The sequence below is a fragment of the Musca vetustissima genome, unplaced genomic scaffold (genome assembly GCF_032173495.1).
Source record: "Musca vetustissima isolate MV318-11 ecotype Yass unplaced genomic scaffold, APGP_CSIRO_Mvet_v1 utg51534, whole genome shotgun sequence".
Classification (NCBI taxonomy): Eukaryota; Metazoa; Arthropoda; class Insecta; order Diptera; family Muscidae; genus Musca; species Musca vetustissima.
In genome coordinates, this window is record NW_026872527.1 from 1 (window position 1) to 72089 (window position 72089).

Below are 72089 nucleotides of genomic sequence, written 5' to 3' on the forward strand. Positions count from 1 at the left end.
TGCAAGTTGAGCAATTAAAGTCGAAAAGGACTTATCGGAGCCATTCAATACCGAACGAGGATTCAGACAAGTTGACAGTTTGTCGTGTGACCTGTTTAATATCCTGCTGGAAAAGGCCATACGAGACACAAATGTGAACAGAAATGTCACTCTGAATACCAAACAGCAAAATGGATCGAACATTGCGAGCGGTAACAGCCACTTTAGAACGAATTGAGGAGGAGTCTGCCAAAGTGGGACTGGAAGTAAATGGCGAAAAGACCAAGCTGATGGTATCAAAGCGCAAGACTTCCAGTAGAATCGGACCAACTGTGTAACTTGAAAACTACAGTATCGGAGTAGTCAAAGATTTTAATATACATCGCTTCGGGGCATAGTTTGTAGTAGTAGCCATAGGGCATAGTTTTCAGTGAGTTGGTCGTGTCCCCAGCTAAGCTGAGACAGTCACTGTTAAGGGTAAAGTAGGCGTTGAATAATTGCATGATAAGTTTTGAAGTCCGTTTAACCAATAGTATATGTAAGATTTGAATCATAAAAAATTACAGTAAAAAAGGCTATATACCTAACCATTAACAAAACTAATAACGTCACCTTTGAGATCAGGAGAATAATAGTGTTGGTCAACAGATGCTACTATGGTCTGAGTAAGCAATTCAAAAACAAAGCCACGTCTCGCCTGACCAAACATAGACTCTACAAGAAGCTGATACTACCGGTGCTGATGTATGGATCTGAGGCATGGGTACTTGCTCAAGCAGATCAGCAGCTCAAGGAGTGTTTGAGAGAAAAATTCTTCGAAAGATCTATGTGTCGATCGATGTATATCGGCGTTTTATGAACAATGACTTGTACCATCTATTCTCGGACATCGACATAAAAGTATCGAACTGCATCGACTACATTGGCTAGGTAATGTTGTGAGAATTGATGATGATGCCCCAGCTCAAAAGGCATGTCAAAGCGAGCCAACTGATGGTTCACGAAGAAGGGGAAGGTCAAGAATTCAATGGAAAGATCAAGTGGAAGAGAGCATTTCGAAACATGGCTGCGCACAAAACCGACGTGTCTTAAAATATTTATTAAGCTAAGCTTATGTCTCAAGTCACCTAAGAGGAGAGAATTTTTAGTTGGGAAATTTGTTACCCAATGAGAACTGAAAATATTAAATTATAGCCAATTCGGTTGAAAATACGTCCAAAATCTCAAAATTACCGAGTATTGAAGGGTAAAAAGGGTGTGAAAAAGAACTACAAAAATGTCAACCGCCTTATGATGGAGGATATATAAAAATATAAATGTGAGGAATGAAAATTTCGTTTATGTTGACCCCCTTCTGTTTGCTTATAAAGCCTCCCTTCTGTAGCTGTCTTTACAATAAAGACAGCTGTCTTATGAAGATTCCCTGCTTCAGTTCGCCTACAAAGGCTACCTTCAAATCGTCTCCCTCCCTTCTGCTTCTCTATAAATATTTTCTTCGTCTCGTCCCTGCTTGTCTATAAAGACTCCCTTCAATTCAATTAGCCTATAAAGACATTCTGCAGCTTGTCTATAAATACCCATTTCAGCTCGTCGAAAAATATTCTCCAAAATCCTCCAAAAAATATTTAAAAAATCTACGCCTTTAAAATAATTTGAAATAAATCTTCGCCTTCAAAAAAAAAAAATATTTAAATAAATCTATGCCTCCAAAAAATCGTTTAAAAAAATTTACGCCTTCAAAAAATATTTTTAAAAAATCTTCTTCTTCAAAAAACATTTTTATATTCTTATATTCTTTTATATTTATATTCAAAAAACATTTTTATATTCTGAGCTTGGGCAATATTTCGCGATATATAGGAAAATTATAGGCGTTAACCTTGACCATAACTGGTGTGGTAAAGGGTTACTATATAATATCAGAATACATAAGCACCTGTAAATGTTTAAGTGTAACTCCCACATCTGAGTACCTACGACAACATAATTGGTATCAATTTAAGGTCAACCACTCCTCTCTGATATACTTCAGTGGTAAATATATACGCTATAGAATACAAATTTTGTAATTTTTCACACAAAAGTTAGGGTTCATTTGACCCGCTAAATATTGACCGATCTTTATCAAAACAGGCATGCTTATTCTTTGATCCGATCCCCTTCTGCATGCAAAAATACGCGGAGTTTGGACCATAATTGCGGCGTCTGGAGCGACCAGAAAATCAGACAAATATAAAGTTTTTGGTCCATTTCATCCCCTAAATATGAACCGATCTTTTCCAAAAACAATAGGGGTCTTCATTGGCCAGAAACTATCCTACATGCAAAATTTCGTGAAGATTGGTCCATAACTGTGGCCTGTATCGTGTTTACAAATTATAATGGACAGACGGACGGACGGACACACATGTCTATATCGACTCAGCTAGTCGAGATATGACAATGGGTATACTTAAAGGTGGGTCTAGGACCAATATTTCGCGGCGTTACAAACTTTTGGGGCTGCACAAAGCTATAATACCCTGACAACATAGTTGTGTAGGGTATAACAATTTCAGCCCGCAAACAAATACTTGTGCTTCAGCTCGCCTATAAGGACTAGCCATGAAGACTTCCTTCAGGTCGTCTAACAAAATACCATCAGCTCGTCTATAAAGTAGTAATTCTTAGACTTTAAAAATACTATCCTTAGTACTTGTTTATTTAGGTTTATTATTTTATTTTTATTATTACTATTTTGTTTTTTGTTTTTTAATAAATTCGAACCAAATTACTTCGAGTTTTTCATTTCAGCTCATAATCATCCATATCCATCCAAGTCGAGTTCTAATTGTTTAAATACACACACACACAGTAATCAATCTTCTTCAAAGATGAAAGGTTTCGTACACACAAAGCAATAACAAAAACAACAACAAGTCGCTTCTTATCTGGCCAGTTAAAGTTGTAGTTTTTCAAATTTTGTAAATAAATAGTAGAAATGTTCGGGCGGACAGACACACGCACGTACCAACTCATGGACTACTGTCGTTGACAAACGATAAGCAAACAGTTAAGATCACATCTTTAACCAACTGGAGCGAACAGTGGATAAGGCGTCCAAATATTACTCAACACACCCACACACATATACACACTCATACATACGAGTGTGTATATGTGTGTGCGTTAGCTGTTAACATAATTTGTGACCGACTAATTGTTGTAGCGCCTTGTCATTTTTTTCTTGATAACTTATTTCAGAATTTTTGTTGACATTTCGAGATGGTTGGTTGATGTTTCAAGAGATTACCACAGGGGAAATCTTCTGGGCGCACAGTGTAACAAAATATATTGGAAGCTTAAACCCTTTTCCATAAATAATTACATCTAAAATTTTTAAAAAATATTTTTTTCATTGTCTTATTTTTTTAATTCCTCGAAATTAATACAAAATTTTTATTGATTTAACGACATCGGATTTGTAGAATGTCTTTATTCTATTATTCTGATTTTGGCAACCATTTGATTTCTAATTAATAATTTATAGACTTTAACAAAAGAAAAAAAATAACCTTGAACATTGTCACCAGCTAAATAAATTAACAAAAAAACACACACACACACGCACGCACACTGACACATATTTTCATTATATTTTCTCTCATAATTAGTAATTTTTTAATAATTTATGAGATTGTGAAGATGTTCGCATTTCAGACAAAAAATATTGTTTAATCAATATATAAGTATGTATATATACACATGTTTGCGTATTTATATATATATATATATATATTTTATTAGGAAAAGTATTTTTGATATGATCCGAAAGTAATGGTTCGATTTATTTTTGTCTGTATGTGTGTCTGGAAAGTTTTGCTAACAGTTTCCTAAAACGGAACCTATCGTTGTAATCCTTCTCTTACCTTCCTAACAAATTGTAAGAATTCGTTCGCATATTTCAAAAAAAAATCGACGCCTTCAAAAACCAGTAAGGAAATCAGTAAAGTCGGACGGGGCCGACTATATGATACCCTTCACCACTTTGGGTATATTCTACAGATGAATCCTAACAGACGTCGCATTTTTAAATGTCCATACAAAATTTTTCAATTGGTCAGATATAGAAGCTATATCTAAATCTGAGCCGATTTCAAGAAACTTAACACACATCATTCTAGACCTAATTCATTACGCTGTGCCAAATTTAGTGCCAACCGAAAGATATTAAGGGACTTTGGTGAACCATTTAAATTAAATCGGACAATACTATATATGGGATCTATATCTAAATCTGAACCGATTTTCAGGAAACTTAGCAGACATCACTTTAGGCTCAATTCAGTACGTTATGGTTAATTTCGTGCAAATCAAAAGATATATAGGGACTTTGGTACATTATTTACATCAAATCGGACGAAAGTATATATGGGAGCTATATCTAAATCTGAACCGATTTTGCTCGAAACATTTCACACATCATTCTAGACTCAATTCAGTACACTATACCAAATTTCGTACAAATCGAATGATATATAGGGACTTTGTAGCACTATTTACCTAAACTCGGACGTAACTATATAGGGGAGCTATATCTAAATATGAACCGATTTTCATGAAATTTAACACACATCGTTCTAGGCTTAATTCAGTACGATAAGCAAAATATCATGCAAATCGAAGGATATAGCGAGATTTTGGTGCACTATGTACCTAAAATCGGACGAAACTATATATGGGAGCTATATCGAAATCTGAACCGATTTTCTCGAAACTTGACACACATCATTCTAGACTCAATTGAGTACACCTTGCCAAATTTCGTGCAAATCGAAGGATAAAGGGGAATTTTGGTGCACTATTTACCTAAAATCGGACGAAACTATATAGGGGAGCTATATCTAAATCTGAACCGATTTTCACGAAATTTAACATACATCGTTCTAGATTTAATTCAGTACGAAAAATATATAGGGACTTTGGTGCACCATTTAAAACTGAACTGAATCTAAATCTGAACCAATTTTTCCCAATTTCAATAGGGTTTGTCCTTGGGCCAAATAAGTGAGCTGTGCCAAATTTCATCCAAATCGGATCATAAATGCGACCTGTACTTTCTTTACAATTTAACATCTACAGACTGACGGACGGGCATGCATAAATCGAATGTGATTCTATGCATATTCTCAAAAGGAACCCTATGTCTATCTCGTTTCCTTTTGCCTATTACAAACATATGCACAAAGACATAATACCCTGTACCACAGTGTGGTGAAGGGTGTAAAAATATACGGTTAAAAATATTTAAAAAGTCTACACCTTCAAACACTTTTTTAAACAATCTAGGCCTTCAAAAACATTGTTAAAAATCTACAACTTCAAAAAAAATATTTTTAAAAAATCTATGCTTTAAAAACAAAATTCTAAAAATTTACGCCAAAAAATATTTTTAAAAAATCTATAAGATTTTGTAGATTTTGTATAAATCTACGCCTTCAAAAATATTTTTTAAAAATCTACGTCTTTAAAAAATGTTAAAAAAAACTACCACATCAAAAAATATTAAAAAAAACAGTGAGCGGAACAGTATCGTCGACGGTTCCGACCATACGATTCCCTACACAACTACCACGAACCTTAATTTCCGAATATTACTAATAATCAGTACAGTCCTTCTAATTCCTTGTCCAGATTCCCTTCGACTGGAAAAAATAAAAAAAAAATAAGTTTTCGGTCCACTTCATCCCAAAATTATTATCTGATCATCACCGAAAATTATAGGCGTTGTTCTGGAACTTCATGGAACATTTCAAAGCTATCAGCGATATATTTTCGTCCTCCAGTGTGGTAATGGGTTACTAAATAAAATATGAACACGTAAGCACCTGTTAATATTTACGTGTAACTCCCGCATCCGAGCACCTACGACAATATAATTGGTATTAATTTAAAGGTCAACTACTCCTCTTGGATATACTATCAAATTCTCGACTCTATACCTTCCAGGGGTAAATCTATACGCTATAGTATACAAATTTTGTCATTTTTCACACAAAAGTCAGTGTCCATTTGACCCGCTAAATATTGACCGATCTTTATCAAAACAGGCATGCTTTTCTTTGGCCCGATCCCCTTCTCCATGTAAAAATTCCCGAAGTTTGGACCATAATTGCGGCTCTGGAGCGACCAGAAAATCAGACAAAAATAAAGTTTTTGGTCCATTGCATCCCCTAAATATTAACCGTTCATTACCAAAAACAATAGGGGTCTTCATTGGCCAGAACCCATCCTACATGCAAAATTTCGTGAAGATTGGTCCATAACTGAGGTCTATATCGTGTTTACAAATTATAACGGACAGACGGACGGACACACATGTCTAGATCGACTCAGCTAGTCGAGAAATGACGATCGTTATACTTAAAGGTGGGTCTACGACCAATATTTCGCGGCGTTACAAACTTTTGGGGCTGCGCAAAGCTATAGTACCCTGACAACATAGTTGTGTAGGTTATGAAAATCTACTCCTTCAAAAAATGTTTTTAAAAAAATCTACTACTTCAAAAAATGTCAATGTGAAAATTCTACGAATTCAAAAAATATTTGTAAAAAAATCAACGAGTTCGAAACATTAAAAAAATACACTCTCGAAGAAATTAGTTTCAAAAAACTACGCCATCGAAAAATGTTTTTATTCAAATCAAAAAATTGTTTTAAAAAAATTACGTAATCGAAGAAATTTCTTTGAAAGAACTACGCCATCGATTTTTTTAATGTATGCCCTGGAAATTTTATTTTTAAAAATTCGTCGTCTTCTGAATATCTTTGTTTAACTCCTAGCCATCGGAAAAATATTTTTAAAACATCGACGGCTTTGAAAAATATTTTAAAAAATCTACGCCTTCGAAAAACCGTTGAAAAATAAATTTGAAAAATCTACACCATCGAAAGACTGTTCGAAAAGTATTTTTTTAAAAATAATAAAAAAAAATATTTTGAAAAATTCACGCTTTCAAAAATATATTTTTTTAATTGTTTGCCTTAGAAAAAAAAAAAAAAACATTTTAAATTTTTCGATTTTTTTTTAATTTTTCGCTTGCGAAAAAATCTAAAAACAAAATTTATGTCATATGACCGAAAAATGATAATTGTCTTGCATTCTTGGTACTTGTCTTTTATTTTTTTACACAATCGTTATTTTTTGTTTTGAAAACATTTTAATTATTTTGTTTATTTATAATTATTTTTTGATTAATAAATTAAATTAACATCCATTTGAACACACTGATATCCAACTGTTTACAAAATTCAAACGAAGATGGGAGCCTCAATTCTATGAATTAAGAAGATTATTTTTTTGTTGTTGTTTATCACTCATTATTCATTAGCACAATAAACTTGTTTTGATAACGTAAAGATAATCATCGACAATAAAAATTGCAATATAAATAAATTCGAAATTTATTTTTTTCATATTTTCATAATATTGTTTTTTTTTCATAAATATTAAAAAAATATAATTGCAATTTTGTTGTTGTTGTTTTTTTTTATAAATATTAAAAAAAATCTTAAACACAAATTATTTTAGAAAATTTTGTTAGAATTTAATAATATTGTATTTTTAATATAATAAAAATATTATTTATTTTAATATTTGTGTGTTTTATTTGTTAAAAAATAATTATTATTTATTTTTTATTTTATTTTTATTTATTTATATATTAAATTTTAATTTTTTTTTTCTTTTTTGCCTTCAATAGCTCATAAATTTGTTTTCTCATATTCAAATCATGGTAACCAATACAGACGCAACAGTTACCCTTCCATGCACATCACAACAAAACCGCATCTGTTACACGATTACGATTATATCAACCCCCTCTGCTTGCTACCGTTACCCTTCTGCTAAGTACACAACAGGGGGAAAATTGTACAACTGCTAAAACACCGTTTGTATCTTCATTTTTTGTTTACAAAATAAACTTTTTTCTTGTTGTTGTTGTTTCATAATAACATTTAATAATAATAACAACAATAGATATGGCTCTGGAGGTAGAAATACTTATTTCACATACTTTTTTTTCTCGACAACTATAAAGATATCCAATATTTGTAGATGTTGTTGTAATGTTGTCTTACTTTAATTGTAAAACACCACTTGTGTTAAATGTTTTATTTATTTAAATTCATTTTTTTAACTTTATTTTTCGCTTCATTATATATTCTATTTTTTGCACACACTCACTCACGCGCGATTTTTCTTATTTAGTGTTTCACAAGTTTTGTTTTTTTTTTCAGTTTTTTCGCCGCAAAACTGACAGAAAAAAGAAAACGCACACGGCATTTGGTCTTTCTACCCCGACGTTCGAAAGTACGCTAAATTGTCCATTGGCTCTCGGTCGTTTGGCATTCGATTTGTTTATTCTGATTAGAAGGACCGCTGCTGCAGCGACAGCGGCGTCACAGCTCACAGCACAGCTTGGCAGAGTTACACTCAATTCATGGGTAGTGATTTTGAGTGAGTTTTCCCCAAAGCATACACAAAGAGATCAAGAGAGAGAGAGAGCTTATATGCAGAGAGTAACGGCAAACGGAAAAACATTACTCGATGAAAACCGTTATCTCTCTCTACACATTTTGTGTGTGTGCTCTGTTGTAAGAGTAACGTAACGTAAGCGAAATGTAAACAAAAGCAAAGCAAAACAAAAAACCATAGTCGTATTATTACGGAAATTATCGAGTGCCAAAAATTGACTTCCGTTTCTCGTATAGCCACCATGCAAGTGAATGTGTGTGTGTGTCTGTGTGTGTGTGTATTTGTGTCGGCGTCTGTTTGCATTCCCAAATGACCAGTATGTGTCAAAAGTTAATTGTAATGAAAACCTAAATCGTTTAAATTGTCGCATCATCCCTTTTATTATTTCTCAACCCCTTCATATCTTTATGGTGCTGCTGCTGCTGTTGTTGTTGTGTAAATCTATACGCCAAGTTCATGTGTAAATATCTCGGTTATCGCAGAGTAAATATTATGGACACAGTGGGTGGTATTATAAATAAAAAATGATTAAGGAATAACATTAAAGCAAAAAACTAGTTAAACCCTTCACAATGAGGTTTACTGACATGGTAAATTGCCTTAAAAAATATTTTTAAAAAATCTATGCCTTTGAAAAAATATTTTGCAAAAAATCTATGCTTTGGAAAAAATATTTTGTAAAAAATCTATGCATTTGAAAAAATATTTTTAAAAAACCTACGCCTTTGGAAAAAATATTTTTAAAAAACCTACGCCTTTGGAAAAAATATGTTTAAAAAACCTACGCCTTTGGAAAAAATATGTTTAAAAAACCTACGCCTTTGGAAAAAATATTTTTAAAAAACCTACGCCTTTGGAAAAAATATTTTTAAAAAACCTACGCCTTTGGAAAAAATATTTTTAAAAAACCTACGCCTTTGGAAAAAATATTTTTAAAAAACCTACGCCTTTGAAAAAAATATTTTTAAAAAAATCCACGCCATGAAAAATATATTTTAAAAAATCTACGCCTTTGAAAAAAATATATTTTAAAAAATCTACGCCTTTGAAAAAAATATTTTTAAAAAATCTACGCCTTTGAAAAAAATATTTTTAAAAAATCTACGCCTTTGAAAAACATATTTTTAAAAAATCTACGCCTTTGAAAAAAATATTTTTAAAAAATCCACGCCTATTAATAGTCTCTTGAAAAAAAAAATTCTTTTTAAAACATCCACGCCTATAAATAGTCTTTGGAAAAAATATTTTTAAAAAATTCAGTAGTGTTGGCGTGTTTTGAAAAATATTTTTAAAAAATGGACTCTTTTGGAAAAAATATTTTTAAAAATGGACTCATTTGGAAAAAATATTTTTAAAAAATCTACGCCTTCCAAAAACTGTTTTTAAAAAATCTAGGCCTTCAAAAAATTATTTTTAAAAATGGACTCATTTGGAAAAAATATTTTTAAAAAATCTACGCCTTCCAAAAAGTGTTTTTAAAAAATCTAGGCCTTCAAAAAATTATTTTTAAAAAATCTACGCCTTCGAAAAGATATTTTTAAACCGGTGCGCGGAGCAGTATAGTCGGACGGTATGGTAATATTTCGCGATACTTGCACCCTCTTGGCCGACTAGAGTTCAAAAATTGCAAAGCGATCAGCGCTATACTTCCGCCCTCTCTCACTCTGTAAATATTTAATTGTAACTCTCACATCAGAGTTCATACGACAATATAATTGTTATTAATTTGAAGGTCAACCACTCCTCTTGAACATACTATCAACTTAACGGTCTATTTCCTTCGGGGGCAAATATATGCGCCATAGAATACAGATTTTGACCCGCTAAATATTGGCCAATCTTTATCAAAACAGGCATGTTTATTCTTTAGCCCGGTCCCGTTCTCCATGTAACATTTCGCGTTCGGGCCATAATTGCGGTCTATAGACCGAGCAGAAAAATCGACAAAAATTAAGTATTTGGTCCATTTCATATCCTAAATATTAATCGATCTTTACCAACAACAATAGGAGTCTTCATTGATCAGAACCCATCCTACATGCAAAATTTCGTGAAGTTTGGTCCCTAACTGTGGGGTTGGGCTACCCGAAAAGGTGAACCAAATTTGATAATTTTTGGTAGGGCGAAGTCATACCTAAATAGAATCCAAAATACCAAATTACAGCCATATCGACTGAAACCCGGGTCTAACTGTTGGAGTAGATTCTGTAGCTGGTTTTCTATTCCCTTCTCACATTCTACCATGATGCGGATTATGGTGTGTACGCGATCCCTACGAAAGGGGTGGGAAAGTGAGGCGTGGGAATGTTCGAAAAAAAAATCCTCAAAATACTGAATGTCAAGGGTACCTTTATATGGACCCTTCCCGAAAATGTGAACCAAAATTGAAATTTGTTTGTAGATGGATTTGGTATCTAGAGAGAATCCAAAATACCAAATCATTTCTGTTGAAACCCCAGTCGAAAATGCTCACAATATAGAATTGTTGGGGGTATCGTTATATGGGGTATATCCGAAAAAAGTTGACCGATATTAAACTCTTTTAAACTTCGGACATTAAGGTATTTCTAGGCCTTCTATAGACAGTTGAAGTCTTCTAGGACTTCCAATGTCTCTATCATTACTTAAGATAACTGTCACATTCCATAGACTTATCTGGTCATTCTATAGACTTCTATGCCATCCATAATATATGTGCGTAGTGTGTATCCATTTGGCTGGCCACCTTTTAAAATCTATTCTATTTGAAAAAGATTATATCGCGTAGCCGATTTTTGCTTCTGTCCATAGTAGAAAGTCTATGTAAGGGTCCCAGTGGAATTTTGAAAGCCAATGCCTGAAAAAGTTAAGAATTTTCAAACTACGACCGTTTTAAATTGATACCCATATTTCTATGGAGAATTTAAAAAGGCAGGGGAAAATACATGGATCTCAACCGAATTTTGGAGGCCCATATCACATAAGGTATAAATTTCCTCGAGAAAAAAATGTATGTGATTGTAATAAGGACCCTTAGACCTATATTTACTAAAGATTTCAAAACGACATGGCCCTTCCTTCTCAACTTCGTAATATCACAAAAGAAATAAAGCTGCTACGATTATGTGGGTCTGGTCCCATGTTGATGGATAACTAACTAGGTGGGTAACATTCCTGGTTTCTGGTCGGCTGTAAACATCTAGAACATTCACGAATTTTCTTTTTATAAAATATTACAAAATATGTTTATTTCTTGAATTTTTACAGCATTCAGCTTCTTTTCTTTCAAAAACTTTGCAACTTAATCTTATCTCGTTATGTGTATAGGAAAGCAATCAATCAGTCAATGATTGCGGAACAACATCATAAAATAGAACACCCACAGCGTGAAATGCTTTTTAGTCTTCATTGAAGAACATTTCCAAAAGATCGGGTTTCTCACATTGATCTCCCTCCAGACGAATGACAGTTTGCCAGCGAATCAAAGTGGGGATGACCATCAATTTAAGGCGGGGATCTTCACGGAAGGGATTTTTCATGTCCTTCCAGCTGCAAAACAATAGAACGTCATATATATTTATAAATCAAAATAAACAGATTTAACTATACTCACAAAGGCCTATCGCCCACGTCAACAGTTAGGAAGACAGCATCATCACCGGCAAATTCTTTGACGGCAGCTTCAACCTTGGGACCAGCTATAAGGAAGATTATGGATCATATTATAAATTTTTAATTGGCCGATAATTTTATACTCTACTTACCCACATTACAATCGGGACACCAACTAACACCCTTGTCATCCTTTTCACCGGTAAAGTAAATGAACAGCTTTTTGCCACATTTACTCAACTCTTCGACGGACTTTTGGAAGCCATCAAAACCTTTTGTATTTTCCAATTGCACCATTTTTGTTTTCGCACAACTTCTTTACCGATTTGTTACTGAACGAATAGTGAGGGAAAATTTTTAGTTTTATCTCATCAATCGATTTGTTACTAATCAAGTGATTTTCAAAACTTTTTTATTGACCAGAGATAAACTGGTGTTGATAATTTTGATAATAATGGGTAAAAATCGAACCGGCAAATATGGCAGTTGTTGTTTTTTTAATAAGGCGTAAACATGGGGTGACCTTGTCAGTCAATTGTGTGGAAATTGGTGTTGAAAATATGTGGAATAATAAGGAATTACTGATGCGGTCACCTGAAGACAACGTCGAGAATTTTTGTGGAACAGCTGATAGCAGAATTGAGTTGCCAACTATAAAAATATTGTTTTTAATAAAGAATAATAGCATGTTCACACGCTAAGCTGTTGTGAAACCTAAAATACAAAGTCATTTTTATGGGTGGCGTAGGGGATGATAGATACCTAGCAACGGCTCTGATTGGCTTTAACATGGCGAGGTCCAGGCTTATCTGGGTCCCTCTTTCATCTCAATTGTGGACACTGACCTCCCCGCGGTGTCATCTGGATGTAGCTATTTTCATCACCATTTTAAATAGTAAGGTGATATGTGCCGCGAGTTCACCCATAAGAACTATACAAAATGGGTTGAGGCGTCGGGTTAGTTGCCCACACTCGGAAAACCCCTCCTACTATGAAAAAGCAATGAAAAAGAAAACCAATGTTGACGACCCCCGCAAACGATCTGCGAATCTGCACTTGGAATGTGCGCAATGTGCTTTACAGGATATTTAAGGGAAGGGGCAGGCGTAAGTAAATCAGACGATTACGCACTGTATTACAGCTGTCATGAAACGAGGCATGAATTTGCTGCGGACAGGAGAATTAAAGACCTCGTCTCCAGATTCACTCCAGTAGATGAGGGAATTGCTATAATCCGCATAAAAGCGAAGTTCTTTTACATCAGTCTTACTTGCGCTCATGCTCCGACCGAAGACGAGGATGAGCAGACCACAGACATATGCTCGTAACATATGTCTTTGGTCTGCAGCACCAGTTTCAGGTATCTCAATGTACATAAGACCACCTGGATTCCTCTTGATCAAGCAACGATAAATCAAATTGACCATGTTGTGATAGACGGAAGGCATTCGTCCAGTGTTTTAGACGTTCGATCAATACGCTGAGCGAATATCGATTCGAACCATTACCTTGTGGCAACCAAGGTTCGCACTCGTGTTAATGTAGCAGCAAAGTTGTGATCTAACACAACACGGAAACTCGACGTCGAAAAGCTGCAAACACAACAGATGGCCGAGGCCTACTCGGCCATATTACCCACTTGCTTGACGAAAGCACTTTTTGTCCCGATAATAGTATAGAAGCACAATAGCAAAGAATTGCCTACTCCCTATAAACTACAGCAAAAGCAACACATGAGTACCAAAGATCAAAATCAAGAAACCCATGGTACTGCTGAAAAACGTAACGTATAGGGCAACCCTGCGGACAGTAGCAACACGTAATGCGAGGGAGAAAAGGAGAAACGAATTTTCAGAAAAAGGAAGAAAGAACAAGAAAAACGTGAGCAAATAGAGATATACAGGAGTTAAGGGCTAAGCAGAAGCTTTACAAAATGCTCCTTCCAAATCCTTCCAGCTGGCACAGGAGGATGTGACAAGATTTTCATTCTGCGCCATTGACCAGATTTTCATTCTGCGCCAGATCCTGGAAAACCCCCACGAAAAACACATTCACCTATTTGTCGACTATAAAGCCGCATTCGACAGCCTTATCCGTTCAGAGGTGTTTAAACCCATATCATTCCTGTAAAATTAATACGGCTATGCGGGACAATTTTAACTGGTACAAATTCAGCAATTAAAGTAGGAAAGGACCTAACGGAGCCTTTCAATACCGAACGAGGATTCAGACAAGGTGACAGTTTGTAGTGTGACATATTCAACATCCCGTTTCAAAAGGTCATACGAGATGCAAATGTGAGCGGAAATGGCACTCTGTACACCAAACAACACACGCCTACCCCTACGACATCGACATAATGCCAATGTTCAACCCATTATGTCGATGACGTCGGCGTAGGCGAGTAACAGCCACTTTTGAACGAATTGAGAAGGAGTCTGCCAAAGTGGGACTGGCAGTAAATGGCGAGAAAACCAAGTTGATGGTATCAACGCGCAAGACGTCCAGTAGATTCGGACCAACTGTGGAAGTTGAAACCTACAGCTTCGAGGTAGTGAACGATTTTATATCGTTTTTATACCTCGGTACCGCCATGAACGAAACTAATAACATCAATTTTGAAATCCGGAGGAGAAGTGTTGGCCAACAGATGCTACTATGTTTTGAGTAAGCAACTCAAAAGCAAGGCCACCTCTCGCCATATCAAACTTACACTCTACAAGACGCTGATATTACCCGTGTTGTTGTATGGATCTGAAGCATGGGTACTTGCGCAAGCAGATGAGGCAACTCTTGGAGTGTTTGAGAGAAAAATTCTCCGAAAGATCTATGGGCCGATCTGCGTTGACGGTGAATATCGCCGTCGACCATCTATTCCCGGAAATCGACATTGTTAGACGTATTGAGCTGCAGCGACTACGTTGGCTAGATCATGTTGTGAGAATGTATGAAGATGCCCCAGCCAGGCAACTCTTGGAGTGTTTGAGAGAAAAATTCTCCGAAAGATCTATGGACCGATCTGCGTTGACGGTGAATATCGCCGTCGACCATCTATTCTCGGAAATCGACATTGTTAGACGTATTGAGCTGCAGCGACTACGTTGGCTAGATCATGTTGTGAGAATGTATGAAGATGCCCCAGCCCAAAAGGCATATAAAAACGAACCAGCTGATGGTTCACGCAGAAGGGGAAGGTCACGAATAAGATGGAAAGATTAAGTGAAAGACAATATTGCCGAATATGATCTTTCAAACTGGAAAAAACTGCGCAAAAGACCGACGCGCCTGAAAATCTTTTTTATGCTCGGCTTATGGAACAAAAATTCTGCCACAAGCCAGCTAAGTAAATATGTAATATACTTGAGTAATATACTTGAGTACCTAAAAAACCAACATTCGCCAAGTTATGGTTAAAATACCGCTCATATATGTCAAAAAATGGTCGAAAATTACTTCAACATTTCGACGTCATTCACAACCGCTTCATTAAGGGAAAAATCGTCTAAAAAATTTAAAATACCGAAAATGGTTAGGTACCTTTACCATTATATGGGGGCGATGTCAAAACCTAGACCTATGTCAAATATTTTTCTCACAATCAGAAATATCGTTCGCAACTAAAACCTTTAAAATATGTCAAAACATGAATTTATATATAATATATTTCTTTTTGTATTCAGATCGGGTATATATAGATTCTTTATGGGGAGCCAACTTATATTTCCAATTAGGATAGGGAATAAATATGTCATAAATCAGATAAAATAATTTACTGAAGTGTAAACACTACATTACAATCTCCATCTCTAACATGCATCCGAACGCCATCTATGTTATTTTTTCAGCGAACAACCGGTGAAAGTTTACCACGTCAAACAAAACGGCAATCATCACTCACCCCGAACTGATAACACAAAACAATTTTTGTTTGCCGGTAGATGTGTGGTTCGATAAATGTTCCACCACACGGCCAACACACACAACAATCACCCATAGCAGCGGCTGCCGAAAAGAAGAAGAAGAAAGAATTACGTGTCATTGTAGTAAACAGGCAGATATTCTAATCGATAATTGTAAGTCGTCCAGCAGACCAGCAAAAGGCAAACTGTGATATAGGTTTTTTTCTGCTTCCAGCTCATCTTCGTGGTAAAACTGGCGGAGCGACATGAATCGTCCTGCGTCGAAAATCTTCAATAGAACTGCCGGTTATAGCAGTTTGATAACCTTTGCGGTGCTATTGATTGCCTGGCTAGCCGGCTTTTCCTCGCGTCTCTTTGCCGTCATCCGATTCGAGTCGATTATTCATGAGTTCGATCCATGGTTCAATTACCGGGCCACGGCCTATATGGTCCAGCATGGTTTCTACAAATTCCTCAACTGGTTCGATGAGCGGGCGTGGTATCCGTTGGGCCGCATTGTGGGCGGTACCGTCTACCCCGGCCTGATGATAACATCGGGCAGTATCCACTACCTGCTGCATGCGTTGAACATTCCAGTGCATATACGTGATATATGCGTATTCCTTGCGCCTGTATTCAGTGGTCTGACCGCCATCTCGACGTATTTGCTAACCAAAGAGCTGTGGTCATCGGGTGCTGGTCTATTTGCGGCCAGTTTTATTGCCATCGTGCCGGGCTATATCAGTCGTTCGGTAGCCGGTTCATATGATAACGAAGGCATTGCCATCTTTGCCCTGCAGTTTACTTATTTCCTGTGGGTGAGAGCGGTGAAGACGGGTTCGGTGTTCTGGTCGGTGGGAGCTGCCTTGTCCTACTTCTACATGGTCTCAGCCTGGGGTGGCTATGTGTTCATCATTAACTTGATCCCCTTGCATGTGTTTGTGTTGCTGATTATGGGCCGTTATTCGCTACGCCTGTTGACCAGTTACAGTACCTTCTATATATTGGGCCTGATCTTGTCGATGCAGATTCCATTTGTCGGCTTCCAACCCATTCGCACCAGTGAACATATGGCTGCTGCGGGTGTCTTCTTGTTGCTGATGGCTGTGGCCGCATTGAAACATCTACAGACGGTGCTATCGAAGAGTGAATTCAAGAGGCTGTTTATTGTGGGAGGTCTTTGTGCTGCCGCTGTGGTATTCCTCGGTGTTGTGGCTTTGACCATCATGGGAGTCATTGCTCCATGGAGTGGTCGTTTCTATTCTCTGTGGGATACTGGTTATGCTAAGATCCACATTCCCATCATCGCCTCCGTATCGGAACATCAACCGACCACTTGGTTCTCATTCTTCTTTGACCTGCACATTTTGGTGTGTGCCTTCCCAGTGGGTGTGTGGTATTGTGTGAAGAAGATCAACGATGAGCGTGTCTTTGTGGTGCTATATGCCATCAGTGCGGTATACTTTGCCGGTGTTATGGTGCGTCTAATGCTGACTCTGACACCTGTGGTATGTATGTTGGCCGGTGTGGCATTCTCTGGACTATTAGATGTTTATCTGAGAGAGGATAACACCTGTCCTGCTGCAGTAAATGCTGCCGCCAACAGTGAGGAAAATGATGAAAGCCCAACAGAAAAGAAGTTGTTGTATGACAAGGCTGGCAAATTGAAGCATCGTGTGAAGCACGATACCCAACAGCAAGAGGGTACCAATGGTGTTGGCTCCAATCTCCGTAGCATTGTAATTCTGGCCATTTTAATGATCCTCATGATGTTTGCCGTTCATTGTACCTGGGTAACCAGCAATGCCTATTCTAGTCCCTCCATTGTTTTGGCTTTCCACAACAGCCAGGATGGATCCCGCAATATTTTGGATGATTTCCGTGAGGCCTACTATTGGTTGTCGCAAAACACCGCCGATGATGCCCGCATTATGTCCTGGTGGGATTATGGTTATCAAATAGCCGGTATGGCAAATCGAACTACCCTGGTGGATAACAATACTTGGAACAACAGTCACATAGCCTTGGTGGGTAAGGCCATGTCCTCCACCGAAGAGAATGCTTACGAAATTATGACCTCCTTGGATGTGGATTACGTTTTAGTAATCTTTGGTGGTGTTATTGGCTATTCGGGCGATGATATCAACAAATTCCTGTGGATGGTACGTATTGCCGAGGGTGAACATCCCAAGGATATCAAGGAAAGTGATTACTTTACCGATCGTGGTGAATTCCGTGTCGATAGTGAAGGTGCCCCAGCCCTACTCAATTGTCTGATGTACAAGTTAAGTTACTATCGTTTTGGTGAGTTGAAGTTGGACTATAGAGGACCCGCTGGATATGATAGAACACGTAATGCTGTAATTGGTAATAAAGATTTTGATTTAACCTATCTGGAAGAGGCCTATACCAGCGAACATTGGTTGGTACGCATATATCGCGTGAAGAAACCGCACGAATTCAATCGACCCGCCCTTAAGGCTGACGAACGTCTTGTATCGCCCACCAACTTTGTATCACGTAAAAACTCGAAACGCAAGCGTGGTTATATTAAGAGCAGACCCGTTGTAGTCAAAGGCAAAAGAAGTCAAAAATAAATGAGCCGATTCGATTCGATTTTTTGTATTTAATTTTAATTTTCTATAGAATTCCTTTGTAACAACAACAACTAGAAGAAAAAAACATAGAATACTGCTGCTGACGGACTGAGTAAGGAAGTCGGATCGTAGAATATAGATCTGTATGTATTGTGTATTTGATCGATGGAGAAGTGCATTTTTTCTGTTGGAAAATTTATACGTTATATGAAGAAGAAGAATTAAAAATATTATTACTATTATGATTTCCAATTTATTATACAATCGATGTGTGACTTCAAATTAAAAATAATTAATAAATAAATGAATGAGTTTTTATTCAACAAAATAATTATAAAAAAATAAAAAACAACAACAAAAAACTTTTAATGCAAAGCTAACAAGATTAAGTGATAAGAAAAACATAAGATTCTGGCCTTCAACTGATAGAAGACCTTGAGTTCGTTTTCTATAGACAAATACCTTCAAAAGGAATTATAAACCTACCGGAGATCTTCTATATGAAGACGTGTAAATTAAATTTTTCATCCCGTTTGCTAAGCGTCAAAATATACGTCGGCATATGTGAATCTTAATAATCAGAATAAAATTCTATATAGATTTAGAAATACAGCATTTCTAAATCTCAAATTTTGGATTTCTCAAATTTTGGATTTTTTAATGAATGAATTTTTAAAACATATTTTTCAAGGGCCACGAGATGCGTGGATTTTTTAAGAGTATTATCTTAAGGTCCAAGAATAGGCGTAGATTTTGTAAAGAATATTTTTTAAGGACCATAATAGGCGTATATTTTTTAAAGAATATATTTTCAAAGAACATAATAGGCATATATTTTGTAGAGAATAATTTTTTTCAAGGACCATAATATGCGTAGATTTTACTTACTTTACTTAGCTGGCTCGTGACAGAACTTTCGTTCCATAAATCAAGCTTAAAAAAGATTTCCAGGCGCGTCGGACTTTTGCGCAGTTTTTTCCATTTTGAAAGATCATATTCGGCCATGTTGTCCTCCACTTGATCTTTCCATGTTATTCGTGGCCTTCCCCTTCTGCGTGAACCATCAGCTGGTTCGCTTTTATATGCCTTTTGGGCTGGGTCATCTTCATCCATTCTCGCAACATGACCTAGCCAACGTAGTCGCTGCAGCTCAATACGTCGATGTCCGAGAATAGCTCATGGTTCATTCGACGGCGATATTCACCGTCAACGCTGATCGGCCCATAGATCTTTCGGAGAATTTTTCTCTCAAACACTCCAAGAGCTGCCTCATCTGCTTACGCAAGTACCCATGCTTTAGATCCATATAATAGCACCGGTATTATCAGCGTCTTGTAGAGTGTGAGTTTGGTCTGGCGGGAGGTGGCCTTGTTTATAAACTGCTTACTAAGACCAAAGTAGCATCTGTTGACCTTTACAATCCTTCTCAGAATTTCCAAACTGATGTCATTTGTATTATTTATGGCGTTACCAAAGTATATAAAATCGTTGACTACCTCGAAGCTGTAGTTCTCAAGCTCCACAGTTGGTCCGAGTCTACTGGACGTCTTGCGCGTTAATACCAACAAATTGTTTAGCTGGTAACCCGTCGGCTCCTGCTGTTTTATTATCTTCAGCCGATTGATTGTATTCTGACTTCATCTTGGCTAGGTGGTATACAATCTATACCGTTATCGATTATTGGTTCCGGGGTATCCTTTTCACCGCTACTATTTGATGCCAGAAGTTTTTCAAAATGCTCCTTCCAGATACTCAGCACGCTGTCTGTATCTGTCACCAGGTTTCCTTCTTCATCTCTACAGGAGAATGTGCCTGTGCCAAAGCCTTCGGTTTGGTGTTTTACTCGTTGGTAAAATTTTCGGACTTCATTCTGACTCCTGTACATCTCGATTTGTTCTCGCTCACGTTTTTCTTGTTCTTTCTTCTTTTTTCTGAAAACACGTTTCTCCTCTCCTCCTCCTTTTCTCCCGATAGTTCTCCATCGCATTACGTGGACTTCGTCATGTTAAAGCCAATCAGAGCCCTTTGCTTGGTATCTATCATCCCCTACGCCACCCAGACATTGACATATAATTTTTAAAAAATCCACGCCTTATATTAGGCTGAATCGATTTAGATATATGCGTCTGTCTAGGTCCAATATATATTTCTGAGGGTTTTGGATTGTGAATATTTTTAGGGTTGATTTTAAAAGAATATACAAGCGAAATATTGGATTACCTTTAGACCTCTTAAGTGTATTTTCTTGCATTTAAACTTGAACTCGAAGCTCAAGATTAAAAAGTCCAATTACACACCTCATTCTTGATTGCCAAGCAAAAAAGCGTAGCATAGACGATTTGTAGTAAAATTTTTCAGACATCAGCAAAATTCTTGTGGAAGAAATTTTGTAATTGAGAATATTAACGAAGGTGGTGGCGTCCAATCATTTAAATACAATAAGAATAAAAGCATGGGTTGTTTCAAGCATCAGCAGCATTTATCATTCTGAAATGGGTAAGTGCAGGTCATCAGCAGCTTTCTTTAAATAAATAAAAAATATTTTTATTTTCTTTACAGCGTTCCATAAACCCTACAATCAAATTACATTGTGGAAAATATTTTTCTGTACCTCTTGTATTTATTTATTGGCCGCCGAGGCAGCCATTAGTCAAATAACCTATAAGAAGACAAATTTGGCAGAAGATAAAACCCTGAAGAAACCTCTGGGAATAAATGACAAATCAACAACAACATCTATCCCACTAACCAGTAGTGACACTACCACCAGTCCCAACGAGTTAACACTAAAATCAAATCTGGAATCCTCCACAGCTTTAACATTATCTCTGACAACTGAGGAAAATGATGAAATTCTAAAATCTACAACTTCTGCTGCTGTTGGACCCAAAAAAATTTTAACAAAATTGAAAAAGAACCCCTCCCGTGTTACGACAAATCGTTCGACAAACACAACCGAACTTGTACCCTGTACCTGTGGTATTTTCCTTAATACACAATTTACGAAAGGTTCAACAGATCCACCACGTGGTGAGGCGGTGGTTTCAAATTCATTGGATCGTACTTTCGCCTGTAATGGTATCGGCCAGAAACATTGTCAAACGAAATGTTTGGAACAGGTAAGAGACTAAGAAAAACTACTTTAAAAATTTATTTATATATTCTAATATTTGTTTTTCCTTTCAGATTGTCCGCCATCTACCAAATTCGGCCAATATTCTATGTGCTGCCCTGGACCATGACATACATAAACAGCGAGCCTATTTGTTTACCAAGAACTGTCAGGATATTTGGGTAAACACCAATTTAGCTGCAGGACGAGAATATTGTTGTAAAAATCGTGAACCTTATAATTGTAAATTACCACAGTAGAATAGGGAAAGATATGTAATATTTAGAATATTAAAAAATGTTTAATAGGATTGAAAAATAGAATGGCTTCTTGATTTCCAGAACTCAAAAAATATTAATCGACTTAATTCGGACAACAATCCAACTCCCTTAGAAAAATATATATTGGACCTGGACAGTCCTATGTATCCAGATCAGTTCAGCTAGTCAAATATAAGAATCCACATGAACGGGTCTTCTATACACTTCAATATCAGGTATTTGAATATTTTATATTTTGAAATATTTGAAGAAATCCACGCCTTTGTTAACCCTCCAAAATTTATTTTGAAACCAGTAAGGAAAGTAGTAAAGTCGGACTGGACCGACACCACTTACATATGTATCCTTACAATGGCATGCCAATTTTCCCTCGAAGGAACATTCTCATGTGTTTCTGCAACCTATGATAAATTTCATTTCATTCGGGAGGTATATCGAATCTTAACATATTTTCACGAAATTTAATACACATCGTTCTAGACTTAATTCAGTACGGTATGCCAAATTTGTTCTAGGTGGTAGGTTTCAAAGGTCTATTATGAATAGATGACATTCTATAGGTCTTCTCTAGGTAGAATTCTATGTTCAGGCCTTCTTTAGTTAGATTAACTTCCATAGTTCTTTTGTTGGAATATCTTACACAATCCTTTTCTGTGAAGACCTCCAAAAAATATTGAAAACCTACAACCGGGTTTTTATAAATGAAAGAATTTTTTGGCTACGCGAAAGAATTTTCTCCTTTTTATAGGGTTCTAAGGCCCATATCGCACCATATTAGAAAGGGCATTGTGTAGTCTATCTTTTGGGTCTGAATTGGTGATGGACTATAATAGACCATTGTTCGACTTTTGGGGGGGGTTCTCAAAAAAATCGGGGTCCAAAAACTGTTTTTGACTGTATCTCCCAAACTCAATGTAAAAGTATTTTCATAAACTTTAAAATGATACCCATTTTGTATTAATCGAATTTATAGAACCGGATATAACCGGGTACCCGTAATCGAACTTCTGGTTCAAATAACCCGGTCCCCCAAGAAAAAAAATATATCCCCATAATTAAAAAAAATCGATTCGTTTTTACTAAACTACAAAAAAAAAACAACAACATATTCAATCACTTACATTTTCACGCCACAGCTTCTTCATTAAATCCATAGACGAACACAGCTATGCAAATAGTTTGGTTAATGTGTGTATAATACACACAAACACACTTACATATTTCTTCCCGTTTTGAAAACAACAACAATATTTCTTGCATTTCCGAACAATTCGATTTTTGCAATGACTATTTTTCTGTTGCATGCAGTGCTCATAGCCGTATTGGTTTCAGCAGCACACATCAATAGACAAACTTCACACACAACATAGTTACACACACACATACATTTAACAGTCATCAAACGCGTCGAAAGCTCACGAAATTCCCGCCAAAAATACATTCGAGTTTTTGCATTTTGTGTGTTAGAACAATGATAGATCTTTGACAATGAACCAAACATACACACACACAGATCAAACATTTAATTTTATTTTGCCCAGAATTTCATCACGTTTTTGATAATTCTTGACTTTTTTCATGATTTTATAAAATTCACTTCAATTTCCTTTGAAAATATAAAACGAAATAATTTTTTTAATTTACTTGTACATGACAACTACAAAAAAAACACTAAATTTTTTTCTTCCTTTACGCTTTCATCCGCTCGACAAAACACGTCCGTCCGTTTTAAAAGTCGCGCGATAACTAAGCAAAAGAAGTTTCTTGTTCTCAGATGAGATCCTCGATAATCAAGAGATTCCAATGAGAATTTCTCTTTGCCGACATAGGATATAGGAAGTATGCAATTTACAATTGACAAAACACCGAGTTGTCAACTCTCTATTGCAGAGAGAACATTCCAACGGACACCAACTTTGTTGCGTTCTCTTGACATTCGTTGTTGTTGTTGAAACAAAAGGGCATGGGATATAGGAAGCATGCAATTTAGTGTTTGCCAAAAAACAGTGTTGCCAACTATCTATTTTTTCACATTATTGTGTGGATATGAGAAAATGCTATGCTTTTGGAAATAGACAGCTTAAGGAAGAGAAAGAAAATGTTTTCGAAGAGAAAACTGAAATTACAAAATGCATTCGTGATCGGAATAAAATTCTTGGTCTGTTTCAGTACTTTTTTAATAGTAAAGCTAGTAAAAGGGAAACATTTCAAAATCCCTATCTGAGTACTAAATAATTTGAAAAGTTTGGGAACGCAAATCTACAAAGAGAACGCCATTTTGTTTTGTGCTCCCCTTAATCTGGTTCAATGTTTTAACAGTTTTATGCGTTCAGAAACGGTTTCGGAGTAAAAAGTTCCAAAACATGTAAAATTAATAGATTATTTTATAGTACGTTTACATTTAACCGGATTTCGTTAACTCAGTGGGTTCCAATTGTCAATTCCTTTGCATATATGTAAAATAAATCCTCATAAAAAGTTCTAATGTACAAGGTGTTTTAGGTTCTGGAACGGAACTTCTATGTCGATTTTGCCATTTCCGCCTGTCGGTCCGTCTGTTGAAATCGCCGTAGCTCTGTTGAAAATAGAGCTTTGATATTTTGCACATACATTGTCATTATTCCTAAGAGGTTTGGCGTTGAAAGTTGGATCCATATTTGGGCATAATCCCCTAAGAAGGTAGCGCCTCATTGCCAATATTTTGAGGTTTCTAGACGCATTTTCCTTTGTAGTGGCTGTAATTTGGCAAACCTAGATATTGGAGGGTAAAAACAGTCCCATATTTGAAATGTTGTTTCTTAAAATACTCATTTCAGCTTTTAAATAGGAGCATATTTAAATATCATACATAATAAAGAGAGGATCAAAATCAAATGGTCAGATGAGACTACCTTCTGTAATTATGTCATGTTAGGTCCTTAAAAAAACATTTTTAAAAAATTCCAAACCTTTTGAAGGCCTTTGATAAAATATTAAAACCAGTGACCGGAGCAGTATAGTCGGACGGTGCGGACCATACGATACCCTACACAACTTCCATGAAAATCTAACTTTCTGTGGTTCTATATTCTGAGATTGGGCAATATTTCGCTATCTTTGCACACTTTTGACTGTCTAGAGATCAGCAAATGTTACTAATAATCAGTACAGCCCCTCTAATTACTTGTCCAGATTCCCTTCACCTTGGGTTGTGTTCTGATGTTCGGCTTTCGACTCGAAAAGTACAAATAATAAAATTTTCGGTCCACTTCATCCGAAAAGTTATTATTTGATCATCACCTAACATTTTAGGCGTTGTCCTTGACCATAACTGGAACCTCATGGATCATTTCAAAGCGATCAGCGGTATATTTCCGCCCTCCAGTGTGGTAATAGGTTACTAAATAATATATGAATACGTAAGCACCTGTAAATATTTAAGTGTAACTCCCGCATCCGAGTACCTACGACAACATAATTGGTATCAATTTAAAGGTCAACCACTCCCCTTTCATATACTATCAACTTCTCGGGTCTATGTCCTTCAGTGGTAAATATATACGCTATAGAATACAAATTTTATAATTTTTCACACAAAAGTTGGGGTCCATTTGACCCGCTAAATATTGACCGATCTTTATCAAAACAGGCATGCTTATTCTTTGGCCCGATCCCATTCTCCATGCAAAAATTCGCGGTGTTTGGGCCATAATTGCGGCCTCTGGAGCGACCAGAAAATCAGACAAAAACAAAGTTTTTGGTCCATTTCATCCCCTAAATATTAACCGATCTTTTCCAAAAACAATAGGGGTCTTCATTGGCCAGAACCCATCCTACATGCAAAATTTCGTGAAGATTGGTCCATAACTGTGGCCTGTATCGTGTTTACAAATTATAATGGACAGACGGACGGACACACATGTCTAGATCGACTCAGCTAGTCGAGATATGACGATCGGTATACTTAAAGGTGGGTCTAGGACCAATATTTCGCGGTGTTACAAACTTTTGGGGCTGCACAAAGCTATAATACCCTGACAACATAGTTGTGTAGGGTATAAAAATAAACCTTTCTTGGCATTTCGAAAACTACGCATTTTGGATGCCTGAAAAATATTTTTAAAGAATCAAATTTTTGTTTTTTTTAAAGCTACCCATATATAAATTCCTTGTTGGCGCCTTGCATTTTTTTAATCCATGCATTTTTTGGCGCCTTGAATTTTTTTTTTTCAAAATTACCCCTTTTTGGACCCCTGAATTTTTTTTTAAAAATCCATGCCTTTTTGGCGCCTTATTTTTTTAGAAAATCCTCGTCTTTTTCGACTCTTGAAAATTTTACGACTTTTTCGACCCTTGATTTTTTAAATTTCGCCCTTTTGGACCCTTGAAAAAAATGCTTTTAATCCACGCCTTCTTGGACCCCTGAACATTTTTTTATCCACGCCTTTTTGTACCCTTGAAAATTTTTATTTATTTATATTGCTAAAAAATCCACGCCTTTGTTTGACCCTTAAAAAGTCAAATTCTTTGAAAGTGTCATCGAAAGGTTGCAGAAATGTAAAACGTTCAAAGGTCTATTATGAATAGAAGACATTCTATAGGTCTTCTCTAGGTAAAATTCTATGTTCAGATATTCGATGTTCAGATCTTTCTTAGTTATTTTGTTGGAATATCTTACACAATCCTTTTCTGCGAAGACCACCAAAAATATTGAAAACCTTCAACAATTTTCGGCTACGCGAATTGTCTCCTTTTTACAGGGTTCTAAGATCCATATCGCACCATTTTAGAAAGGGTCTGAATTGGTGATGGACTATAATGGAGCCTTGTTCGACTTTTAGGGGGGTTCTCAAAAAAATCAGGGTCCAAGAACGGGTTTTTTACTGTATGTAAATGTATTTTCATAAGCTTTAAAATTAAACGGGTCCATAAACCAGGATACCCTTTTAGTAGCTATGTCACCTGGATTTTTAAAGCAGGTCCATAGGGATATATTAATTATTATAGACTATTTTTTAGCAACCTTCAGAGCACTAAGCGTGGAAAATCAATCATTAAAACCCACATTTTCAAAAAAATATATATTATTTTTTTACAATTAGAGTAACTTCGGGTAATGTGGACTATGCGTCTAATGTGGACCACCCCCCCATATCTAAGAAAATGCTAAGAAATATGTCAATGCCGCCTAGATAAATGTTTTCCCAATTAGTGAAAACAAACATCAAACTTGGTTTTTAATAAATAATTGCAATGTTGAAAATTTAGTAGTAGAAAATGTAACTCTGATTGTAAAAGTGTGATTTGGACTTTTTTTTGCACAACAGTCGAACGGTTTTGTAAAATAGTCGAACACTTTGTTTTTCTCGAATATAAAGAAGTCATGTGTTTTTCATGTTTTCTTTAATTTAATTTTTATTCATTTTTGAAGCCGATTATTTTTTTTTTTTTAAAAAATATTCAATGTTGGGTAATGTGGACCACTATAAAAAAGTTGACTTTTTCATGAGGACGAGTTTGAAACATGGGCGCATTTAATATGCGAGGAGGTATTCCATTCTCTGAAAACTCGAAAAGCGGAATTACAGGTGCTTCGGTTGGATAATGAAGCCAGGACCTTCAAAATACCGCAAATGGGGTGGACCCTTAAATGGGGTCTATTCCAAAACAGAAACCCATACGTTTTTGCATTAACTGTTACCCAGAGCCCAATAAATTGAAATTTATCACAACCAATTCACAACCTACCTTTAACTTACTGATCCTCATTACCCATACATACTGGTCCACATTACCCGCCAAATTATTTTTATTCACAGTTTAGAGTTTTTTGAAATATAATGCAATAACATTTTTATTGACAAATATATATAATGTTTGACCTGGAATATCTTTAGTCAACAAATCTACTATATTGTGAAAACAATTTGTTTTTATTTTTTACCGTTGTTACGCCCACAATATCAAAAAATTAAAATGGTGGTCCACATTACCCGAAATTACTCTAATCTTATGGGCTAACAATAAGACGAGATTTAAAAAATGTTTTCAAGACATTTTCAATAGTATTTTTCAATGCCTGCTATACCTGGTAGAATATCTGCACTCAATCTTCACGGCCTGTAGTGATGTTGCGAGACTACTTAGGCAGTTGGCTGTCGAAACGGATACTGGTACTGATGAGACCCCCGTCGATAAGATGGATGATTCATCAGTACCAGTAACTGCTAGGCAAGTCGATGCCAAGTAGATGTACCGGAGAGCAATTGATGGGACCCATTGGTCCACTCTTTCTGGTACCTCCCCCACAGATGGTTAACATTTTCAATATTTATAATACCAATATGAAGTTAATGGAATGTCCTTTTGAACCAAACTTTGCACAACCTATTACCTTTACAAAGCCTAGATCAAGTTTGAAGACCTCCGCAAACCATAGGCTGGGGGTATATATCTGTCGGCAACACCGACTGACACTTTTCTACTGGTTTAAATTAATTTTTTCAAAATTATTTTTCAAGACCTATTAAAAGGCGTGGATTTTTTAAAAAATATTTTTCAATGCCAAATTTTTAAGGCATACGAATATTGAGCTATAAAACTATTTACTTTCCCACACCGATCTTTAAGAATAAAATCACATTGTTTTATGTTTTTATATATAATTAAAAGAAAAATCATGTATTTATAAAAATTGTGTGTTTTTTCATAAAACTAAAGAACTTATAAATTATACACATATATATATAACTACTAAAAATAATATATTAATTTTTTGTTCGAATTAATTTGTTTTGAAATGAACAATGATGTTTGTGATGAACAAATCAGATGTGTGTGCAATGAAATGGCATGGAATGGAACATATGATGTTGGTGTAAATGGGCAAGATGGAATTATTGTTAATAAAAAATTAAATACAAATAGAGGTAATATAAACAAATTGTGTTTTTTAATATTTAAAATGAATACATAGTTACACATATATATAAATAAATTATTTTCTAAAATAATGATGACAAATAAATAAAAAAGAAACGAAAAATAATTAATTTATTAAGAGATGATGTGCAATGGAGATGAAATATATAAGCGAAGGGAGGCGGAAATTAAATTACATTAAAACAAAAATAATAATACTAGTTGAGAAATTAAGTTTTTATATTATATGTATATGTATAGCAGTATTGTTGAGAATCTTAGAGGTCTAAATTTCATAATTAGAAATCTTTTGTTTTAATAAAAATGAAATTAAGGCCTCTATGATTCATAGACCTGCATTTGTAAGTAATTTTAAAAATGTAAATTAGTTTTTCTCTTTTTTTATAAAATATTAAAGCAACATATTACAATTTAATGAGATTTTTAAAGTAAATACAGGGAACAAACAACTGGCGTTGAACGGAAAAATAAGATAATAACAAGTATTGTTTTTTTTTTTTTTCACAGGATAATATTTGTATAACAAATGTAAGGATGTTGGGTTGTTAGGCACTTTTGTATTTCAATGTGGAATTAATCGTTGAAAAATTTCTTTTTGGCCGTGGCAGTCTCAAAGTTAATTGTGGAGAGTCTGTAAACGAAAAAAAAAAATTTCATTAGTATCTGACGACAATTTAGTTTTTGTGCTGTCACAACTTACCTAGCCATTTTCGGTGTTAAATATGACGTGGAAGTTATTGTGGTTTTTGTTGTAACATATGTATCATCGGTAGCATTGCTTTTATTTGCATTTTCATTATCACTATCAGCTGTGTTAGGAGGTGAGTCTTTTTCCAGTTTTATTGCAACATCGTTTGTTTGTTCACCACCAGCCTCATTGTTGGCATCCATCATCATGTCATAGTTATCGTCATCGGGATGTTCATTCACTGGTCCTATAATACGGTTGAGACAATTCGAGGTACATTGACAATTTACCGTACATTTCTGATCGAGCGAATTACATCCGCAACGCTTGTTGCGGCAGTCACCACGGCATTGGCAGCCCTTGGACTTCCGCTTGTGCTGACCCTTGCCAGACGTTTTTGCAGCTCCTCCAAGTGTTCGTGAATGAGTGGAGTCAAAGGAGTTCTGTTGTTGGTCTTCATCCATATTGTGGGAGATATCTGATTGGGAGATGGACTTGATGGATGTTGATGCTCTGACACCGGTGGTGGTCCGCATGTTCTGAAATCAAGTCGTACCTTTTTTTGTAATCACATATTATATATTATTTTTATTTAATTTGATTGGGTTTTTATTTGTGATGATGGGGGAAAAGGTGTTTGGGGAGGGGGGATGGGAAGGATTTTGGTTATTAATATAATTATTGATATTCGAGATAAAAGATGGTGTGAAACAAAGAAAGAAAAATGCAATTTATTCATACTTACATTTGGACGTTTTCGGCGCACCATGGGTGTCTTGGACCAATCAGGATCAGAGCTACTTTCATCCACTTCATCCTCACTATCTTCTATTTCCTCTATATATTCTTCTTCCTCCTCTTCTAAGTCTTCGACGGGCTACACATAGAGAAAATAAAAAAATAGGATTGTGTTTATTAAAAAAATAAATTAATTAAAATTTCATTTATGAGGAGTGCAAATTGTACAAGTTCAAAATGTGCTGCAAAATAATGTGAACATGTGCCATGATTTAAAAAAAAGCCGCCAATATTTTTTTGTTTTCTTTAAGAACGAACATCAGTAAAACATGTAAGTACGAGTGAGATGTGAATGTTGTTCTTCTTTCCTTAAACCCCTTAACAAATTTGTGTGTGGGGGATATACAAAAAAAGATTTGTGCTCTAACTTTCATCACGAACCGAACCGAATTGGATGGATGTTGTTTTTTTACCATAAACCTTGAAAACATTAGGGTGCAGTGGATGGAAATAATGCTTACTTAATGGTTCGGAAAACAAATATATAAATTTTATCACGAATTACGTTCGGGCTATAGGAAAATATTATTATTTTTTAAATACCATTAACCTTAAATAGATATGTATGTGACTCCTAGCTCCAATTATTCGTGTGAAGATTTTGATATTAGTGTTTTTTTAATTTTGTTTAAGAACAAAAACATATTCTTACCAGGAATTATTTGTATGCTGGTATTTTTTTAAATGCTGTGAAATGCCATAAAGACAAGAGTATACATTTGTTCGTTTGTCCAGATTATTTATGATGGAATTGGAGAAAATAATCTGAAGAAAAAATTATGAAGGTCAAACATTAATATTTAACCATATGTTGGGAGGAACTCCATAAGGATTTTTTTTTTTAATTAGTCAAAACAAATAGAAAATTATTATTTTTTTATAATTTTTCAATGGGCTTAATGGCCTGCTCAGTCAGAGGATAGTATTGCAGGCACGGACCTGCAATAACTTGAGGACTATTAGGAGGTCAAATGTAAAATAAATAATATACCCTGGCCTGCACATAAAAAACGTCTTTAATTTTGATAATACCTTGGTTATTGAAAATGCTTCAGCAAATACGTCACGATCCAGTCAGTCACGATCCATTTACGTTGTTTTAAACGTCAAGGCTCATTTTCCCAACTAAAAAATAACTGTAATGTGACATTCAGTATTGCTGGTGAATTTGCAACAAATATTAAAATAGGTTCATGTTTTGACATAGTTCCTATATAAAAGTCCCTGTTCTTTTTTTGTATCTTAATAGGCGTACCTTCCCACAAGAGTGTTTTTAATTTGGTATATCGGATCTTTGGTGATAGAAGAATCATTCTAGTATTTTTTTATACCCTCCACCATAGTATGGAGAGTATATTAGTTTTGTTTTTCCGTTTGTAACACACCGTAATAATCATTTCCGACCCTATAAAGTATATATTCTTGATCAGCGTAAACATGCTGACGATATAGCCATGTCCGTCCGTCCGTATGTCTGTTGTAATCACGTTCTGAAGGAATTGAGATAGGCATAGCTCCCATATAACGGTACCCCCCAATTTCCAGTATTTTACGGTTCTTGAGCGCGTTTTTCAAACGAATTCGCTGAAATTTGGTACATTGGTTTCCTATTGGGTACTCTAAATGTCCCCTACCAAAAATTATAAATATAGGTCCACTTTTTCTGGTAGCCCCCATATAACGGTACCTCTTAATTTTCAGTATTTTGGGTTTTTTATCGTATTTTTCCACCGAATTGACCATAATTTAGTATTTTGAGTTCTTAATAGCCAAATCTCTCCACAAAAAATTATAAATATAGGTCAATTTTTTCGTATAGCCCCCCATATAAGGGTACCCCCATTTTTCGGTATTTTGGGGTTATTGAGCGCGTTTTTCTACCGAATTCGCTGTAATATATATGAACTATAACCCGCATTTAGGCCTAGCCCCTGTGTGGGAGGTACCAGAAGAAATGGACCGATATTCCCCCATCTTCGAACTTGAACTAAGTTTTGAAGTAATAATAAGATGGGCAAAGTTTGGATGAAATCAAAATTTTTTAAACAAATTTGGCCCAAAGAAACATGAGGTCTAGAACCAATATTTCGATGTGACACATTTTAACAGTGTCAAAGTGTATACACCCTCATTGGCCATACGGCTGAGGGTATAATTATCAATTTTAATTAATTTATATATATATATATATATATATATAATGAGTGTGTTTACCCCATATCACGTTTCTTATGGAAAAATATCAGAACCTTATTAACTAAGCTCTGGACTTTGCACACTAAAAATAAAATGAAAAACCCTATTTATTCTCTTCGATCCCTTCTAACGAACGAATATAAATAGATAACACTTGAGTTATTTTTTGCATAAAAAAGTATTATTATATTCTTATTTTTTTCTAATTGTTACTGACAAGAATATTGTGCGTCAATGGAATTGCATAAGCTATCTATATCTTAGAGAATATAATAAACGTTTCTGTGAAATTTATCTATTATTTGTTTTTATTATCAATATACTCTAATTTGTTTACATTATTGTTTTTTATCAAATACGTTTACGTTTGCATAAGGTTTTGTTGTTGTATCGATACTTTAAAGATATCGACGTGTTTTGAAAAAAAAATGTAGAGAAAAGATAGTTATTTAAATAGTTGGGAAACTTCTACACTACACAACCCGGAAGAAAATTGTAAAAGACAGACATGATAAGTTAAAGTTGTGTTAAAAAATAGTTTAAAAAAGAGATAAGAAAAGTGACATTCACAAAATCTATAAAAAATTAATTTAGCAAGTCTACAAGGAGAGGCTCCTTTCAGTTTTGTCTATAAAAGCTTCCTTCAGCTCGTCTATAAAGACTTACTTCCGACTGTCTTTAGAAATTGCCTTCAGTTTGTGAATAAACTTCGACTAGCACGTCTATGAAAGACTACCCTCAGTTCGTCTATAGACTTCCATCACTTCACCTATAGAATACCTTCAGTTCGTCTATGAAAGATTCCCTTCAGCTCGCATATCAAGAACTCCCTTCAGCTCCCCTATAAAAAGACTACCTTCAGCTCGCCTATCAAAGATTCCTTTCAGCTCGTCTATAGAGACTCCCTTCGGCCCGCCTATGAAAGACTACCTAAAGCTCGTCTATCGAAGACTTCCTTCAGCTGGTCTATCAAAAACTGCCCTTAGTTCCTTCAGCTCATCTATTAAGACGTCCACTCCCTGCAGTTCTTTAAAACCTATAAAAACTCTTTCAAAGACACTTTGAAAGATTCCCTTCAACTCGCCTTTGAAAGACTCCTACCTTCAGCTCGTCTATGAAAGACTCTCTTTAGCACTTATGCAAAAGGCTCCGTTCGGCTCGCCTATGAAAAACTCCCTTCAGATCGCCTATGAAAAACTCCCTACAGCTCGTCTATGAAAGACTCCCTTCGGTTCGCCTATGAAAGACTCCCTCCTCAGCTCATACTTAACAACTCCCTTCTTCATCATGTTAAATTTCTATTATTAATATCACCAATACCAAAATATTTATAAATAAAAAAAAATTATATCCAAAAATACGATCTTAAACAAATATCGTAAAAATCTATACAACAAAAAACAAAAATTATGTGTTTATGATTGAGGGTGTGAGCAATGTAAACACCGCGATGTTCTTTATGGATATGCAAATGAATTATGGCAACAAGTCGCTTTGATGAGACGAACCACAAAAATTATGACAGAAAAAAGCAAATAACACCATGTTAATTGAAGTGAAACGCAAAAAAAAAAAGCATGAAACAACACTTTTCTGTTTCTTTTGTTAAAATACTCACATCTTCTTCTTCTTCGCGTTGTTCTATTCACCGCATGATGTCGGAGAATTTTGTAAAAACTGACAAAAGCTATGGAAGATAACAACAAGTCCGGATAGTATTGGAGGGGATAGAGTATAGAGAATAGGAGGTGGTGGATAGTGCAGCAATAGGAAGAAAGGAAAATAAGAAAAACGGAAAGGTAATTGCAAAAGAATAATAAGAAAAAGAAAAGAGATACTACAAATTAGTTTCCATATATATTTAGAGATGCGTATTTAGTTTTCTTTGGTTTGTTTTTTATTATCTATAAAAGGTTATATTATTTTGTTTATCATTTCCTTCTTCTTTCACAGACATATTCTACCAATGCACTTACTAACATTCAAAAACAAACACATATAAACAATAATATTTACCTTGGCCGATGACTTGACTTTCTTTTTGGCGGGCAATGGCGCTGCCGCCGCCTGCTGATTTAATTCCCTTAGCTGTTTGTAATTTTCCAGCTCGATCATTAGCGATTCGATTTTCTTTTGCTGCTCCTCTTGCAATTTCAAGCGTTCTACCTGTTCTGGTGTTAGAGCCAATGCAATCTTCTCCTCATACTCGGCAATGGCTTCTGCGTGTTCTAACTTCAGTTGTTTAATGGTCTTATTGGCCTCGTTACAACGGTCATCGGCAGCATGCAGTTGTGAGCGCAAATCTTCGAGAGCCAGCGAATGTTCACGTCTCAGTTCGACCAGCGATTTGATCAAATGCTTGAACACAGCCCGGGCCTCGGCAACGCTTTGGACACTATCCGTTAGCGTTTGTATTAGTTTGTCGACATCGTTAGCGCATACCTTCTGCTGGAGGTCGGAGATTTGGGCGTTTCGCATATCCAGTTCCTCCTGCATGGTGGCAATTTCCAAAGCGGCCTGAGAGTGAGGCTCGGGGGGAGGTTGTTGTTTTTGCAACTCTCCCAAACGACTGCTAATTATGCCACGATCATCCATTAATTGTTCAAGTGTACGTTCAGCATCAATAAGGGATATAATTACCTCTAGTTCGCGCTCAACGCATGCTATGACCTGGTCAATCTTCACGGAAGCAGCGTTGGCGTCTTTGGCGGATTGTAGCTTTTGTCGCTGGGTTTGGGCCACCTTTTGTCTTTCGAGAGCATCTTTGAGTCTACAGAAAGAGAGAGGGAGGGAAAGGTAACAAAATGCACAGACATCAAACAAGGGGAGTGGTGTGGGTGGGAATGGGTACTGCAAAGAAACGAAACACAAGGTGGAAGGGTGGGTTTGGGTTGTATGACACTTACCTCTTATTTATGGCCATGGCTTCTTCACATTTCCGCTTCAAGACATTACGCTGCTTATTGTGCAGGGCCTCCTTGCGAGCCATTTCATTTTGCATTTTACGATCTTTGTTCCTTAGTTGCATCAGTTCCTTTTCACGCATCATTTTGAATTGCCTAAAGTTTTCGGACTCTTGACGCATTGCCCTTATCAGCTTAACCTTAGACTCTTTCATGGCTTGAATTTCGGAACTGAGATTCTTAATCTTCTGGGTTTCTTTTTCGCGTATCTTCAAGAGTTTGGCTTGTTGGAGATTTTTACGTTTCATTTCTCCGATTTCTTGTTCCAAGGCCTGCAAACGTTTACGCCGCTCCTCCGCTAATTTGGCTGAGGCATTCTCCTTCACATGCTTCAGTTTATCCAACAGCTCAGCCTTTTCATTTTCCAATTCGGCAATTTTCTGTTCGCATTCTTTGACCTTCTCCTCAATGTCATCATCCAATGTGGAAAATTTACTGAAATTACCGGCCATGCGTTGTTGCAACTGTTCTTTTAGGGTAAGTTCGCGATTGATGCGTCTCAGCTGTTCATTGATTTCCATTTGTTTGTTCGTAAATGCCTCGGTGCGTTCCTGTACCAATGCATGCATTTCCGAAGACGAGGCGAGGGAGCCATCAGCATCCTCGTGATCACCATCCGAATCTCCCATCGAGGAGGGTTTCTTGTGCTCCATTATTTCCGTTTGGGTCTTCGCCAACTCCTCATCCAGACTCTCGACCATTTTACTAATACACATTACCGTCTCCATTAGCTTCTCCTCGTCCATGGAATGATCTTTACATTTCATGGACACTTCATGGAAATATGATTTCATTTCATCGGTTTTGGCCTTCAGTGTGTCATGGGCAGCCTCAGCGATGTGAGCACGCATTTCATGCTCTGTTACATCGTGCAGGGTCATCTGCCACTGCTGTTGCAGTGTGCGATATTTGTCTTGCAGTTCTTTATATTTTCTATTCTGTTCTTCGGAAGGCATAATGGCGGGCATGGAGGAGGCCATTAGTGGTACAACGGGAGGGGTGACGGTTTCCAATTCCGTTGTCAATGAACTTGTCATTGTGCCGCCTTTAGTTAGCAGTTCCAAACGTAACTTTTGTATAATACCCTTGAGGCGATTAATTTCGGCGGCATGAGGATCTTGATTGACAATAGGTTTATTTTTAATTTTGCGTGCACGATCAGCATAACGAAGGGTACTTAGAGTTTCCGCGACATTGTAGTCGGCCGGTGATACACAGGCAATCATTAGGGTTACGGAATTGCCACCAAGTGAATCTTGTAGAAGGCGAGTTAATTTCGAATCACGATAGCGTACAAAGCCAGCACCTTTGCCATCTATGTCGATGATGATGAATTGAACATGGCGGAGAAAGGAAGAAAACAAACACAAGGATAAATTAGTAATGCGTTAGTTGGTTGTTGTAATAAAAATGCAATGTTAATAGGTTGATTGGGTGGTTGTGACAACAAGTGAGGTAATTTTAATATTCCCTATATTCCAAATTGTTTGTATCAATTTCCCTGTATCTAATTGCAAAATAATTATTGTCTACCATGCAATTATGTTTGCAATAACCAGTGAAGTAGAAAAACAAGTAATATGATGAATGAAATTATAAATATAAAAATTTGCATGATCACTTCGAAGTGTAGAAAAAAAGAGATTTAAAAAAAGTGAATATCATTTTCACTGATTTCAAAAAAAAAGTGATCAAAAACAAAACGAGCAATGAAAAAAACAGAAACTACTGCTCAATTCGTCATACAACAATTATTTCCAAATTTGTTGATGTGTAACAAAACGAACGAAACAACAACTAACCAACCATCCATATTATTGAGCATTTTTCCATTGTTTTTAACTAATTTCAAAGTAAATTAAAGTTTGGAAACCGGTCTATCGGTCGCTTTACTATTGCATGTTTGTGAAAACAAAAATTGTTTATATATTTTTTATTATTTTGTGCATTTGTTTTTTTTTTTAATTTCATTGTTTACGTCAATGTACAAAGTGTACAAGTGCGGGCACACACACAAATAAAAACCAGTGATTGTAAAATCTCTGAAGCGTAACGACGATGAGCAACAGCAAATGAACGGACCGTCAAAATAGTAGTGATGTACGTACCCCCCCTATGCCTCCTATTTGGATCGTCGTCATCGTCATCATAGTCTTTGCAGAGTAATGAAAGTGTTGTAAATACAACTACAATGGTACAGTATTGCAACAAATTTTAGTATATAGATTAAGTAAAAGAAATGGGAATTTCGTTATTATTATTATTTTTTTTTTTGTGGAAGTGATAATTAGAGCCAGGTAATAAAATTCAGTCGCCTGGTTTATTTCCATCGTAGAAACGGAACAGTCAGTCTTGCAGATGGATATATGACGACGAGAGGAAAGGGAATATATTATAGACCAGTACAAACAGACAGTAGGGAAAGGGGGTAGGTCTTTATATACGAGCTACAGGGAGCTGCTATAAACGGACTGAAAGACGTCATTATAGAAGATCTGATGCAGAAGTCTTTAAAGACAAAAAAACTAAAGGGGGTCTTTATAGACAGACGTGTTATAAGGAATCTTCATAACTTGCTGAAGGAAGTCTTTATAGACGATATGAAAAGAGTATCTATAGTGTAACATAAAGCTATATTTATAGTCCTGCTAGGAGTCCTGAAGGGAGCATCTAAAAACGAGATGAAATAGGAAAGTTTTATATACAACCTGGAGACAGTTATTATAGATGGTGTTTATAGACAAACTGGAGGGAGTCCTAAAAGGCAACCTAAGGTATCCTTTATGGGTAAGTTCTCTTTTAATCGAACTGGGGAAAGTCTATAGTAGACAGTAGAGCTGAAAGGAGTCCATTAAAAATGAGCTGAGTTATTATAGACGAGCTAAAATACGGAAGACTTCGGAGATCGTTGAACCGGTGACTATCTTTGTGGATAGTCAAGCGGCTCTTAAAGCCATCAAATCCTGTTACATCAAATCTGAGGCAGTTTTGGAAGAATTTACAGCTATCGGCTGTGTTGGGTACCAGGACACCATGGATAATTAAAGAGCACAATTAGCTAGACGAAGATCTCAACCTACTGATCTAGTAATTGATGGTTCAATCTAACCACCCATATGTCATCTTTATCGGAACTTTGAGGCGTTCTTCGACGAAAGAGCCTATGAACTTTGGCGCAACGAACCTAGGTGCAATGTGTCAAGATCTATTTGGCCGACTCTGTCTACCAAAAGGACACACTCACTGATGAAGCTGAGCAAAGCTGAAATAAGAGTAATGACAGGAATCATTACTGATCATTGCAATATCAGGGCCTTTAAATGGGACCATGATACTACTTATTACTGTAGACTCTGCATTGACGGGGAGTAGGCTGTCAGGCCTACAGACAGCACAGACTAGTTTTTAGAAACCTAAAGTGGTTATTAGAAACCTAAAGTGGTTAGGAAAGTCCATTCTTCACACATATCTTCTTTCCGATCTTTATACCCATCGATACTATATCATAACTACCTTCTCACACTTCCTTATAAGCTTCTCATCTCTCTCTCTCTATCCCCCCTTCTTTTCTACCCGCCATAGATCTCTCCATATCTGTTTCTTTTCGTGGATGATCACAATGGACCTGACGGTCTCAGAGTGCTGCAGCCACATAAGTGACCCAAACCTAAACTACGGGAGTCTTTAGGGACGGCCAGAAGGCGTTAAATTTTATATTCGGATGCTAAGGCGTTTAGTCAAATCCCCATCACCGCGTAAAATATGTAATGTTCTGCATATAATAATGGCCTCTAGAGCGACTACAAAACAGGACAAAAAAGTTCATTGTACACCTAATAAATATCATCTCAATATTACCGAAAATTATTGGCAGCATCCTTGACCATAAACGGAACTTCATGTAAAATTTGGAAATCAATCAGCGCCCTCTAGTGGGGTAGTAGTAATATTGAACAATATCATAACACGTATAACTCAAATATCCGACTACATACGACATTATAATTTGTATCAATTTAAAGGTGAACCACTCCTCTTGGAGATACTATAAACTTCTGGGATCTATGTCCTTCAGGAGCAAATATATACGCCCCAGAAATACAAATTTTGAAATTTTCACACAAAAGTCTGGGTTTTTTTACCCCCTTAATATTGTCCGATCTTCATGAAAAAAACAGTCATTGTTATTTCTTTGGCCAGATTTCCTTCTTGGTGTAAAATTTCGTTGTGTTCGGCGCATAATTGTGGCCTCTAGAGCGACAAAAAGAGAAAAATAAAGCTTTTTATTTATTTTATTTATATATTTCATAGTGCCCAGTCTTTCCACCTTAAGGCTGTAAGCTTAAATGTAAAAGGGAGGGATATTGAACTACTAAAGAATATTATACCTATTAAATTACAAAAATGATTAAAAAATGTGATTAATTGGATTATGACTACTCCATTTCATCCCCTAAATATTAACCGAGCATTACCAAGAAACAATAGGGGCCTTTTTGGGCCAGAATCCGTCCTACATGGCCCATAACTGTGACCTCTATCGTGTTTACATACAAATTATATGCTGATCAAGAACGGAGGTTGTTCCTCGACAACGTTGATGTGTGAATTACTAAATTTGTACACCCAACAAGCAAGGGTGGACGATATTAAATCATAACTATCAAATCTGAACTGGGTATTTTCACAGAAGCTCTGATAATTTCAAAACTAAATATGCTACATAACCCAAACCTAGCTGTTTAAGTTCATCAAGTAGTGAGAGGAGCGGAAATATTTTTATTTCAATTCAATTGAGGCAAAAAAAAAAAAATTGTGTGAAATGATGCAACAAAGATTTGTGCGCTCCCTATTCCATTGACATGATGATGTCTTTGACATTTTAATAAAACAATTTAATGAATGTTTTATTTTTGTTTTTATATAATAACATTGACAACCAGTAGTAGCGGGCACAAAAAATGATTTGTAATGGTTTTTTTAATGACAGTAGACAAAAACTTTTGTGAAACTAATACTATTCAATTCCCGCTCTGTCAATTCCCGCATAGTCAGATTTAAGTTAATTAAAATTTCACCTAGGAAGGTCGGACTTGAAATGACCGAATGATAAATGAGTTCCCAAGCAGCTGATTTTTCACCAGGTGAAATTTTAGTTCATTTTTATCTGTTCATTCTAAAAATCCATATTTGATTCACATCATGGATTTGTAGGGACAACAACTATCTGCCTCGCATGTGTGGGTATAGGGGATTTAAAATAAATTTCAATTCATGGGTTATAATTACGTCAATGAGAGTGTGTCGTGAATGCAATAATGATCCATTCTAATCCTACGTTCCAAGAATGTTCAGCCGTGAGTATAATGAGCTGAGAAAGTCATGAATTGTGAATGGCCAAATGTAAATGAATTAATTTTAGTGTGTTGTACATGACAAAATTAATTCAGGTCAAGAGTGATTCAAGTACATTTCATCTTTCAACAGGTAAAAAATGGAATTCATTTTCACCTGTGCGTTCATTGGGAAAATTTCATATATGGCTGCATTTTCAAACAATATGCTGGAATTTTTGAAAAATATATAATTTATTTCGTTCTTCACAATTGAAATCTTGAACAAGTATGGCATGCCAATGAAATCATGTCTTGTTTACATATATGTACACATTTATGTTTTCGTGATATTTTAAATTAGCTACATATTTTGTGTCATAGGTCGTTGTCATTTGAAACCTACAAACAATAGCCATTTATACTCACTTTTGAGCAGGAACACCTGCTCATAGAACATATAACATGAATCCTATTTAAAATTAAATCTAAAAAGGGAAAGGTCAGCTGTTTTTGTAGTAACCATAAACCCGCATGTTGTTAAGAAAACTATTTCAATTGTTCGGTGGCATTGTGAGTGTGTGTGTACAGGAAGAAGGGCATTACATGTTATCATGTGGGTACATCAACATTTTATGCGTGACCATTGGTCTCAAGGGGTTACTTTTCTTTTTGGTGTGCATAACGTAATACAATATATTTTAAATATTTAGAAATAATAGTGAACGTACATCTGTCTTTAAACAAATATTTGAAAGATAATCCATCTGCCTAACACTCATTCACACTTCAAGTGGTTACATTCATAAAAACGATGTTCTGAAAGATGTATCCTGTATTTCAAATCTCGAAATATCATATACCGAATTTTCGTATAAAATTTTTAAAATGTTTAAGAAAGTCGAATGTTATATTCGATAATCTACTTTTATTGGGCTCTGTAAACATTTTTAATAGATTCCTAATATTTTTAATGGGGATTTTCCCTAAAATCTGAAACCTCCAAAACGTGGAGCGATATTGATAGTGCATGGTAGAGTGGAACATGTGTATAAAATCCTCAAACTACTGCAATTTAGAGTATAAAGTTAAAAGAGGCTATGCATAAAAAGGGTTCAATTTTTATCACGATATTCTTTGAAGGCGAAGTGATTACAACAGATGGCTAAATCGTTTTAGAATTTCATACTTTGTATGGTAAAAGCTGAGGAGTAACGAATATCCACCATACTATGGTGGAATATATGGGGACTACCCCTAAAAGGGGGCGAATATTAAGAATTTTTGGGAGGATGATTTGTTACTATATACGACTACAAAATACCAAATTATAGTGAATTCGGTTTAAAAAGGCTCTCAAGAACCCCAAAAATACCGAAAATTTGGGGAGTAACCTTATATGGAGGCTAGCTCAAAAAATAAACCTATATTAATAATTTGCTACCAAATAAGAACTCTAAATATTAAATTACGGCCAATCCTGTCGAAAAATACGATCAAAACTACCAAAAAACTGAAAATTGAGGGTACCGTTTGATGGGATCTGCCAGAAAAAGTGGACCTATATTTTTATAAATTTGGTATCCAATAAGAATCCAATGTACAAAATTTCAGCGACTTCGGTTGAGAAACGCACTCATGAACACAAAAACACCTGAAAATGGAGGCTACCCGAAAATTTTTGTAATTTTTAGTGGAGACATTGGCTACCAAATAAGAACTTTAAGTACTAAATCACAGCCGAAAAACACGATAAAAACTCCCAAATTACTGAAACTTGGGGGTACCGTTAGAAAAAGTGGACCTATATTCATAATTTTTTGTGGAGACATTTAGTACCCAATAGGAACCTAATGTACCAAATTTCAGGGAATTTGGTTAAAAAACGGGCTCAAAAACCCCAAAATATCGACATTGGGGGCGTACCCTTTATGTAGGCAACCCGAAAAATAGACCTATATATTTATAATTTTTAGTGGAGACATCTGCTAAACATTAAATTACAGCCAATACTGAAAATTGGGAGTTCCGTTTTATGGGAGCTACCAGAAAAAAAATTGTCGAATATTTTTATAATTTTTAGTGGATACATTTGGTATACATACAATATGAACCCAATGTACCAAATGTCAGCGAATTTGGTTGAAAAACGCACTCAAGAACTTCAAAATACCGAAAATCGGGGGGTAACCTTATATGGGAGCTATGCCTATACGTGGGCCGATATGTCCCATCTTCGAACTTGACCTACCTGCAGACAAAAGACGACTCTATGCAAATTTTGTTGGCGATCTATCTCAATTCGTTAGAATGATTACAACAGACAGACGGACAGCCTGAGGGACATGCTTAGATCGTCATAGAATTTTAGGCTAATCAAGTATATAAGGTCGATGATATAATGATTATTTCGATGATATAAACGGAAAAAATCAACTTTGGGTATAAAAATCTAAATATACCAAAGGTTGAGTCTTTACAAAAAAAAGAAGAAAATATTACATTTTTTAAATAGAATATATATTTTTTTCAACAATAAAAAAATCTATATTTTGGAAAAAAATCTTTTTTCGGACTTCGAAATAATTTGGAATAAATAATTTTTTTTTAATTATTTGAAATTTATTTTGTTAATATTAAAATAAAATGGATTAAAACAAATCTAGGGAAAAATCGATTCTTCGGACTTTGAGATTATTTCGAATAAATAAAACAATTTTTTAAAAATTATTTATAATATTAAAATAAAATGAATTAAAACAAATCTGGGCCTGTATATCCCATTTAGTAAACGACTCTAAAATCTTGAGTAAGTATATTTAAATACATATACATTTTACACACTTGTGGAAAATTTTTGTTCAAAATACTTGACCGAAATAGCTAAAGAAATTGAAATATTCATTTATTACCATTTCCATTACAAAAACTAAAAACAAAACGAAAAAAAATCAATCACTCACTTAAAGTCCCAACAACAACAAAGAGGAATATATGTCACTCAAAGACGTATATTTGTTGTTATTTCTCTCCAAATATCTTCCAATAATTGAAACATTGCCAAAAAATAAAAATTAAAAAACCTCGAAAAACAACAACAAGAAAAACTTACTGACCCTATAGAAGAAAATTTAAAAATATCCGCACGTTGCCTACCAGAGCGCAAAAAGCCACCGCATACAATTTTGGCAAACTCATTCCCACGCATCTATATGTAGAGAATGGATGTTGATATGTCTTCAGAATTAATATATACGCACGAATGCTAATGTAAATTGCGGTAGAACACCCCTTTTTTTCATTTGGCATAATCAACAACCAAACAACACGTGAGTCATATTAAAAGTGATAGTAGATGCTGCTGGCTGCCTCCTGCTACTAGGCGGCTAAGTTTTTTATGTTATTTTAAACATCACTTTCAAATTTTGAATTTATATATTTGCATTATTAGTAATGACTAACTTATTGGCTAATTAGAATCCCATGAGCCCAAAAATAATAATAAAAAAAAAATAAACCTGTTTTCAATAATTTGCATAGTTTAGAGATGGGATGTTTAAAATTAGCAAACAAGTTGCCATACATCCGATACTAATGCATGAAATAATAGTATTATTTCAAGCGGGTTTCAACCATAACAAATACACAGATATGACAGACAGACAACTAATACCATAACACCACCAAATTAGTCAATATGTATTTTTTGCTATAGTTTAAACAACTGTGTACTAAACTTTTTGAAGGCCATGATGAAGTAATGAATTAAGTAAATTTGTATATAAACGCCAGAGAGTCGAAATAAAAGAAAAGGTGTTCGAACTTATCGGTAGTATTGCTTGCTATTATTATTTAATAAAAAAAAAGCTGAGGAGGAAAAGAATTGGGTGGGAATGTAGAATTCAAAACACTTATTGTTACTATCTACAAAAGATTGTATATTCGTCTCTCTATATATGGTCTTTATCTTTACACCACACACACCGCTTTATCAAGAATAGTCTGTGTGCTGTGTGTGCTCTTTTTAATCTTTCCGCTTCTAAAACAAAAAAAGTTTGCAAAAAAATAATAACTATAATGTGATTTCTGCACCAAGTGTTAATTGGCCAACACAGATTAGAGTTTCTTGTTGTTATTGCATTGTTCCCATATATGGCAACACCTACAATGTCAGGCGGCAATGGTTTCTATTATTTTGCTGCAACGTCAACTAGATAAAAATAACAACAACAACAAAATACCATTAAGTATCTTTATACCATTGAAGTTGTATGACGACTTTGTTTTTAGTTTTTTTTTACTGCAGAATAAAATAGAAATTGCATAGACTTGACACTAGGGTGGAGTCGAATTCATTATAACCTACAATAAATGTTTGAAATTTTAATGGATTTTTATAACGTAACCAACCAAATAGTGGGGATATATTAATATTGTGTGGGCCACGAAATAGATCCACATTTTAAAGTGAAGTCAAACCACAGTTAAGTGATTATCGAAAGATATATAGGTACTTTGGTGCACTATTTACCTAAAACCGGACGAAAACATATATGGGAGCTGTATCTATTATCTGAACCGATTGCCGCTATGCAGTACGCTATGCCAAATTTCGTGCAAATCGAAGGAAATGTAGGGACTTTGGTGCACCATTAACCTTAAATCGAACGAAAATATATATGGGAGCTATATCGAAATCTGAGCCGATTTTCACGAAACTGAGCACACGTCTTTCTAGGCTTAATTTAGTACGATATGACAAATTTTGTGCAAATCGAAAGATATATAGATACTTTGGTGCACCATTTACCTTAAATCGGACGAAAATATATATGGGAGCTATATCTAAATCTGAACCGATTTTCACGAAAATAACTGTTTTCCGCAAATAACTGTTTAAGTTCTTGATAAACATATGAAAAAAATCCTCGTTTATAGCAGATGAAGTCCTTTGAAGAAATATGTTTTTAAATGCAAATTTTTGAAAACTAATTAAATAAGTCGAAATAAATAACCCTTTAAAAATTACTTGGAAAAATACACGCCTTGCTTTATTGAACCCTTTCAATTTTTTTATTTCATAAAAATGTTGAGTTGCTTTGATTTTGGCAAATTAAATGAATTTTCTGTTGCTGATTAAATTTAATTAATATAGGCAATATTGATGTAATTTAAAAAAAAATAAAAAATTAAAAAAAAAACATGACATTGGAGAGATAATTTTGCATCTAATTTTGTCAAATCATTTTCGATTTTAAATCACATTTTGTGACCTTTATTTCAATTTCTAATAATTCAAATCTAAAGATGTTTCAAACTCATGTATAAAGCCTACAATGACTCCCTATAAATAAGGTAGGGAGTAGGTAGTGCTAATCAAAATAATGACGTTTTTTATATTAAACTAAATTGGTTACATACACATCTACACAACGATAACAATTCCACAATTGTTGGTAGGGTAGGGGTAAATGCTAATGAAAATAATGACGATACTATATTTCTTGCCAATAAATTGATTGATTTTCAAAACAATACATTCAAACAAACGAATAAACCAGTTATCAGCTTCCGCATGAATAATACCCACTCGAATAATACACCAAAATATTAGGTGCAGAGTTGTTTCATTGTCTAAGCAAGTTGTTGGTTTTATAGTTTTTTTGTTAGGTGTTAGCAATTTTTATTTACTTAATTTTAAAAACTTACCTCCCAAAGCTGAAATGACATTGCCCAAAGCTAAGAGGCCTTGATTGATTTTAACACCTTCTTTAAAACGGTCGCCGGTGGCTCCGGTCTTCTTGGAACGTTCTGAACCAGCCAAATCGACCAAGTGAAATTTGGAGGTGGTAACAGCGCGTCTGGAAAACAAAAACAAGAAAACAATTGATAAACATTGATGTATATGATGATGATGGCACAAAGACAAAACACAAACACAACAGACACACATACATAGTCTCATATACCAATACACTGACATAACCTCAATTTGTGCAAAAAACAAAAAACACAAACACACGAAAATAAGGCAGCACAAATAATAAATTTTAAAAACAACAAACAGATAAGAAAACAGACAAGAAACAACAACTACAATACAAATTAATAATAAATAAATAATACTTACGATTCATCTTTTTTGGTTGCTTGCAGGGTAACGGTAAATATAGCATGCGACCGGGACGAAGCTTCGTTCATGGCTGTCGATGCCACTGCCCGACCCGATGAACCACGCACCAAACAATCGGTTGTTTCCTTGGCCGAGTGAACCTGTTGCTCAGTCAGACCAACCATAATTATTCCGCTGCGGTCTTCACGCATATCTACTATGCTTTCATCACGCGGTCTATTCGACAGTAAATCGAACAATTGTTCCTGATACAACTCCATGAAGGAACATTTAATCACAAAGTCATATTGATCGGAAAGATTTTTTATCCTTTCGAAAATATCGTGCATAGCACGGGGTATCACACCGACATTCTCATCCAATTCACCGTCGAATGCCGTGCCCATGGTATGGGTCTTACCAGAACCAGTCTGGCCATAAGCCAATATTGTGGCATTGAAACCACTGAACAATTTATCTAACATATCCGACACAGACATATTGTACACATGCTCCTGGGTGTCACGCCAATCGAAGACGAAATTAAACGAGAAGGCATCACTGTTGTTCACCACCACCTGATCTTGGCCATCGACTTTTTCCACAGCCACTTGACAGCCGCGATTGACCTCCGATGGCACCAAGGGACGTACCCTCAAAGCCACCCGAACACTTTCCAAATCACCCATGTTCGAATTGATAGCGGTGTTGCTATTGTGTTGTCGTTGTTGTACGCCGCCTATAATTGGCAAGATTGGCTAAGTGGGTTTTTGGTACGTTGTTGTGCGAACGTTACGACCTGTAAATTGTTGAAAAATGAAAAGTAAAAAAACACGGCAATCAATAAAAAGCCCTTGTAATTTTTGTTTCTTTCATTTTGACTTACCCTTCCTCTGCTATAATTTGCTGTTTTGCGTGCCACTACTATTCGGTTGGTGATGGTGGTGGCTAATAGTTTTCTTTTTGTGTGCTGCTCTTGCCCTGAGGCTGCTGTGCGGATGGTTGGATGGATGGAGGAGACAAAAAATCTTCTCTGCCGTGTGTGTGCGAAACAACTTACAAAACACTAATGACACTTTTGATGTGACATCGACACCTCTTTATAAAGATAACACACAAATATTTCACTTTTGTAAATTTTCTTTAAAATTTTTATTATTTTTGGACAAAAGCAGGTAAAACACACAACATGTATATGATGGAGGAGGAAGACGCGACACAAATTCTTACATTACAACAATAAAAACATTAAGCGGGGTTTTCAATAAAAACACATACGCGGAATTTCCTTTTCTTTTAATTGACGCTTTCCACGAATTAAACAAACAACAACAAAATGGCGGCGTGCGAGCGTATAATGTGTAAAGGAATTTTGGTAAAAACTTTTCCAAACAACAACAATTTTCTTCACTTGGGGTTTGCAACAATTTGATAGATAAGTAAGGTACGTTGTGGATTCCCGCTGCGTGTGTGTTTGCCCGTAACAATCGTCGCGGCTTTGAACCGTTTGAATTCAAATGAAAAACCTGACACAAAAGAGAATCGTAAATGACGTACAGTGTTGTATTTGTGTTATAGCAAATGACAGGCCATGCAGCACTGTTGTTTACATTGGGGAAAAACATGAATGTAGAACGAACAAATTTTATAGAAATTTAAATAATTAATACTGGGTAATTATTTAATTTATAAAAATTAAAAAATATATATTTCACATCTTTATTGTATGGCCAAGAATATATATTTAATATCAATTTAAAGCCAATCATTTTATTTCTTCTATTTGCAATTCACTGACAATGGATAACACGTGTAAGTACAGCCCTGTTGTTTACACTGGGAAAAATGAATGTTAAAAAATGGTAAACTGGTAAAATGGAACTTTGTGATGGAATTCAGCAAATGACAAAAATTCCGATATTTCCATTTATATACAATTAGTGGATTTCCATTTCTTCTATATTTTTAATTCCTTAACAATTGATAACACATGACATGTGAGTAGTCTTGTTTGGCTACTTTCCATGTAAAATCAAGCAAGGGATTATAAAAAATTAAAAAAAGTTCAGTTATTTCTAAATTTAGCAACTGATGGAAATTCCGATATTATCATTTGTTATTATTTACCGAAATATGTCGTAAGAACATGATTTAAATTAAGTAGACGCTAATTCCAACCGATTAAAATAATAACGCTACCTAAAGGCGAATACACACTATACGTTTTAAATAACAGCAATTTCTGCATTATTGAGATCTCAAAAGCGTACTGTACACAACATTTTGTCGCAGGTAACCCCAAGTCTACAAACGACAGGACAGTCGAAGACTGCGAAGGCGTTCAGAAAGTTTGAAAATTTAAATTTAAATGTAGGAAAATAATAATTTTATTAATTTTTCATCATATGATTTTTCGATTATTTTTATGCTTAATATAATTTTTTATTATTTGAAACTGAAATGTTATTAATTGTCCATATTTACTGTTAATAAAAGCTTCAAGACAGTCTCTAGATATGGTAGTAAAAATGGTTTGCATCTTTGCTATTGTCTACACAAAAAAGTCTTTTGTTCTCTAAAGGGCTAAACAGAATGTTCGCGTTGAGCGTTTTTTGTTATCGCGTTAACGCACGCAAAAAGTTAAAATATATTTAACTCCGAAGCGCAGCGCACATCAACTTCGAGCGTTTGTGTTATCGTTTTCTTGTGGTTGTTGTATTTTCGATAACATATAACGAGACAGATGGCTCAACGCGAGCATTCTGCTTAACCCTTCAGAGCGGGCCACATGCGTCAAACATGTGTGAATCGAAATTAAAAATGAGCAAAAATGCGTGTTCAAAAAATGTTTTGAAAACATTTTTTAAGATTTTTATATCCAAATTTTTCAAATTTTCTGGCCGCCTACGTCACAAAGACAATTTTTAATTTTTTGACAATTAATACGTGAACTCAATAGCCCTCGACAGTCCTATCGCTGTAAACGCAGGGTAACATAAAATTAATATAATATTAGAGTCAATCTTGATTTTGGACGCCGATCTTCTTTATTCTCTTTTATATTAAACAAATCAGATTTAATAAGGTGGGCGCATTTGTAGCAGAATTCAGCAAACAGCTGTTGCAATATTGGTATGTAAAAATATTTTCAAAAAAATCGATTCATAATTTTTTTACACAAATTAATTAAAAAAATAACAATAAATGAATTTTTAATAGTTTTCCTATATTGTAAAAGGAAATTTGTTGTAGTAAATTCTTGCCGGAACAGCATTTTTTGGTTTTTGACGGTAATACAGGTAATATTGTTCTCTGGGATCAGGTAAAAGTTAAATTTGTTGAGTTATAAACAAAAATAAAAATTATATTATCATTCATAATTTTTTTTATTAGCATGTCATAAAGAAGTTATAAAATTAATATGCAATTATCATTATTTTTTATTGACGGTGTTGTATGAAAACACAATTCACTGTTCCGGTAAATTTTAATAATATAGCTGTACAGTACAAAAAACCAATATTATAAAGGGAAAATTGTTATTGTAGTAAAAATTGTAGATTCTTCCATTACGGAAACAGGCCATTAAAAATTAGAAGAAAATTATAAAAATAAACGCTAAGTCTTGATTTAGATTAGGCGAGTTTACTTGCGGCAAGTCTTTGTTTGTAGGAGAGAGGGGCAAGGGGTATAGAAATGAAAAAAATTGCTCGTACCGACAATTTTCTGGCAATTCGTTTTGTGTATTTCGTATTTGCGTGGTTTTATATTTGTGACATTTTATATATATTTAAAGTGAAAAAAAAACAAATAAAAAATATTTTGGAAACCGAATTGCCTTGTATAGACGCATGGAGCAAGTTCAAAAGAGAACGATAAAAATTGCCGCAAGTAAACTCGCCTAATATAAATCAGGACTAAAGGAACAAATACATGCGTTTTAACGCGTGAAACTAGCGTTTTCTTTATTTATGATTGATATTGAGTAGGCAACACTGATCATATGACAATGACAGCTGTATGACGCGCCAACATTTCTTTTCATTTTCTATTTTTTAACTTTGTCACGCACGCACACGAAAAATCTTAAAGAATAATTAAAAAATACACGGATAAAATGTAAGATTTTTATAAAATAGTGAAGATTTAAAGAAAATTGAAAACCCAAGGAATAATTATATGTGGAAAATACAATAAAAGCAATTAAACTATTTAATTTCATCTGTAGAATAAAATTACTTTGGTGTGAAAAAATTCAACGTATTTTTGGCTTTGTGTTAGTGAATGCATGTGGGCAATAGTGTGTGTGTGCACGTATGTGAGTAAATGCATGTGTGTAATGTTATTAAAAATAATTAAAAACTATAAAAAATCAGGTAATATGAATGTGATTCTTATGATTATAAGGGCAAAATCTGGCTAGGTAGCCGGGAAGAAGTTTAACTTGCCTTAATCTATACGAAGGATTTCATTGATTTCCAGATATTTTTACCTAACGCACTCGTTAGCGCTCTCTCTCTTCCTCAACATTAAGGGGTGTTTTTGTGTTGTTGTTGTTTACATTACCTTTGTTCATTTTTTCTCTCTTTGCATTTCTCTTGGTTTTGTTGTTTCTGACATCAGTGTGACAGTCAATAGCAGATAGCAGCTGAGGTGGTTTGGTGTTCGTTCGTTCTTATTGTTTTCTATTTGAGGTGTGAAGTGTTGGCAGCTGCTGCAGTTTTCTTTTTGATATTTTAAGAAAAATTTAATCGAAATACTATTGGAATTACACAATAAATATATATTTTGCTAAATATATAACCCGTCGATGAAGTAAAACAAGAAAAAAACTTCGGTATTTCAGTCTAAACATTTCTACACAACAAAACGCACACACGGCCGGTTTGTTATACCAAAGCCAACAAACAGCAGCATGGAAGGTTAGTTTTTGTCTTTTTTACTATCTGCTTCCGAACGACACATTTATTGTTTCTTTTTTCTTATAGTTCACCGCATGAATTCTGGAGGAGCTGCTGAGGTACGTGAAGTTCTAGCCAAATATCTGGAATTATTTCAACAGAGCAGCATTGATTTTAAATATCATCTGGCTCCCAATAGTGTAATCGATTGGTATGGCCGAACTGTGCGTGGTGCCAATAAAATTCATGATTATTTAAGGTAGGTCGTGTGATGTTATAATATAGAGTATATTGTGGAATATAATGCATTTATTGAAAGTAGATTTAGATTTGAAGAAACATTATTTGTGATTAAGCGAGCGGGTGAACCAAAATTTTTCAAATAATTATCAAATGTAATGTGTTGAAATTTGATGTAATTTTTCTTTGTCTATCAATCTATGGAGATAAGAGATTATTACTGCAGCATTATCATTGTTTGGAGAATTTTATAAGAAATCTGACCGCTTTGTAAATTTGTAGAGATTTGTACCTCATTCAATGCTTGTGAAAAGATTACTCCAAGGACTAAATAGGGAATTAGGGATTTCTTTTGATAATGAAAAATGTAATTAAGGTCGAAAGACTGGCCATATGGAATATAAATTGAAATGAAGCTACGGATCAATGGCTATTATATTCCGGAAAAGTTTTCAACAAGTTGGTCGATACCATGTTGACCACTCGTGAAGCAATATATCATAAAGAAAACTAAAACTATGCGGCGCCAGTGTGGAATTCTAAATATATAAATATGCATTGGAAAAGAGAACACCCTGAATGCTGCCTGGGCTTTGTTTCAGGATATTATTTGATACCGGATCACGACAAAAATAATGGAATAATATTGACCGCTACTGCCGGATACATTACACATAAATTTCTACCAAAGCAAGCTCGTCAGGAGAGATGTCCATGCTCTACATATATAGTTCCAAATAAATATAAACCTTCATTGTCAGGTTTATGACAAGTAATATCAGCTACAATATCATGGGCTAAGCATTGCATCATCACTCTGGCCGCCAAGCGACATATCCCAGCATGATTATCTGGCAATATCAACCAACACAGTCCTGAAAAATGGGTAGAACACTTAAATAATTGCGAAGTTGGTTCGCATAAACTTTGGTCTACCATAAAAAGTCTTTCTGGAACAAATAACAAAACAGGTAATATAGCCATAACCTTTAAGGATATCCAACAAACTGATGCCAAAAAATGTGCAACAAATTCTGCCAGCAATTAATTGTTCATCCTACTCAGCAGAACCGCACCTTCAGAGCTACCTTGAGAAGATTTAAGTAGCTCCAACGTGAGACGAATCCTTGCACCTTCTCAGCCTTAGAAGATCAGGCCATAATATCGACGGCAAAAGCTTCTAAAGCCCATGGTCCGGATGGCATCTCTATGGTCATGCTAAAGCATATCGGCCCAATACCCTTGGATTATCTAGCAATAATGCTATCTCAATCGGTAAACTCACTAGTAGTCCCAGAGATCTGGAAGGTTGCCAGAATAATCCCACTTCCAAAATCAGAAAAAACAGCTCATCTAGGAGAATCATACCGCCCTATCTGCCTCTTATCACCTGTAGCTAAAGTTTTGGAAGCACTGACCACAAGCACGGATTCCGCAAAGCACGCAGTACTACAACAGCGCTAAATGATATCACAACATGCATTGCAAATGGCATCAACCAATCAGTGACACTGAAAAGCGCCTTTCCAGATCCACTAAAACAACTCTAGCTCAATTTAGATCAGGTTGGAGCACCATTCTAAATAATTATCAATCACGAATTATTTGTAGGACATGTGAAACAGTGCCCAAACTGTCACAGCACTCTCCATGACACAAATCACTTATTTTCTTGCCCAGTCAGGCCCACAGATTTGCGCCCTGTGGAACAGCAGAACTGTTACAACAATAACAAAGGCAACTGAGAGATCATATAATAACGAGATGTGGCCTTTGCAATGTATATTGGGCATGAACCCAATTCATTGTGTTCACAGTCGGTGAATAATCTGAATTTGAAAGCAGAAGATCTGGAACTGAATTAAAAAATAGACTGCGTACTTATGTATTTCTATTGAATTCCAAAACGCTAGGTCGCCGAGAATTAAATAACGCTGGGAATTCTTGTTAAATCTCTCAACGCATCTTGCAGATGCGTAGATATATGATTTACGACCAAGAAGCTCATTTACTGACAGAAGACCTCGAATCTGTCTCAATCTATATAATAATTAAATAAGGGATTTTATTTCTAGAAGACATGATAATATGTTTAGTCCCTTTAAAAGCCTTTTTATGAGATGCTTTAAGGGCTTCTTTTGAAAACATCTAAAAATTCATTATCTATAGAAATGCTATGCAACGAAAAAAGTCTTTAGCAAGATCTCCTTAACGATACAATTTGTGATATAAATGTTCTTATAAAAACAATTTATTTTCTTTATTTCAGACATGAAGTTAACAATCAATTTGAACATATCGAATTTCGGAATGCTGAGGTATGCAGTCCAATTGAAACAAAAACCAGTCACATGCGCACGTAAGATATTTCCACTATCAAAATTCCAAAATTTTACAAAACTATGTTTTCTTTCTCTTCCAACAGAAAAGTGATTTCCACCAAACCCATTGATCATATACATCCCATTAATCGGTTACCAGATATGGTACCATTAAAATCCTATGCCGATAGTGATGTGGAGGACAATGAACAACCCACGATATCATCGGCAGCAAATTTATTTGGTGGTGGCGCTGCTGTAGCAGCCTATAGGCAAACACCAGAAAAATGTAGCATAAATACATTGGAAATTGGTAATCTAACGCCACCATCAAGTGCTGTCAAAGATGAAAAGAAATCCGAAGATGAAATAGATGCGGATCACCACAGTGAATCACAAGCGCGAAGACATCGTTTAAAACGCACACATTCGGGTAATTTCAGTTATCTGAAGCGTTTACCAACAGCACCATCGACAAGTAAACGCAATAAAAACATTGAAGCTGGTGGTGGTATACGTACCCTGCTCGATGATTCATCCAGTGAAGAAGATGAATTGGAAGTTATGGAGGCATTATATAGCCCCTTACGTTATTTAGAAGTTAAAGGTGTCATGAGAATGCGTAATAATAATAATGTAATGCATGCCGGTACCAAACAACGTAGTGCATTGTGGCGTGATCGTACGGAAGTAGAGACACGTATACGCATATCATATCGTCGTAAATTGGAAGATCAGCAATTGCAATTTGCTTTGATTATATATGAATCATTAAATGGTTCTGTGGTGGCAACACCAACCAGACGTAATTTGATGTCACAATTTTCGTTATCTTTGGATGAGCCACCGCAGCAGGTAGATGAAGAACAAACACCACCACAACAAATGGAGGCTGAGGAGGAACATATTGAGGCAATTGAGGTTATTGATGCAATTGGACTAACAAGTGGACAACCTGCTGCTGTTGTTACTACCTTGTTAAATGAAGATGAAGATCCCCTTCAAGGGGGTGGTGATACTTCATTGGAAGATTTGTCGGTTGCCAATTTACGCACACCAACGAAATTCAGTCATACCCCGCCTGCAACACCAAAACGTAAACCAAGATCTTTAATGGGTACTGCCTCGGGCATGAAACGTATGAATAATTCACCTCAGGCCCCACCAACACCAAAACGTAGTGCGGCAAGAAGTTTGAGGTTATGATTTGGTGGTAACCTTTTTATTCATCCCAATAATGGTCTCCAGTTTTTTATCGTATTGCTCAACAACTAAAGACTTTAGCATTAGATAATTTTTTTATTTAAAATTTTTTTGAAGTAGTTTTATTAAATGAAAATATATTTTACAGTGGTAGTAGGAGACAGGCCTATTGAACGGATTTTCCGTGTATATAATATGACAAGTTTGTGGGATATTTTAAAGCATAAAATTAAAAAAAATTAGAGGAGACATTTTTAAGTCTTGAGGCTAGTTTTCCCAATGTTTATATTCAAATTAAAGTTAAAAAAAAAAATTCAACTAAAATTCAGAGTATTCAAAATTAAATATATTCTGATTGCCACCATAAAAAATCGAGGTTAGGAAATTTTATTTACTTAAAAAAATTATTAAAATTCAAAGTATAAATTTTAAAATTTTTAAGAAGAACACAGTCGAAGAAGAATTGTCAAAATTCCTTAAATTGTTGGAGAGACGTAAGGTGTCTCTTCCTACAGATTAACCTATCTAATGGAGAAACGTAAGGGGTCTTTTGCTGCAGATTAAACTATCTAATCCAAATCAGGACTAAAACTCGAAATAGTTGAATTCATGGAAGCTCATACCAAAATTGAAGTTTGGAAGTAGCTCAATTGAATTCGTTTGTTTCGAGTTTTACTTATAGGTCTTGAGTATTTTAAGAATATATAAAAACATATATTCAATTTTTATTTTATTTAAAAATTTAAAAAATTTATTTTTTGAAATTAATTTTTATTGCTTTGAATCAAGGTAGATACATAAGGTTTTCGGCGAATTGGGAACATGATATGTCAAAATAGTTAACAAGGCGAATAATAATTGATTCGCCGTAACATATCAAATTTGAAGCGAATTTCATTCAACCAATCAGAATTCAGCATTTTGAAATATTAAACATGATTGTTTACTTTTTGTTAATTTTTAAAATTGTGAATGTTTGTGCAAATTCAGATTGGTGAATGGAAAATAAAAAAAACAGCGACTTAAATTCAAAAAATTAGGAACGGAAGGACGTTGACTATTTATCCTTGAATTTTAATGCATTCCATGGACTCCAAATGAAATTCGAAACAAATGAAATACCATTATAAAGGCATACAAAACGTGTTTTGTTGGAAATCAAGCAAAAATGTAACTGCTCCAAGATTCACAAATACAACAAAATATACTGGATGTAGAATTTTGTTCCACTATCCACTATGTTTCCACTATCTTTTTCTGTTTAAATTTCATCTTCTTTAAGGGTAGAGTTTGTTCTTATGTTATCTGTTGTATCAACTGAAATTCAAGTCATATCTGTGTGCCCATCCATCTGTACTTCATTAAGTAATGATGTTCTTTCCGTTCTGGTCAAAGGCAAAACCAATAGTTTTGGCAATGATATTTTGAAATGGACCAAAAAACTTTATTTCGTTTTCTATGAAGGTCATAACTATGGTATTGTTAGAGGCTGAAGTATAAGATAATCACCGCATAGTTTTGCTCCGCAAAAAATTTAAGTCCAATATTCCAGATTTATATTATCGGCCCGTCCGACTATATTTCTTTTCTCATTGGTTTTTTTAATTATAACATGTATTTCAATAAAAATAAAAAAATTCAAACGCATTGTTTTTGTTTTTAAATTTAAATTCTCTTTTTACCGGCGAATTAAAATAACAAAATTCTATTTGACATATAATGTTACCATCAGCTGCCTTGATACGGTTACCTTATGAATATACCTTGCTTTGAATTTTATTTGTAATTTTTTTTCACCATTTCAATTTTCTTAGAACGAATTTGAGTGAGTTACTATCATATTGAAAAAAAATTAAAAAAAAATAAATGAACAGTTTTTTTACTTACTGATATTTTTGATAGTAACTCATTCGAATTAGTTCGAATCGATTTTTTTAAAAACAAATATGACCTATCTACAAACATTTCGATTCGAATGCAATGATTTTTTTAAATCAAGATAAATTAAAAAAAAAATATTTAAAATCCTTTCACTCGAAATGAAATGAACTCAAACTTCTGAAAATAACTCTCTTCACTAATCTTCCTCGAGGTGGTGGAAAGTTAATGGACAGAGTTAAATATTGCTTTGAATTAAAAAAAATTTTAAAATTATGGCCAATATGGACTATCTTACAAGTATTCTTAAAGCCAATGTTTTACTGTGCATAAAATGTATTTTTTAATATTAGAAAATTCAGCCAAATTATGGTATTTCAACATAACTTGGCGAAGAAATTTCAACAACTTTCATTATTTTTAAATATAATAATTACACATACAATTATTATTTTATATTTCAAAACACATATTCAATTCGAAGCCTTCAAGATTTATTTTATATACACATTTATTTTGTCTTCGAAACTTGTCATATTTTATACAAACCACAATTTATTTTCTTTTTTTTTACAAAAAAACCAAACAAACCCAGTAGTAGTTTTGCAATAAAATATATATTTTTATATCACAATTTTTTCCCGTAATGAACATTTATTTTATTTTTTCCTTTCTTTTTTTTTTTTTGCATTTTATTTATAAATTAATAATATTATTAATATATTATAAATAACAATAATTTTTCGATGCATTTATTTTTCTAATCTAGTAGTTGTGTTTTTAGAATAATATTTTCTACGATTGAAAAGAAAACAAAAAAAAAAAAAACATTTGTATTTATATTTGTTAAAAATCCCATTAAAAGTAAATACCTAATATTTTATATTACATTTATTTTACAAACAATAAATTATAAATAAAACGAGCAATTAAAAAAAAACAGTACTGGAATTACTCAATGGAGATGAACGATGGATAATTAAAAAACATATGTATATTGTGGACAGAAACTCTCTTACATTGTTAATGTTAATGGATTCAATGGGACTATATATTTTCTAACTTACTTCGCTGGCTTGTGACAGAACTTTCCTTCCATAAGCCGAGCTTAAAAAAGATTTCCTGGCCCGTCGGTCTTTTGCGCAGTTTTTCCAATTTGAAACTCGATATTCGGCAATGTTGTCTTCCACTTGGTCTTTCCATCTTATTCGTAACCTTTCCCTTCTGCGTGAACCATCAGCTGCTTCGCTTTTATATGCCTTCTGGGCTGGTGCATCTTCAACCATTCCCACAACATGACCTAGCCAATGTAGTCGCTGCAGCTCAATAGTCTAACAATGTCGATGTCCGAGAATATTCACCGTCAACGCTGATCGGTTCTCAAACACTCCAAGAGCTGGCTCATCTGTTTGCGCAAGTACCCATGTTTGAGATCAATATAACAGATCAACAGTAGTACCAGCGTCTTGTTGAGTGTGAGTTTTGTCTGGCGGTGGTCTGGTGGTCTATCCTTCTCCGAATTTCAAAACTGATATCGTTCGTTTTGGGGGTACCAAAGTATATAAAATCTTTGACTATCTGGAACCCACTTTGGCAAACTCCTTCTCAATTTGTTCAAAGGTGGCTGTTACCGCTCGCAATGTTCGACCCATAATGTCAACGTCGTCGGCGTAGGCGAGTAACATGTGTTGTTTGGTGTACAGGGTGCCATATCTGTTCACATTTGCATCGCGTATGACCTTTTCCAGCAAGATGTTAAAAAGATCTCGCGACAAACTGTTACCTTATTTGAATCTTCGTTCAGTTTTGAAGAGCTCCGATAAGTCCCTTCCGACTTTAACTGCAGAATTAGTGTCAAAGTTATCCTGCATAGCCGTATTAATTTCCGGCAGGAATGCCGAACGCAGACATGGCTTTTAACACCTCTGAACGGATAGGGCTGTCGAAAGCGGTTTTTTAGTTGACGAATAGGTGGAATGTGTCGATGTGTTTTTCGTGTTTTTTTTTCAAGATTTGGCGCAGAGTGAAAATTTGGTCAATGGTGGATTTGCCAGGTCTGAAGGTCATAGACCATTGCCATAGACCATTGGCTTCAATCGTTCACACAGCACACTGGATAGCACTTTATATGCGATGGGAAGGAGACTTATTCCTCTATAGATGGCACATATCGTCTTGTCTTTTTTTGTGCACGGGACACAGGATGCAGAGGTTCCAATCATTGGACATGCATTCTTCTAGACAAATTCTACTAATCAGCTGCTGCATGCTCCTGACCAGCATCTAACCACCAGTCTTGAATAGTTCGACTTGTAACCCATTGACACCTGCTGCTATATTATTCTTCTGACATAAGCTTGGCTAAGTGGTATACACTCTACACCGTCATCTCTTATTGGTTCTCGGATATCCTCTTCACCGCTACTATTTGATACCAGAAGTTTTTCAAAATGCTCCTTCCACATCCTCAGAACGCAGTCTGTATCTGTCACCAGGCTTCCTTCTTCATCTCTACAGGAGAATGTGCCTGCATCAAAGCCTTCCGTTTGGTGTTTTACCCTTTGATAAAATTTCTTAATTCTAAACTTCAATTTATTTTTTTTTTTCAAAACACAAATTTCCCGCAATTTAAAGGCAGTTTTTTTTAACAAATTAATTTTGTTAATTATTATATACACATAAAAACTACAAATTTTCTCCTAACATATAGTGAAAATTTCATGCCAATACATGCATTCATTACTGAGATAAAACCATCTGAAATTGATGTTGTGTCAAAATATAGCTGCTAGCGATTCTGTTTGCCTATTACCCCACAAAAAAAAATAAAAAAAATGAAGAAATTCCAAAAGAAGAATTCAGTAATTGTTGCCAGATCGTTCGGTTTGTGTTTCCCTTTTAGTTTGTAACCAATGAGCATACTTTAACATGCATACATTGAAATAAGATATCCATTACAAATTGGTATGCGGTATGTTATTCATGTAACGCCTATAAATATGCTCAGAATTTGAAAAATAACATGAAAACACACAACTTACGTTGTAATCTAATCTGGTAACACACCTACCTATCCTCGCATTTATCTGTTTTTGTGATCATCCAATTTCTTAATTTTTTCAATTTCAGGTAATAGGCAAACAGAATCGTGTAGCCGCTATATTTTGACACAAGGTAAATTTTAATTAGCTATAGCTCAGTAATGAATGCATGTATCGACGTGAAACTTTCACTATTGGTAAGGGGAGAATTTGTAGTTTTTATGTGTATCGACTATAATACAACTATTGCGTTAAAAGGAGCTAATTACGACTTGTAATCTTTATATAAGGAACATAGAAGTAGACCTATGTCGGCAATTTTCTTCAAGAACATTTTGCAACAAATTGTAAATTACATTCACTTTTCAAGACAAATGTTTGTAAAATTAAAAAAAATAAACCTAGAAACATAGAACTCAAAAAATCCAAATATGTACCGCCAATTCGGTTGCAAAACGAATCTAAAATACCAACATTTAATAATTAATTTAGACGTTCGATCGATCCGATCGATTCGATTCGGACCATTACCTTGTGGCAGCCAAGGTACACACCCGTCTTAATGTAGCAGCAAAGGTGCGATCTATTGTAACACGGAAATTTGACATCGAAAAGCTGCAAACACAACAGATAGCAGAGACCTACCCCACTAAACTTACCCAACTGCTTGACAAAAGCACTTCTTGTCCCGATAATAATATAGAACTACAATGGGAAAGAATTGTCCACTCCCTACAAACAGCAGCAAAGGAAACAACACTTGGGTACCAAAAACCACCATCAAGATATCCATGGTACGATCAGGAGAAAAGGAGAGAGGAGAAACGTGTTCTCAGAAAAAATAAGAAAGAACAAAAAAAAAAAACGTGAGTGTGAGCAAATCGAGATGTACAGGAGTCAGAATGAAGTCCGAAAATTCTAACAACGGGTAAAACACCAAACCGAAGGGTTTGGTGTAGGCACATCCTCCTGTAGAGATGAAGAAGGAAACCTGGTGACAGATACAGACAGCGTGTTGAGGATCTGGAAGGAGCATTTTGAAAAACTTTTGGTATCAAACCTAGCTAAGTTGAAGTCAGAATAGCAATCAATCGCCTGAAGAATAATAAAGCAGCAGGTGTCGATGGGTTACAAGCCAAATTATTCAAGACTGGCGGTCAGATACTGGTAAGGAACATGCACCAGCTGAATAGTACAATTTGGCTAGAAGAATGCATGCCCAAAGATTGGAACCTCAGCATCCTGTGTCCCGTGCACAAAAAAGGAGACAAGACGATATGTGCAAACTATAGAGGAATTAGCCTTCTTCCCATCGCAAATATGAAATGCTATCCCGTACTGTGTGAACGACTGAAGTCAATGGTCAATGGCATTATTGGACCATACCAATGCGGCTTGAGACCTGGCAAATCCACAATTGACCAGATTTTCACTCTGCGCCAAATCCTGGAAAAGACTCACGAAAAACACATCGACACATACCACCTTTTCGTCGACTTTAAAACCGCATTCGACAGTCGTAATCGTTCAGATATGTATAAAGTCATGTCTACGTTCGGCATTTGTGTAAAATTAATACGGCTATGCTGGATAACTTTAAGTGGCACAAGGTCAGCAGTTAAAGTCGGAAAGGACCTATCGGAGCTCTTCAATACCGAACGAGGATTCAGACAAGGTGACAGTTTGTCGTGTGATCATTTTAACATCTTGCTGGAAAAGGTCATACGAGAGGCAAACGTGAACAGAAATGGCAATCTGTACACCAAATAGCATATGTTACTCGCCCAAGCCGATGACATCGATATAATGGGTGGAACATTGCGAGCGGTAACAGCCACCTTTGAACAAATTGAGAAGTTGCCAAAGTTGGTCTGGCAGAAAATGGCGAGAAGACCAAACTGATGGTATCAACGCGCAAGACGTCCAGTAGACTCGGACTAACTGTGGAACTTGAGAATTACAGCTTCGAGGTAGTCAAAGATTTTATATACCTTGGTACGGCCATAAATAAAACGAATGATAATGATGGCCAATAGATGCTACTAAGGTCTGAGCAAACAATTCAAAAACAAGGTCACCTCCTGCCAGACCAAACTCACACTCTACAAGACGCTGCTGCTACCCGTCCTGTTATATGGATCTGAGGCATGGATACTTGCGCAAGCAGATGAGGCAGCTCTTGGGGGTGTTTGAAAGAAAAATTCTCCGTAAGATCTGTGGGCCGATCTGCGTTGACGGTGCATATCGCCGTCGAATGAACCATGAACTGTACCAGCTATTCTCGGACATTGACATTGTTAGACGTATTGAGCTGCAGCGGCGACTACGTTGGCTAGGTCATGTTGTGAGAATGGATGAAGATGCCCCAGCCCAGAAGGCATATAAAAGCGAACAAGCTGATGGTTCATGCAGAAGGGGAAGACCACGAATCAGATGGGAAGATCAAGTGGAAGACAACATTGCCGAATATGGTCTTTCAAATTGGAAAAAAACTGCGCAAAAGACCGACGCGCCTGGAAATCTTTTTTAAGCTCGGCTGTTCTTTGTTCTTTTTGCTATCTATTTTAATTTCAAAATTCTGGTTGCCTTATATATATAACAAAATACAATTTTATTTTTATTTTATTTTTAATTTATTTTATTTTTGTTTAATTTATAAATGTGGACATTTGAACTAATAATAATAATAATTATACACTAAAGTATATAAATACAAAAAAAAATAGATACATAATATATTAAGGACAATGACTATAATTATAATAAGATTTATATAAACATATATTTATTTTTATAACATTTATTAAGTTACGTATTTGAGTGGACCAATATAAAGAATTTTACATTTAAAAAAATATATATTTAAATTTGAGAGGTAACTAATTAAGTTTATAGAGGACAAATAATAATGTATATATGTATGTATGTTTTAACATGGATGTTAATGTACTTTTTTTATTAATAAACTTAAAATTATGTTTTTATTTTTTTAAGAAATTAATTGTATTAAATACTGATATGATAACAAGACTATATATATTAGGCTAATGTTAGTTTTTTTGAGACAGTAGAGAAGCGAATGTGATTTGGAAGGTGAAATAAGACATTGTTTATATGTTTTTGAAAATTAAAAATATTATTATCTCAATAAAGTGTTGTTTTTTAATTTTCTAAATTTTATTTTGAAATGTAAATTACCTTAATTACTAATAGCTTATATAATTATTTATATAAAAGAAAACAATTACACAAAGGAAGGAAAACATATTACACATTTTATATATATAAATCCTAAATATTAAACTTAACGAATTATACTTGATAAATTGTGCTATTGTCGGTGTCGACCGGTATGGGTTTGACAATATAACGTCGACGATCCGCCAGGGATAGGGGAGGCACCACAATGTCTTCACTATTTTCTGCAGGGGTTGATAGCTAAAAAAAGTTGTTTAAAAAATAGAGACATAATTTTTTTTTTTTTTGTATTAATTTATAAAAAACACAAAAGACTACTACTAGAAATAGATTTGGTAAATAGAAATATTTTCGAATATATTTTTGGTCTAAAAATATAGTTGTAATTTTCAAATATTTGACAATTTTTTTGTGCATAATAATTTTTAGTGATTTGAAAAAGTAATTTTGCCCGTCTCACCACATAAATACATGCAAATATTTACATTTTAATTTCGATCCAAATTATATTCTTAAGAATTTTGAATTTTGAGAAATAGATACGACCATGCCATGAATTTTGAGTATATTTACATTGAAATAAAAATAATAATTAATTAATTTTATTTTTAATATGCAATAATAATTTAAATTAATTAAAATTTATTGGGTGATATAGGGGATGATAGATACCAAGCAAACGGCTCTGATTGGATTTAACATGGCAAAAAGTCCAGGCTTATCTTGGCGCCTCTTTCCATCTCAATTGTGGACACTGACCTCCCCGCAGTGTTACCTGGGGTAGCTATTTTCATCATCCGTTAAAATAGTGAGCTGATACAGGGTGAGATAAAAAAACTGCAACAAAGTCAAGGGTCATAATTTTTACACTTTTTTTAAATTTTATTGAATGAAAGCAAAAATGTCGGAAATAGCGTAAAATTTTAGAATAAGTTTAGATTTGTTCGAATTGGTCACCTTTGGCGCGAATTATGGCCTTCAAGCGGCCAATGAAACCATCACACGCTGCGAGATTGTTGTTCTGAGGTATTTTGGTCCATTCTCGGCGAAGCGCTTGCTTGAGGTGATCGACACTTTGGTATTTTTTAGTGCCAACCTTGCTTTCCAAAATACTCCAGACACAATAGTACAATGGATTAGTATCCGGAGATGTTGGTGGCCATTGTGCGCTGGAAATGAAGCCAGGAACCTCATTTTGTAACCATTCTTGAGTGGCGCCGTCCACCATCGCACTCAGGATGGTCCTGTTGGAATGTCCAAGGTCTGCGGCCAACATGTTTGCGTGCCCAAGGCTTTAATACACCCTCCAGAATATTTTCGCGATAATATTCAGCATTTATTCTGAGGATATTCGATTAATACGAGCGAAGAGCTACCATCGTTTGTTATGGCGGCCCACACCATCACCATGGCCGACGCTTGAGTTTTGGTGGCCAACCGATGGTTCACATTTTCAGCTGACCTGCAAAGTAAACAAATTCGGCAGTTCACCAGACAAATTCGGCAGTTTCCAGTGACAGATGGAAACATTTTAACCGCTTTCGGACGAGTGGCTTAGAAATGACAGCAGTCTGAAGTTGGTTGCAGTTTTTTCATCTCACCCTGTATGTGCCGCGAGTTCACCCATAAGAACTATAAAAAAAATGGGTTGAAGCGTCGGGTTAGTTGCCCACTCTCGGAAAACCCAACCTACTATGAAAAAGCAAAGAAAAAGAAAATCAAACCCCACTAATGTTGACGACCCCCGCAAACGTATAAAGGACCACGATCTGCGAATCTGTACTTGAAATGTGCGCACGTTGCACAGAACAGGCGCAGTTCTCGCTTTTGCGTATATACTCAAGAAGTACGAAATGCGATGGAAAAGTGACAGGCGTAACTTAATCAGATGATTACGCACTGTATTATAGCTGCCATGAAATGAGCCATGAATATGACTGCGGATTTTTGGTTAACAGGAGAATAAAAGACCTCATCTCCAGATTCACTCCAGTAGATGAGCGAATTGCTATAATCCGCATAAAAGCGAAGTTCTTCTACATTAGTCTTATTTGCGCCCATGCTCCTACATGGAAGACAAAGATGAGCAGACCAAAGACATATTTTACTAGCGCCTAGACTTAGCATACTGCTGCCCTGGCCATGACATACAAATTCTGCTAGGAGATTTTAATGCAAAAATCGAAAAAATGGCCCCACTGTCGGAAAATTCAACCTCCATGAAAGACATGTGACAATGGCTGAGGTTAATTGACTTCGTGGCAGCAAAAAAAAAAAAAAAAAAAAAAACATTGTAGTTAGCAACATCATATTCAAGCATCTCAATATATACAAGCCCTCTTAGATTTCTCCAGATTAAGCAACGAGAAATTTAATTGACCATGTTGTGATATGCGGAAGGCATTCATCCAGTGTTTTAAGGGCGAAACACTTAAGAGTACTTTCAGGCTTGGCATGTTAAGTTGACTTCTTTTGTTGTAAAAGAATAAAGGAGAACGTAGAATTAATTGACAAGTCATACGAAGCCAACTTAACAGGGCAGACCTGAATCCTCTTTCCCCTTCAGACGTTCTATCGATCCGAGGAGCGAATACCGATTCGGACCATTATCTTGTAGTAGCCAAGGTTCGCACCCGTCTTAATGTAGCAGCAAAGGTGCGATTTAATGTAACACGAAAACTGGACGTCGAAAAGCTGCAAACACAACAGTTAGCAGAATCTAACTCCGCTCAATTTACCCACTTGCTAGAGCAAAACGCTCCTTATCCCGATAATAATAAGAATTTGGAAGCACAATGGCAAAGAATTGCCCACTCCCTACAAACTGCAGCATAAGCATCAATTGGGTACCAAACATCACCATCATGAAACCCATGGTACGATCCGGAGTGTCGTAATGCTACTGATGTGAAAAACGCAGCGTATAGGGCAACCCTGCAGACAGTAGCAAAACGTAATGCGATGGAGAATTATCGGCAGAAAAGGAGAGAGGAGAAACGTATTTTCAGAAAAAAAGAAGAAAGAACAAGAAATAAAGTCCGAAAAATTTACCAACGAGTAAAACCCCAAACCGAAGGCTTTGATGCCGGCACATTCTCCTGTAGAGATGAAGAAGGAAACCTGGTGGCAGCTACAGACAGCGTGCTGTGGATCTGGAAGGAGCATTTTGAAAAACATCTGGTATCAAGTAGTAGCGGTGAAGAAGATACCCCAGAACCAATAAGAGATGATGGTATAGAGTGTATACTACCTAGCCAAGATGGGGCAATTAATCGGCTCAAGAACAATAAAGCAGCAGGAACCGACGGGTTACCAGCCGAACAATTCACGACTGGTGAGCAGACGCTGGTCAAGAGCATGCATACTCAATGATTGGAACATCAGCATCCTGTGTCCCGTGCACAAAAACAAGGTACAAGACGATATGTGCCAACTATAGATGACTTAGTCTCCTTCCCATCGCATATAAATTGTCATCCAGCGTGTTGTGTGAACGACTGAAGTCAATGGATACTGACATTATTGTACCACACAAACGTGTCTTCAGACCTGGTAAATCAACCGTAGACCAGATATTCACTCTGCGCCAAATATTGGAAAAACTCACGAAAAACACATCGACACATTCCATCTATCGACGACCGCATTCGACAGCCCTATCCGTTCAGAGATGTTTAAAGCCATGTCTGCGTTTTGAATTCCTGCGAAAATAATACGCCTATGCAGGACTACTTTAAGTGGCACAAGGTCAGCAGTAAAAGCCGGAAAGGACCTCTTGGAGTCCTTCTATACCGAACGAGGATTTAGACAAGGTGACAGTGTGTCGTGTGATCTTTTTGACATTCTGCTGCAAAAGCTCATACGAGATGCAAAGGTGAACAGAAATTGTATTCTGTACACCAAACAGCATATGTTACTCGCCTACGCCGATGACATCGATATAATGGGTTGAACATTGCGAGCGGTAACAGACACCTTTGAATACATTGGGAAGGAGTCTGCCAAAGTGGGTCTGGCAGTAAACGACGAGAAGACCAAGCTGATGGTATCAACGCGCAAGGCATCCAGTAGACTCGGATCTACTGTGGATCTTGAGAACTACAACATCGAGGTAGTAAAAGATTTTATATACCTCGAAGATAAAGATTTCTTTTTATGGCGGTACCAAGCGCCATAAAAAAACGAATGACATCAGTTTTGAAATTCGGAGAAGAATTGTGATGGCCAACAGATGCTACTATGATCTAAGTAAGGAGTTTAGAAGCAAGGCCACCTCTCGCCAGACCAAACTCACACTCTTCAAGACGCTGATATTACCCGTGCTGTTATATGGTTCTGAAGCATGGATACTTAAGCAAGCAGATGAGTCAGCTCTTGGAGTGTTTGAGAGAAAAATTCTCCGAAAGATCTACGGACCGATCTGCCTTGACGGTGAATATCGCCGTCGAATGAACCATGATTTGTACCAGCTATTGACGGACATCGGTATTGTTAGATGTATTGAGCTGCAGCGACTATGGGGGGATGGGTAATGTTGTGCGAATGAAAATGCCTCAGCCCAGAAGGCGTATAAAACCGAACCAGCTGATGGTTCACGCAGAAGGTGAAGGCCACAAATAAGATGGAAAGATCAAGTCGAAGACAACATTGCCGAATATGGTCTTTCAAATTGGCAAAACTGCGCAAACGACCGACGCGCTTGGAAATGTTTTTAAGCTCGGCTTATGGAACGCAAGTTCTGTCACAAGCCAGCTAAGTTAGTAAGTAATAGATTGAATAATATTGAAAAACATTTTAAAAAATTTGAAATTTTCTTAAAAATTATTTAAGAGATCCACGCTTATTATTATTAAAAAAAAATAATAGACCGGTTTTTTGGTCTAATTCGAAAATGGGCTTCTTCATATCATTGTGGGGCGTATACGTATTCCAAATATCCATTAAAATAAGTATACGTACCAATAGGTTTTCTTCTCTAAAAAATATGATTTTTTTACATACATACAATTAAAAATCATTTATAAAATTCCCAATAAATATTATTATTGCAAATTAAAAATAAAGAGAATATTATTACTATTAACAACAAAAATAATAACAATAATAATAAAAATTCTTACTTACTCATAGGTAATTTCATAACAACAAATACTTATATGCGTGTTAAACCCATCACAACAACAACAATAATAACAAAAATTTACTCAGCAATTTGATTTTTGTTTTTGTTAATTTAAAAATTTAATTTCAAGTGTACAAATACAAACGATCGATCGGTCGATCGTATTGATAAATGACAAAAAGTGGACACATTTTGAATGCAAATCACAAAATATTTACTGAATGGCTGACTGACAGACTGACTAAACACAAAAGACAATAATCCAAACAAATAGAAAAGTAAACAAAAATATACAAATATAAAACTGTTTTTTTTAATTTAAAAATTTAATTTTCAGTTCAAAATGAAAAAATATAAATATTGGCAAGAAATGTATGTTTTATACAAAAATTGGACAATTTACATGGGTGTAGCATCAGATTATAGCTCAGATTTTCTTTGAGTATGTGTGTGTGGCTTTGTGTAAAGTTGCACTTGTAAAGTTCTTGTGTATGTGGGTGGTTTTAGTTTATTTTTTTTTTAATTCTGTTGACCTCCATCAACGTAGTCAATGGAAGATGTCTACAAAAAAAGAAGAACAAAACAAAAAGAAAGAAAAAAACAAAACACAAAAAAAACTTATAACATTTTTAACAATTGTTAACATTTTATATTTTATGTATTATTTATAACAATTTATATATATATACAAATATAAATTCATACAAAATATTATGAAGACATTTTCCCTCCATTTTTTATTTAAAAAAAAATGTCATTTAAATTTGAGCGCTATTCCTGACTGTCGGCACATTGGTCTTACTGCAGTATCGGTTTATTAAAATTTAAATGGATTAATGATATATCTTTCTTGGTTCAAAGGTGTCATATAAGGCTGCGTTTATGGAAATTCGTACTAGAACGTATTGACATATACTAAAAAAGTACTAAATGTGGTACCATTTGTATTTGGCGAAGCGGTAAAACTAGAACTCTTAAATTGGAAATGATTGAGTTTAGAATAGATGTTGCAAGGGTTTTTTGGACATTCGAGTACGTATCCGAAAAGTCCGAGAATGTACAAAATTTGGTACAATTTCGTATCAATAGAGCTAAAAACATGAAATTTGGAATGCGAAACAAGATTTAGAAGTAGGAACGATATAAAGAGGTTGCTTTGGAAGTGTGTACTCATGTATACGAAAAGTACTAAACTGTACTAAATTTGGTACAATTTGAATTTGGAGAAACGGATGGGGCTGCAAGCATTACCGTCGGAGTGTAGGATAACAATATGTAGGTAGTTTTGGAAATTTGTACTTATGTGTACGAAAAGTACTAAATTTAGTACAATTTGGATTTGGGTAAACCAATAGAGCTGGAATCTTGAAACTTGACGTTAGGAAATGTGTACTAAATTTGTCCAATGTCGTGGTGAGTAATTTTTATACTCTTCACTACACTGTGGTACAAGGTATTGTGTCTTTGTGAATATGTTTGTAACATGGAAAAGGAAAAAAATACATGGTTCCTTTTGAGAATATGCATAAAATTACAGTCGATTTATGCGTGTCCGTCTGTCTGTCCATGTTAAATGAAATTTGGTGCAGGTCACTTATTTAACCCAATGACAAACCCTATTGAAATTGGGAAAAATCGTTTAAAATTTAGATATAACTCCCATATATATTTTCGTCCGATTTAATGTAAATGGTGTACCAAAGTCCCTATATATTTTTTGATTTGCACGAAATTTGGTTCAGCGTACTGAATTGAGTCTAGAACAATGTGTGCTAAGCTTCGTAAAAATCGGTCCAGATTTATATGTAGCTCCCATATATATTTTCGTCCGATTTAATGTAAATGGTGCACCAAAATTCCTATATATCTTTCTATTTGCACGAAATTTGGCATAGTGTACTGAATTAAGTCTAGAATGATATGTAAGTTTCCTGAAAATCGGTTCAGATTTACATGTCTGATTTTACACAAAATTTTGCACAACGTACTGAAGTTACTATCGGTAACCGTTTCAGATTTAGATATAGGTCTTACATATAGTTTCGTCTGATTTTAAGTAAAAGGTGCACCAAGAATTCAAAATGTTGCCGATATGCACAAAACATACTGAAAAAATTAGTATAACCTAACCTGCGACAAGTTTCGATGAAATCGATATAGATTTCGATATAACTAAGTAAATGGTGCACCATGGTGCATCATGTTTATCCAAATAATTAACGGTTGTCCGGTTGATATTTGGCAATTTCATGTTAATGGTCCTTCAAAAATACGACGTCTGTTAGGATTCATCTGTTGAATATACCCAAAGTGGTGAAGGGTATCATATAGTCGGTCCCGTCCGACTTGACTACTTTCCTTATAGTTCATGTGGGTGTTACCAAAGATGGTGGCAGTTTGCAAACATTTTTTTGACATTCGACGACCTTTTTGGTAGCTTCAGTGTAGTTGTTTAACCACATTCGACTTTTTTGGCATTTAACAAATGTAGAGTAGAAGTTCGATTGTCTCTATTCATACTACAATACAACCATTTACAAGAGGTTTTCTAAATTACTTAAAGTCGACATATAAGGCCTTTCATTACATTTCATTTCATGTTCTACGCTCACACATTCCTGAATATCTAAGCATCATTGCATTTATGGACATCTGAACAATTATCTGGGTATTTAGAGTCGTTTAGGACAGTCTGAGGGTAACTTTTGATAACTACATATGTAGCAATGTAACCCTTTGCCCCACATACCAAACTATACATCAACAGCATGGGTGTTCGTGCATGAATATCTTTGTCCGAAATATGGGGGACATTTCTTTGGTACCTAAAACTTTTGATCCTAAACAGTGTATTTCAAGTAGAACAATGAAGAAACCCGATGAACTATCTAGAGGTAGATTCACTTTTAATGTACTGCAGAAGCAGTCGATTTCAATGCCTCAGGGAGTGGTTAAAAGGGAATCCTTCGTATTATATTATGTTAAAAGGCCTTGAAGCTTGTGGTGTGTCACAAAATAACTGATATTATGTATATTATTTACTTGAAAAAAACTCTTAGAAAGAATAGGCCATGTTTTGACTAACCTATATAAAGGTTTTTGGCGATTAAAAACTTTTACACATAAAAGTATAGTTCCATGTTATACACATTTCATATGGCCTGTACAAACATCTGGACAGTTTTAGTTATTTCGAT

General features: G+C 35.3%; 6 protein-coding genes across 6 annotated transcripts in view; 3 read left to right on the forward strand and 3 right to left on the reverse strand.

Moving 5' to 3' along the window:
• Positions 1–11874: 11874 nt before the first annotated feature.
• Positions 11875–12385, reverse strand: LOC133327860 (thioredoxin domain-containing protein 17-like). The gene is made up of 3 exons (XM_061536429.1): positions 12241–12385; positions 12090–12174; positions 11875–12025 (listed from the first exon to the last, which is right to left on the reverse strand). Exons 1-3 carry the CDS (start codon positions 12383–12385, stop codon positions 11875–11877), a joined length of 381 nt encoding a protein of 126 aa, XP_061392413.1.
• Positions 12386–16243: 3858 nt separating this feature from the next.
• On the forward strand, positions 16244–18586 carry LOC133327961 (dolichyl-diphosphooligosaccharide--protein glycosyltransferase subunit STT3B-like). Its single transcript, XM_061536544.1, has one exon. It carries the CDS (start codon positions 16254–16256, stop codon positions 18582–18584), a length of 2331 nt encoding a protein of 776 aa, XP_061392528.1. The 5' UTR covers positions 16244–16253; the 3' UTR covers positions 18585–18586.
• Positions 18587–21076: 2490 nt separating this feature from the next.
• Positions 21077–21956, forward strand: LOC133328162 (follicle cell protein 3C-1-like). The gene is made up of 3 exons (XM_061536753.1): positions 21077–21080; positions 21144–21703; positions 21771–21956. Exons 1-3 carry the CDS (start codon positions 21077–21079, stop codon positions 21954–21956), a joined length of 750 nt encoding a protein of 249 aa, XP_061392737.1.
• Positions 21957–29442: 7486 nt separating this feature from the next.
• LOC133327468 (chromosome-associated kinesin KIF4) lies at positions 29443–51564 on the reverse strand. Its single transcript, XM_061536019.1, has 8 exons — positions 51555–51564; positions 47007–47727; positions 46586–46737; positions 35487–36858; positions 34597–35350; positions 30332–30463; positions 29599–30125; positions 29443–29529 (listed from the first exon to the last, which is right to left on the reverse strand). Exons 1-8 carry the CDS (start codon positions 51562–51564, stop codon positions 29472–29474), a joined length of 3726 nt encoding a protein of 1241 aa, XP_061392003.1. The 3' UTR covers positions 29443–29471.
• Positions 51565–51903: 339 nt separating this feature from the next.
• LOC133327571 (uncharacterized) lies at positions 51904–55656 on the forward strand. Its single transcript, XM_061536122.1, has 4 exons — positions 51904–51910; positions 51977–52148; positions 54399–54488; positions 54555–55656. The coding sequence occupies exons 1-4, from the start codon at positions 51904–51906 to the stop codon at positions 55654–55656; spliced, it is 1371 nt and encodes a 456-aa protein (XP_061392106.1).
• An 8228-nt stretch (positions 55657–63884) lies between these two features.
• Positions 63885–72089, reverse strand: part of LOC133327670 (vascular endothelial growth factor D) — a 25315-nt gene continuing 17110 nt past the window's right edge. Inside the window, exon 6 of the mRNA XM_061536241.1 lies at positions 63885–64010. Coding sequence (XP_061392225.1) covers positions 63885–64010 — 126 coding nt within the window. The remainder of the gene's footprint in view (positions 64011–72089) is intronic.

What these genes read in the sequence shown, in the direction of transcription:
- LOC133328162 (XM_061536753.1), top strand. An exon ending in AAACGAAATGTTTGGAACAG is followed by an intron (nt 21,704 to 21,770) that starts GTAAGAGACTAA and finishes TTTTCCTTTCAG; the next exon opens with ATTGTCCGCCATCTACCAAA.
- LOC133327571 (XM_061536122.1), top strand. An exon ending in AAAATTCATGATTATTTAAG is followed by an intron (nt 52,149 to 54,398) that starts GTAGGTCGTGTG and finishes TCTTTATTTCAG; the next exon opens with ACATGAAGTTAACAATCAAT. An exon ending in AAAACCAGTCACATGCGCAC is followed by an intron (nt 54,489 to 54,554) that starts GTAAGATATTTC and finishes CTCTTCCAACAG; the next exon opens with AAAAGTGATTTCCACCAAAC.
- LOC133327961 (XM_061536544.1), top strand. Translation starts at nt 16,254, where the DNA reads ATGAATCGTCCTGCGTCGAAAATCTTCAATAGAACTGCCGGTTATAGC.
- LOC133327468 (XM_061536019.1), bottom strand. An exon ending in TGTCATTTCAGCTTTGGGAG is followed by an intron (nt 36,859 to 46,585) that starts GTAAGTTTTTAA and finishes TCATCGACATAG; the next exon opens with ATGGCAAAGGTGCTGGCTTT. An exon ending in TGCGCCGAAAACGTCCAAAT is followed by an intron (nt 30,126 to 30,331) that starts GTAAGTATGAAT and finishes ACTTGATTTCAG; the next exon opens with AACATGCGGACCACCACCGG.
- LOC133327860 (XM_061536429.1), bottom strand. Translation starts at nt 12,385, where the DNA reads ATGGTGCAATTGGAAAATACAAAAGGTTTTGATGGCTTCCAAAAGTCC. An exon ending in GTGTCCCGATTGTAATGTGG is followed by an intron (nt 12,175 to 12,240) that starts GTAAGTAGAGTA and finishes TCTTCCTTATAG; the next exon opens with CTGGTCCCAAGGTTGAAGCT. An exon ending in GACGTGGGCGATAGGCCTTT is followed by an intron (nt 12,026 to 12,089) that starts GTGAGTATAGTT and finishes ATTGTTTTGCAG; the next exon opens with CTGGAAGGACATGAAAAATC.